This window comes from Vicia villosa, linkage group LG2 (genome assembly GCF_029867415.1).
Source record: "Vicia villosa cultivar HV-30 ecotype Madison, WI linkage group LG2, Vvil1.0, whole genome shotgun sequence".
Classification (NCBI taxonomy): Eukaryota; Viridiplantae; Streptophyta; class Magnoliopsida; order Fabales; family Fabaceae; genus Vicia; species Vicia villosa.
The window spans coordinates 177,989,441-178,061,529 of NC_081181.1; the positions used below are offsets into that span (position 1 = coordinate 177,989,441).

At 34.2% G+C, this 72,089-nt stretch overlaps 4 protein-coding genes across 9 annotated transcripts; 2 read left to right on the forward strand and 2 right to left on the reverse strand.

Annotated features, from left to right (window-relative positions):
• Window positions 1–27,032: 27,032 nt before the first annotated feature.
• On the forward strand, window positions 27,033–29,572 carry LOC131653092 (uncharacterized). Its single transcript, XM_058923141.1, has 4 exons — window positions 27,033–27,188; window positions 27,297–27,769; window positions 28,714–28,958; window positions 29,067–29,572. The coding sequence occupies exons 2-4, from the start codon at window positions 27,321–27,323 to the stop codon at window positions 29,303–29,305; spliced, it is 933 nt and encodes a 310-aa protein (XP_058779124.1). The 5' UTR covers window positions 27,033–27,188; window positions 27,297–27,320; the 3' UTR covers window positions 29,306–29,572.
• A 36-nt stretch (window positions 29,573–29,608) lies between these two features.
• On the reverse strand, window positions 29,609–35,840 carry LOC131653091 (uncharacterized). Of its 4 annotated transcripts, none has more exons than XM_058923139.1 (7): window positions 35,566–35,839; window positions 32,764–35,429; window positions 32,259–32,485; window positions 31,951–32,061; window positions 31,682–31,837; window positions 31,306–31,547; window positions 29,609–30,075 (listed from the first exon to the last, which is right to left on the reverse strand). In XM_058923139.1, the coding sequence occupies exons 2-7, from the start codon at window positions 33,054–33,056 to the stop codon at window positions 29,752–29,754; spliced, it is 1,353 nt and encodes a 450-aa protein (XP_058779122.1). In that variant the 5' UTR covers window positions 33,057–35,429; window positions 35,566–35,839; the 3' UTR covers window positions 29,609–29,751. The 4 variants fall into 4 exon arrangements, with proteins under 4 accessions (XP_058779122.1, XP_058779121.1, XP_058779120.1 ...); XM_058923138.1 differs by having other exon boundaries at window positions 32,764–35,477; XM_058923137.1 differs by having other exon boundaries at window positions 32,764–35,839.
• A 7,780-nt stretch (window positions 35,841–43,620) lies between these two features.
• Window positions 43,621–45,949, reverse strand: LOC131647532 (uncharacterized). Of its 3 annotated transcripts, none has more exons than XM_058917421.1 (6): window positions 45,787–45,949; window positions 45,575–45,632; window positions 45,382–45,445; window positions 44,946–45,019; window positions 44,257–44,383; window positions 43,621–44,181 (listed from the first exon to the last, which is right to left on the reverse strand). In XM_058917421.1, exons 3-6 carry the CDS (start codon window positions 45,382–45,384, stop codon window positions 43,912–43,914), a joined length of 474 nt encoding a protein of 157 aa, XP_058773404.1. In that variant the 5' UTR covers window positions 45,385–45,445; window positions 45,575–45,632; window positions 45,787–45,949; the 3' UTR covers window positions 43,621–43,911. The 3 variants fall into 3 exon arrangements, with proteins under 3 accessions (XP_058773404.1, XP_058773405.1, XP_058773403.1); XM_058917422.1 differs by having other exon boundaries at window positions 45,543–45,632; XM_058917420.1 differs by lacking the exon at window positions 45,575–45,632 and having other exon boundaries at window positions 43,624–44,181; window positions 45,787–45,946.
• Window positions 45,950–62,094: 16,145 nt separating this feature from the next.
• LOC131653093 (probable receptor-like protein kinase At5g24010) lies at window positions 62,095–64,996 on the forward strand. Its single transcript, XM_058923142.1, has one exon. The coding sequence runs from the start codon at window positions 62,233–62,235 to the stop codon at window positions 64,756–64,758; it is 2,526 nt and encodes an 841-aa protein (XP_058779125.1). The 5' UTR covers window positions 62,095–62,232; the 3' UTR covers window positions 64,759–64,996.
• Window positions 64,997–72,089: the final 7,093 nt, after the last annotated feature.

Here is a 72,089-nt window from a genome sequence, read left to right on the forward strand (position 1 = left end):
ATACCTCTAGTTGTTAGAGAGGTTTCCACTAGGGATATAATTGGGTTCCATAGTTACCATTTTTCTTGAGTGAGAAATTTGGCTTGGCCCCTTTCGTTTATCTTGTTCCCTTTCTTTTTATATATGGCTATTTTTGCTTAGAAAAAGATATATAATTTTATTGATATGATTCACTTGTTTATTTCCATGCACTATATATCAATAGTACGATGAAAATGATCTCTTTTACTTCATCACAATATTTTTAGTTTGAATTCAGTTCTTGAAATGCAAATTAATCTGATTAAAAATTTGATTTCATTTCGTGAAACTTATTAGAATTAGAGTTTGACCTGACTGATCCCTATAGGAACCAACTTTTAAGGTGAGATGATTCACTTTATATAAACTCTATTTAAGCTTTATCGATAACCAACGTGAGACTAGATATTTTCCCAATATACCCCTTACACTCCACGCCATCAGGCTTGGTGCATGGATATAAATAGTGGATAGTACATGACCCGATCGATAGATTTTGATACCATATTATAAACCACGTGACATTCTAAATACACAATTTATTTGTATTATCGATGTATGGGGCATGAATTTTTTTTAAAGACATTCACAACACCCCATATTATTAGGCTCGGTGCGTGAATAAAAATAGTGAGTGGCCCGTGGCCTGATTAATAGACTTTAATACCATATTATAAATCATATGCCAATATATATAAACCATTTATCCGAATTAGCAATAGGAGGAACATGAGTTTTTTTCCCATTACGCTATTGGGCTCTGATGCCTAACGCCCCACACAATTGGGCTTGGTGTATGGATATAACGGTGGGTGGATCATGACCTGCTCGATAGGCTATGAGACCATATTATAAACCATGATCCATTATGTATAAATTATTTATCCAAAGTGAGGATATGTGGAACATGGGTTTTTTCCAAATATGCCTTTCACGCCTCATGCTATTGGGCTTGGTATGTGGAAATAAATTGAGGGTGTCTCGTTGCCCAATAAATAGGCTTTGATACCATATTATAAGCCTTGTGCCGCTCCATTTAAACTATTTATCTGAATTTTCCATATGTGGAACATGATATTTTTCCTAATACACACCTTCATTCCTCACACTATTTGGCTTAGTCTGTGGATATAAATAGAGAATGACCTGTGGCCCGATCGATAGATTTGATATCATATTATAAACCATGCTCCACTATATATAAACCATTTATCTAAAATTTTGATGTGGAACATGGTTTTTTTTTCCAGTTCACCCCTCACACCCCATGCTAATGGGTTTGGTGCATAAATATAAACGGTTGGTGACCTATGGCCCGATCGATAAGGTCTGATACCATATTATAAACCATGTGCCACTTTATATAAACCATTTTTCCAAATCGTTAATATGTAGAATTTTTTTTTTCAATACACCCCTCATATGCCTAATACTATTTGGTTTGATGTGCATATATAAATGGTGGTGGCTCGAATCAATGGTGCCCATATATAAATGGTGGTTGACCCAAATTTATAGGCTTTGATACCTTATTAGAATTAGAGTTTAGCCTAACTCATCCCTAAAAAACTCGCTTTTAAGGTTAGGGGTGTTCCCCTTGCTTCTAATATAAAATAATGTTAAGCATATATTTTTAAATTTAAAAGAGTGGTTTCATAAGTTTTTTTTATAAGCAAGAAACTTGTATTGAAATCGGTACAAGGAATATTCAAACCATAAACAAAGTCAAGTTACATTCTATGAATACAAGCAGGGGATAATTGAACCAATCATTGAAGGGAGATTTTTTCTCCATCCCGCCTAAAAAATACACCCACAACCAAGAAGTATGTTTGATGTTGTCAACGATTTGTGACGATTTTCCTATCTTCCCATTTAAGAGTCCTCTCAAGCCATATATTTCAACAAGTAAATAGTCAAAATACATGAGAGATTTATGGTATTTAAAGCCCCCGAAGATGATGTTGAATGTAGTGAAGTTTCGAACATCTTCATCCTCACAAGATTCTGGGAACCAATTCAACCAAGTAAAAATTGCATTCCAAACATTTGTCAAAGCGGCAGGAGAAGACTAAATTATCATGTGTTTCAAATTGATTGAAAGAAAACACAACAAATTTGATGATTGCTTCTAAGAATACCTCTATATCAGATATTCAACCGAGTTGGAAGTCTATTGTACCATAAGCGATTTATTTGACTACAATATAAGTATGCAAAACTTTACACTTTGTTAAATAATTAAACCCAAAACAAAAACATTTTATTGATTTGATATTACCATTATTATTACGATTATTAATAATGTTTAGTTAATCATATATTCTTTAACCAATATAATCAAGATTATCCATAATGTAAAAACTCTTTATATAAATTAATTTGTTTATAACTAAAATAGATATTTACAAGATTTGAATTTATCTTTGACTCATACAAAATTAGAACATAGAAACTATATTTAATATTAGTTTTGCAGCAGTAAGTGCGATTTGAATTTGACAAACACTTTGTGAGTGTCTCATTGGACCAAGTGTATTAGCCCTCTAGTGATTCAAATGTCTTGGAAATAAACACTTTAGAATGTAAAAGCATAACTTATATTTTACATTAGTATAAACTAAAATTCACTTTCTGTTTTATGATTGATTGGTAAGAAATTCTAAAAGATGTGAAACAGATGCAAAAGGTGAGTTACTATTTATGGGACATTGTTTATTGCATTTGAAGGTGAACTCAACATTGTCTCAACTTGTTTGTGTTCAGTGTTCTTCACGAGTCATGTTGGTTCTTCCTTTTGGCCGTATTATTAGGGAGCCAACACTTATATAACTTGTCATATTTTATTTTATTCAAAAAATTGCTGCAATCCTATGGAATGTAGTACATTCTTTTTTAAAAAGTTTAATTTATTTTCACAATTAAAAAACATGTATCCTATTAGATATCATAGTTTAAATATATTTAATTTATTTTCACAAATATTTAAATATAAATTAAATTAGATTTTGATGTACAATAAATAGATAAATAGACAGACAGATAGACAGATAGATAAATTGATAAATCGATAAATAAACAAATAAACAAAGTTACTATCAATTAAGTTAGTTGATATTTTGAATTAAAATTGACAGATTTCTTTAAAGATATTCAAGTCAATAAATGAATTGATTTTTTTTTCTAGTGAGGTATATATAAAATGATAAAAGTTTATAAAGACAATTAAATTTTTCCACTTGTGCTAAGTATTTAGTGTATGTATGTCATGATGCTAAGATATTTGAAGAAAATTAAAAGGTTTAATTGTTTTGTACTACTTTATACAATTTTTGTACTCTTATTTAATTGTGCAAATTGAGTCCCTCAAAGTCTACCTACTTTGTCTAATTTTTAATGTCATATTTTATGTGGCCAATTTGAGCATTTAGTTGATTCTCATTTAAGTTATAACTTGACAAGTTTCTTTAGCTACGTGAACTTGTCAAATTGGCATTAAGTCAGTATCAACTAAGATTCACCTTTGTCATGTGATGCAAGCTATTGAAATTAACTATTTGAACTTAATTTATACAATTAAAACCTTTTATTTTGTAAAAAAAAAAAAACTTTTTCCTAAGGGACACAATAAAAAAAATTAAAAAATTATTAAGGTGTAGTTAGAGTTGAAGATTTGTCATAAAATCGAAAAGAATCAACCTATAATTAAATGTCACTCGAATCAAACCGTTTTAATTTACTCAAAATCAAACCGAATCAGAGTTATTTGGTTGCAATATTAGTTCTGAATTTCAACTATACCAACATGTTAGAAAATAATTTTTTTTTTAAACCTAATTATTTATTAAGAAATCGAATTGTTAAACTTAATTTTAACATTTTCATTTTCGATTTCGATTCGATTTACTTACCCTTTTTATAAATTGTAAAACCGTTTTTGCAATACTGATTCAAAATTTAATTAATTAATAAAATAATGATTTAATTATTTTAACTTCAATTTAATTTGTTTCGGTAGTATTAAGTTTGATGAGCCTTTTTTTTTTAAGAATCCTAAATATAGTAGATGGGATAGAATGTCACAAGCACATGTTAGTTGATAGTACCATTTAATGTGACACATTAATTTTGTTGCCTTAGATTTCGTCTAGAGGTCATTTCAGGCAGTAAAGTTCCAAGTTGTAAAGTGTCTACAAATGATATGGATGCCATATTATTTATTTCTTTTCAATCTGCAAATAGATGATTTTTTTCACCCTTCCAAATGAAATAAATGTCAATATGATTCAATGATACTTCATCTTTTTATGGTCTGGCCCCCCTCTCCCTTGTTTCCCCTAGAATATACCTAGATAATGTTATAGGGATAAACAATGCCTACAAACAAAAATATATCTTGTACTAGTTAAAAGTTTGTCCAAGATTCGGTTAATAGTTCTTATTGCATTTTTTTTTTACTTCAAACTTGTATAGGTAAAATGTATGTCAAATTGGTTTATTTTGGTTGAGTAAAATAGAATGTACAAGTTCAGAGCTGAAACCATATTTGTCATGTACATGGTGTCCTATATTTTGTGCTATGGTGTCCTATATTTTGTGCTCTATTCTAGTACCTCATCCATATATCATGATCTCTATGGTCATGCTTCCTAGATACAATTGAAGTTGGTAATTCTTAGCTACTATATAGTGAATGAGATCTTTGTGAATGTATAGTTTTAGATTAGGTTTGTTTTAATTGATTTTAATTTAGAGTTGATTTAAAATTGATTAACTTGCATTCCTCAATAATTCTCTCACGTCTAAATTTTAAAGTAAAGGTTTTCAAACATACTGGAATCACTACGGTTGTGAAAATACTACTGGAATAACAAACTATAACTGGTTTCTTTATCGGCAAGAAATTTACAAGGGTAGAAAAGAGAGAAGCAAGAAGAACACAATAAATTGATTAGAAAATGTTACTCTTTACTTTCTCTTTGAAACACGATTACAAGTGTTACAGAATAACAAATAATCTCTCTCAACCTAATTAGGATTATCGCTATGCAGTGATGAGAGACTAGTATGATATTTATAATAAAACTAATACATTAAACTAATGGGCTTTTAGACGCATACTTATTACACAACTTAACATAGAGAACAAACTAACTTAAACAATTAGACATAACAAACAGACCCAATCCGACATGCTAATAATCCTAGCATACTTCGACTACAACATGAACAGACTTCGACGACATGCTATGAACCTGTCGAATTTTTGAACCAAGAAGCTACCCTTCGACCATAATAGAGTTTGATCCAATATATCACAAATCTTAGACTGACTCGTCGTGGTTCCAGGATGTACTAGCAGCTTCTGGCTTGAGGGACATCTGTCATGTGGGCTACACGACGATTCATAATGGGATGCTGATGGCATTTGCGGAGAGATGGCATCCGGAGACTTCCTCATTTCATCTTCCTCGCGATGAGATCACCATCACTCTTGATGATGTGGCATGCCTCCTGCATCTACCTATTAGGGTACCCTTTTTGGTCATGGTAGGCTGACGAAAGAGGAAGCGATGGAGATTATTGTTGAGCTGGGGTGCGATCCAGATGACGCACTTGAGGAGGTGGAGAGGACACGCGGGGCGCATGTGAGGTTTCATAGCTTGTAGAGATTATATGATGCGGAGCTTCTTGCGACACATCAGACTGTTGGCGACGAGGTGGAGGCGGATATACACAGAGAGCATGCGCTGAGATGTTACTTCCTATATTTGATAGGCACCCAGCTCTTTGTGGACATGAGCTCGACGTACACAGACGTCGTCTACCTGACGTACTTATCAGATACATCACGTATCCATGAGTACAATAGGGGAGCAGTTGTACTGGCGTATAGTTACTACAGACTCAGAGAGGGATGCATGTGGAAGGCAAGGACGGTGACAGGCAGTTATGCCCTTTTAGTGGTAACATCTTTATTCCCTTCTACTTATTAAATATCCGTGATATTAAATTAAAATAACTGTATTTTTTTCAGGCTTGGATACTATAACACTTCCCAGACATTATTGGCTGGGGAGAGGTGCCTACCTACACTGAGATAATGCCGCGGGCCAGTGCATTCAGCCCTTCAGAAGGAACAAGGTGTCGAATCCTTACAGGCACGACCTTGATCGGATGGATGCCAAGGACGTACGTTATGACTGTTATGCTGAGCACCGGGAGACGGTTCCCATTGATGAGATAGCTTTGTATTCTAGATGGTTGGCCGCTAGCTCGACCATCATTGTACGGTATCTTCCAGAGCGTGTCATGTGTCAGTTTGGCTACGCACAGACGATACCTCGCGACCCTATAGTATCCGCTCCTATCACCATGACCCGTCGGCAGTTAGATGAGGTCTTTGCATACTGGGAGCATCACATGGTTCCTGAGGAGGCTCGGGCGACGAGAGCAGAGAGGGTCCGGAGATGCGTCGAGGGGTACATCACTTGGTACTATAGGGTGTCACATCTGTACATGCTGCCCGCTGCACCTAGAAATCCGCCCAGGCCAGCTCACGAGGAGATTCTCCAGGCTTATCAGGCTGAGTTGGACCAAACTCACGATCTCCTTCCTTTGTGTCGTCAGATAGTAGACATGGGTCTGGGAGCCATTGTAGATGGTTTATTCCCCAAGGGGTCTGCGGAGAGGCATGTGGTGGATGTTATGATTAGGCTAGCACATGAGGCATTTCTATACCGTAGAAATCGTGGCAGGACTGGTGGGGCACTTGACACTAGAGGTAGAACCAGTAGAGGGCGTGGTGGACGCAGAGACGGAGGTGGGGCCAAAGGCAGAGGAGAGCAGCAAGATGATGTCCGATACACACAATAGTGATGCCTGTGGTTTATTTGATGTTTGTATTTCTTTGATAATGTATGTATGTTACTTATGTTATTTTGATGATGTATTCGACATCATGACCGACATTATTTATACGATGTATGTTTTTTGGTCTACCTACTATTGTCTTTAAAATGTATTACTTTAATTTTACATTGTTGCAATAAAAATTGAGTTTTGGAGTGAAATCAACATGATTTGAAAATATGGCAGATTGTTCCGTAGGTGCATCTACGGAACACTCTGTGTTCACCACGTTTCGTAGATGCATCTACAGAAGGCTTCCTCAACTGTAATCATTTGCTTTTAAACTATACTATTACTATTTTTTAATGTTTTCGTAGATGTATCTACGAAAGGAAACACTGTTTTTTCTAAAATAGGAGTGCTTTCGGAAATGCATCTACGAAAGCTGGAGGCAAAAATAAAATTTCGCGCGGTGTGTAAGAGATCTATGAGGTGCATTGAGAAATTTCGGAAATATTATGTATTTTTTTTCCTATTCTTGAATTAGAATGATTGAAATCGGAATATTGCATTCCTTTTTCTTTTGTTGCCAATACTTGAATGGCATGGCAGTTTCTCTTTAAATTTTAAAACCTAACTATTTATATTTATGCACATGAAAAGGAAAATATTTATTGATTTTTTAAATCCTTTATAGGAATCAAAAAATTTCTTGAATGTATTTTTTAAAGGATTTTCTATCTAGCATTATTGGTGTGGTTCTAAAGTTTAAACTTGAAAATTTAGAACATATATCTTTCTGACATGGGCCCTAACTCTTCAAGCATAGCTACTAGAAGAATATCATTTTTCTTCTCCCATATGCTGGTCAGTTACTTTACTCGATTTATAGTAATAAAACAACAAGATTCCAATAGAATTTGGTAGTATGTTACTTTTCAAAGTTAATTTATTTATACTTTTTTTAATATTATTATTCTCAGAAGAACTTAGGATAACTTAGTACTATAATAACTTAAACATCCACTGGCAGATTATTTTTAGATCAACACAGGACCACAAAGTTTTACATTGGTTAGTGACCAAAACAATGGCTAAAGGGTAAATTGGTAAATAACCAGTCCCTCAATAATATGTTTCTCCATATTAATCATAAGTTTCTTTCTATGAATAACCTTCAATTGATTTATATTTTTTTTTCTAATTATTTATATTTAAAAATATTTGAGAACGACTATAGTTAAACCGCACTATTACAATATTATTATAATTTAAAATTTACAATTAATTTGATTGAATACGACATTGATCAATTTGTTGAAAAATATATCATATAATATAGTATTAACAATTAATATTACTGAATTAGAATAACAAGTTATGTTTAAAAATGAAACAAATTGAATAATATTAAGAAAATAGCAACATATTAATATGATTAAATTTTGCACACCATCTGTAAAACAACATTAACGTGTGAATAAATTAACTCAATTCAATATAAATGTAATAGTTCAAGTGTTTAATATTAATATTAACGTGTGAATTAACATATTAACGTGTGTTTAATATATATTTAGGATCTGTTAGGTATAAATAATGGTTGATTGATAAGTTAGTTGATAGTTATAATTTATAGTTTATAATTGATGACTAATGATTTATAACTGATAAATTAATTGAAGTGTTTGATAAAATTAGCGGTTCAATTAACATGTAAATCAAAATGACATAAAAAATATTTAATATATTTTTATTTTATTTTAAATTAAACAAATTATAAAAGATTGTAGTGGGTTTTATTTAAAATAATAAGAAAAAAAAGAAAAAAAATGATAAACTATAAGTTATAAACTAAAACTCTATTTAAAATAGCATCTGGTAAGTAAATTATAAACTAATAAAATAAATTATAAATTTGTACTAAAAAGAGTCTTAGTTTAAAACCTCAAAAAATAAGTATAATCTCTAAATAATTGTACACTTAGGTTTTTTTAGTTTGTGTAAATATTACTTTCTCTGATCCTATTTATAACAAAAAAATATATTTTTTAAATTTATTAAATAACTTGTATATTTTATCTATATATTGTGTAAATACATTAATTATTTAATATATTAAAAAATAAACTTATTTTATATATAAAAAAATAAATTAATTATTTATGTTTAATCTGTTAGTCAAAGTCAATGAACAATTTATATAGCATTAATGTAGAAGTCAATTGAAACTCAATTTTTAGTGATCAGTTTTCTCTAAATTAGTCACAAAACTAAATTTATTTATGGCATTTCATCAAACACCTTTCATAGACAACTTTTTCAGGATTTCAATGAAACCTTAAACTTTTTTTCTTCTTTTTAACTTTTGTTGTGTCTTCTACAACAAGTAGATAATACAAATAGAAAAGCTGGCTTACCGTTAAACCAACCATGTCTCTATAAATCCATATAGACAAACACAAACACCTTCAAATTCAAAATAAATATGTTTTTCTACTCCACGCCATCCATTCCAAAAATAAAATCCCAAATGCATTAATAATTAATTAAACTCCAAATTCTATGGAAGAAAAATATCATTTGTAATCTTATTTTAAATCTTAATAATGTAGGAATTGAATTTTTGATTTTGTGTTTATTTTTTGATTTTTTATGTTTCAGTTTGTTGTTGTTCTCTTTCATTGAATTCTAGTTTGTATTCTTTCTGTATTGTTTGTAAAAAACCTGTGAAATCAAAGATAATTAGTGCTTCACAACCATAATCCTTCTTACTTTTTGAAAAATTGAAGAACAAAACAATCTTTTTAAAAGTTAAAAAATCAAATTTATATAAAAAATTAAAAGATTAAATTAATCCCAACTAAAAATAAGAGATGAAAAAAACATATTTAGCCGGATATTTACCAACATTGATTGAAATGGTTATTTTTATGAGAATTTCTTCACCCACCTCCCAACCTTCTTGGCCACCTCCGGTGAATTTACCACAATACCCCTTGTTTCGGAAGTTCATTTCCGAAACTGTACTTTTTTTCTTGAAAAAGGTGTTTTCGGAAATGAACTTCCGAAAACGTGTTTTTTTTAATATAAAATATTGATTTCGGAGATGCATCTCCGAAATAAAGTGACTTTTTCAGAAAATGTGGTGTTTCGGAAGTTCATCTCCGAACGCACCCCCCTGGGGAATTCGAAAATGAACTTCCGAAAATATGTCTGGACAGAATAAAATGAAAAACAACAACAATTCGCTTTATTTAATCGGGTGAAGATTACAACGATAATATTACATAAAATTAAAGTTACATATTGTTCAACACGGGTAAGTGGGGATGAGAGAGTGGTGGGGAGAAAAAAAGACTTCCAACGAAAATTAAAGTTACAATTCGCTTTATTTAATCGGGTGAAGATTACAACGATAATATTATCATCTTAGTTTTTGGAAGTGGTAACCCGGGCCGGAACATATGACGGAGGAGGTGGATGTCCGGAGGAAGAAGAACCGGAGGTACGTCCACCGCGACACAAAGGAGCCAATCAATGTAAGCTATAGTTTATCATTATCATCAGAGGACGTCATTACAAAAAATTGGAAAAAAAATCTTATTATTTTTAATCTTTATTTTTTAGAAATGACGTCCCCAGATGATAATGATAAACTATAGCTTACATTGATTGGCTCATTTGTCTCGCGGTGGACGTACCTCCGGTTCTTCTTCCTCTGGACATCCACCTCCTCCGTCATATGTTCCAGCCCCGGTTACCACTTCCAAAAACTAAGATGATAAATCCAATACAAAAACATTATTCGATACAATCCGAAATCAGAACAAAACAAGACACGTCAAACAAGACAAAAGCATGTTATTCTGCCCGACGAGCGTTACAAAATACACATCAAACAAAATAAAAACACGTTATTCTTCCCGACGAGCGAACTCCTCCGAATGAAGATAATTATACCAATCCTCATCCCACTCAGTATCAGAACCATCAGCGTTGATCACGCCTGAAGGCTACGAAGCAGAACCAGTCAAAAGCTTCTTCTTCTCCTTCTTCTCCTTCACCTCCTTCACCTCCTTCACCTCTTTCACCTCTTTCACCTCTTTCACCTCCTTCTTTGAAGAACCCTTTCTTCCCTTAGCGTCAGTCCTGCGTGCTGGTTGGTTGCCTGACATGTTCCTGTAAACAATTGAAATTGATTAATATGAGAGACAAAATAAAAAACAAAAAAATTTGAACTTCTGATACATTTCGGAAGTTCATTTCCGAAAACTGGGATGGAGGTGTTTTCGGAAATGAACTTCCGAAACACCCCTGCGATGGGATTTTCTGCAACTTCCATGGCAGACCCCTAAACCAAACTTCAAAACAAATCAAAATGCTTCTAAACAACCTAAATACTACTAACAACCTAACCATATATCATTTATACAATTAAAACCCTAAATAACATGCATTTGAATAATAGATCTAAAAATTGCAAAACTTACAAAGTGTTAGGATTGAGGGCTTTTGAATGTTGTTTAGCAGTGTGATTGGAGCCTTGATGGAGCTTTGGAATTCTGTTTGCACAAATTTTCGCCTTTGCCACTTTTTGTTTTGATTTAGGGTGAATGATTGGGGGAGGGGGAGTGTTTTGATAAATCTGCAGAAATCGCAGTATTTCGGAAGTGCACTTCCGAAATGCTGTTTTCGGAAATGAACTTCCGAATTAAGGAAATTTTTTAAAAAAAAAAGCGCTTCGGAAGTTCATTTCCGAAGCAGGGGTATTTTGGGATTTTCGCTGGGGGTGACCCCATAGGGAGGTGGCTAAAGAAAAAATCTATTTTTATTTACATATTTAGTACAAATATTTAGTAGTCAAGTAAAGAAAATATGGATCAATAATTAACTCCTATTATATCCCTATATAATAGGTCATTTAGCCTTTTTCATAGCAATTCACCTAACTCGCCAACTTGTACGTACTCGAAATGAACAGAGAGCAGAAAAACAAAATAAATTTCGTTAAAAAAAAATAAAATTGTATTGAGTTTTCTTTGTTCACACTTTTTAATAAAAAATTTATTATCAATATTTTTTTCTCGTGTTTGCTGCAAGCAACAAAAATGCAACTTTGTTCTTTTTGTATAGGCAAAGGGAGAAGAAATAAGCGTGGAGGTGAGACTGATGTTGGATGGATATGAAGTAGATATTCATCGTAATGGTAGAAGAGTTTAATGTAGCTTTTGTCCAAAAACTATCGGCATAGGAAATATTAGATTCAAATATTGCCTTGCAAGTAATGATGTTTGGCTTTGTTCACAAGTGTTTAATGATATGAGATTAAAAATAATATATTTATAACTCAATTAAATTATGTATTTATGGTAATGTGGTGAATTTTTTTTTAATAATCAAAGTATTCAAAAAAAAAAAAAACACAAATAATCATGTTTAAGTCCATGTTTTTGAAAAAGTTATAAAGGAGACGCCAAATAAATTGGCTCCTCCTCTTAAAAGTAGAAGGAAGGTGCCAAATGGGATGACTCATAGGTTGACCTAGTCATCTCAAATGGCGCCTATGTACATGGTTTTATTAAAAAGAAAATTTATTAAAAAAAACTAACAATTACATAATTAAATGACTTCATTAATAATTAAACGATTACATTACATATTATTTAATGGTTTCCTGGAACTCGATAACGATCCGTTGTTCCGCGTCCTTGCCTAAGTCGTGGTGGGTTTTGACGATCTTTCTTTTGCGGTTTGGTCGATGGTTGTTGCGGTTGGGTCGAGGGCCTTGCGTAGTCGATGCATTCAGAATCTATGAAATTCGTCATATCATCATATCCGAAAGACCCGCTTTGAAACAATCAGTTACCCATGCCCTCAAAGTTTGGTCGTATTGGTTGGGGGTGGGGTTCCATGGGGGTTGATAGCACTTGTCATATGAATAACGGGAGTGCAAAGGAAATGAATCTTGTGGAGTTTGGTATTGTGATTGTTGGGTGTAATGGTATTGAGGTTGTTGATCGTAACTTGGGTTGGTTGGAGAATATTCTTCAGATAGGCCAATGTTTGGGCTAAGGTGAGATGATGAGGGGCCCACATCGGGATGGCTCATGTATGATTGGTGTTGTTGGTAGTGTGATTGGATGTGGGGCATATGAGTGTATTGGTATTGAGGTTGTGATTGTGGTTGGTTGTGGGACAATTGGGTGTATTGGAATTGAGGTTGTGATTGGGGTTGGATGTTGTGGGAGAGTTGGGTGTATTGGAATTGAGGTTGTGATTGAGGTTGGGTGTATAAGGATGTGCGTCGTTGTGGTGTTTGGTGGGAGGTTGATGCGTGTTATGTTTGTTGTTGTGCCCATTGTGTGTCTGGGTCGATCAAATACCTCGGATCATACACAAACATTTCAGGATTAGTAATCGATCGGTACCAATCAATATATTGATCGGTGTGTCACATATTATTCTGGTTAAGGAAAACAGGGAATTGTAAGACATATTGGTGACGCCTATGCCACATCTTACACCATTCTAGAGCGAATTATTTTCAATTAATACCCCATTGGTCGTCAACCCTTTTGAGATGCCAAGGTTCTAAATAAGTTGGAGGGTGCGGTATTTCTTGATGCATTCCGAATTGCATCTTGACACGGTCGCTTTGGTGCATCTCCACGACGTTGAATCGTATGATTGCAGTAGTTGCAGTCCAAACTAATGCATCCTCGGGGTTAGGTTCATGGTCCAAACCCAAATATGGTCTCCAGATAAACTGTGTATAAAATTAAATTAGAATAATGAAAACTTGAAAAAGGCCTAAGTTAAAAGAAGAAAAAGTGTTGAGTTAATGCGTACATCATCCGGGCCAAGGTGATCTATAAGATTACAATAGAGAGCCACATTACTTCTTCGATTCTTCCTGTAATTCATACCCTTTACACAAAACCTAAGGAATGAAAAAAATTAATTATATACATCTATTTAGCGAAGAGAGAAATAATGAATTACTTACGATATAAACTTACTTTGTTGCGTAGGGGAATGTGAACGGGTTGTAGTTGACGGGGTTAAGGGACTTCATTCTCCACCAACCCGATGCTTGAAGCAAGAAAGCGCATCCATAAAAAGTACATGTGTCTTTTGGTGCATTTTTATACAATGAACTGTATAGATAGGCTAAAATGGTGGAGCCCCAACTATTCATACTTATTTTTTCAAAGTCCCCAAGTAAACTTAAATACATCATATTGATATTATTTCCAGTGCTTTCGAGGAATAACATGGTTCCAAATAGTATCATAATATAATTTCTGGCATTAATTATTTTATCTTTGTAAGATGAATTTTCATTCAACTGAAGAGACGCATAATGCTCTTTAAGTTCGGTTAGAAAAATACCTTGGCCCTTGTTGAAAGTATTTGTGGGTAAATATTTTCTGTAATATATCGTATCCACAGGGATTGGTTAATATCACTGCCGTTCTATAGTTGTTTATTTTGAGTTAAGAAATTTGGTTTGGTTTGTTTTATACTAATAATAATATCAAAAGCAAATAATAAAATAAAAGTAAGTAAAGGACTTTGTGTTAACAATTAAAGAAAGATGTTGAGTCTTTAGGGTTCATCAACCTAATCCTATACAATTATCAATTAATTCTCAATAGAACAATCCTTTGAATCATTATCTTCACTTATCCTCAAATAAGATTCCATGTCTGCAAATCAAATTAGATAACTTTTACCGGTATGAGATTCGATCTCTCCAAATCACAATAACGATAATAGTAATTAAGAACGATAATTATGAAAACCCAATTACAATTCCATCTCTGCAAATTGCAATTGAATCAATATAGTAACCTAGGGCAAAAGTTAAATCCTTTCTTTCGATCAAAGATTCAACAATGATGTAAATTAAAAGCAAGGTTTCTTATTGATAATAAATTCAAACAATTGTTCACAGGAATTAATCAATGGTAATGTATATTCATAGGTTAACTACTACCTTAGACTCAACAAGAGGGATTTAGCTCTCCATAGACATGAAGAACATACAAAGATTAATGGAAGAATTCATCTTCATCAAAGGAATGTCTTCGCTTGATAGAGAATTGGTCTTCAATTGATGATTGTGGCTGCACCTTCAGATTGCTCTCCTAATTTCGCTCTCCACCAAGTTCTCTTTCTCTTGGAAGCTAGGGCTTTTAAATAGAAGTTTTGGGCCTTTAACGCCGAGGCCGCGGCGCGGCAACGGGCTGGCGCGGCGCGCCCCTTAAACAGAAGTATTTTCGCGGCGCGCCTAGGAACTCTCGTGGCGCGCCCTTTGTACTTTCCATCTTTTTCTTCAGCCTTTGAGACTCCCAACTTTCTTTCCTCCTCATGTTCTTCTTAAGTTCTTATTCAGCTCAAAACCTGCAACAATAACACCCACAAGTGATTCGATTTGCTTTACGCACGAACTAAACTTATTCAGTTTAATTCTTAATAAAAACCTATGGATTCATCACATTTTTGCATTGGTCTAGAGAAGAAATCACTTATATTAACACATGAATTTACCAATAATTTACTCCTAACAAACTCTCCCCAACTTAGAGTTTTGTTTGTCCCTAAACAAAATTACTTACCTCCAGCAAAGTTTACCGACAATCAAGCAACAAGTTTTTCAAAAAGTTTTTCTCAAGTGGTTCAATCCAGTAACTAAGTCAAATACTCCTCTTCTACCTGCAAACTCAGAATATACACATGAAACAAACGTTGAAAGCAAATTACCTCCAGAAGTTCAAAACACTACACAATTGTAATTGAATCAGCACTAATCACTCTCATCAAAAAGTATGATGAATAAAAGAGGGGTTAAACACTCATCCAAACAATTAAATCAACAAAGATCCATATCATACGTTCACCAAATTGCTCGCATCAAGTCTTGTGGAATCTGAGAATCAGAAGGTCTTTCTATGGTTGTAATGTGGTTTAGATTCAAAGAAAAGAAGATAATCAAGGGTTGTTCCTAATATAGGGAAGCATCCAATTCATAACTTATTTCTTTTTCTCTAAAACTCTACTTCCTTTACCTGTCCATCTTTTTTCATTCATTCGTAGCTTGATTCTTCTTTTTCACTTTTTTTTCAACAACCGTTATATTCTAACGTTGTTACTTCTCTTTTTTTTTTTCAAGCTACGACTTTTTTTTCTTTCACCGATTACCATAAGTACTTACTCTTCTTTTGAATGTGACTCTCCCCAACTTGGAGATCAACCTGTATTTAGATTATATGAATGCTCCCCTACTTTCTAAAAAGGTCAAAGAGAAAACACATCACCAAATTTTATGGTTGATGGTCCAGAACAAAACTTTTTATTGAGATCAAAACTTACCAGATATTTTCCTTGGTGTATATTATAATGCTTATCTTGACCTCAGGCTCAAAGAATGGTTAGCAAAGGATCACACTCTCACAGAAGCAAATAAGTTTTTTCATTGGAATAGGCTAAAAGAACTCTCAGATTCAAACAAGTGCCTAAATCACTTTCACAGATTTCCACAAACGATGCAACAAATGGTTTAGCATGATACAAACAAGTCAAAGCAATTGATGGTCTCCTGCATATAGTAAACAATGGAAAGCTTTCCTCACAATGGTTAAGGCTAAGCCGATCCAACAAACAATGTACCATAAAGAACTTCTGACAGTATTTACTAACACCTTAAGTTTCATTGCACACATTAAGAGTTTGAGTTCAAAAATTCATACCTGCTTTGTTACTTATTGAAAAAGAAAGTGAAAGTGAAAAATTTTTGAACATTCACTTCCTACCACTTTTCATACATGTTGCTTCCTTGTTGATACTTCGCTTGAGATTCTCGCTTTGTTATGGGACTACTTACTCTAACTGGGAGTACATAACCGACATAAAAGCATAAAATTGAAAAAAAAATGCAAAGAGTAAATCCACCCCCAAACTTGAACTAAACATTGACCTCAATGTTTCAGAACAAGCCCGGGAGGGTTGACTCACAGAGGGTATTGCAATATCAATTGCCTCTTCCTAGCTCTCACCAGAAAGGTTCCCTTATTATTTCCTGAAATAAAATAGACAAAAATAAAACATTAGAAGTGTGGGTTACCTCCCACAAAGTGCTTCGTTTAACGTCGCATGGCTCGACGGTCCATTACCCCTTGTTTTATGGAGGGTATTTCCTTTTCCAACACTCGCTACTTTGTACTTCCATACCCACAAACTCATGAAGATAAAAAGCCTGGATAGCTTTTCTCTTCACTTTATCTTCCCCATTCTTATCACTCTCCTTAGCCCTCTTAGGACTTTTGACATCATCATAATTTGGTCTCATTGGAGAAGATATGTTAGAGACTTTTTCTTGGAGGTTTTTGAGCTTTTTGCCTTCTTGTGCACCTTCCGGTGTACCAGTTGAATTTTTCTCATTTACCCCTGACCTATGTTTCTTGACTCCTAACATCTTCAAGGTTACTTCTTCATCAAATGATTTTAGCGTTAGCGTCCCCTTTTCAATGTCAAAATTACAGCGTCCTGTCGACAAAAAGGGTCTCCCAAGAAGGATCGGAGTTTCTTCATCTTCCGGAATGTCCATGATGTGGAAGTCAACAGGAAAAACAAACTTATCAACTTCTACTAGTACATCTTCCGCTATTCCATAAGATTTCTTAGTAGTGTGATCGGCGAACCGTAATTGCGACTTACTTTCACTAATCTTGTCTAATTCAAGCCTTTTGAAAATGGATAAAGGCATTAAACTCACACTAGAGCCAGAGTCGAGAAGTACCTTTTTAAATGATATATTCTTGATAGTGCATGGTATTGCCACCGCCCCAGGGTCTTTTCTCTTAATTGGGATCTTTCTTGCTGCAGCGACTATACTACACTTCTCGATTGCAATTTTTGGTTCTCCTTCTAGTGGTCTTTTTTTCACCGACACCTCTTTCATAAATTTCTTATACACAGGCACGTGCTCCAGTGCTTCAAAGAAAGATAAATTCACTTCTAACTTTTTGAACAAGGACGTAAACTTCCGAATGTCTTTCTCTTTTGAATCCTTCTTTGTCAGTCGTAAAGGGAGGGGTGGTTTAATCACTTGTTCAACATCTTTCTTATTTTTTTCTTCAACTGGTTTCATTGGTAGTGTTACAACCTCTGGCTCTTTTAGGTTCTCTCTTATTTCCAGATCGACCTCCATCGCTATAGGGTCACCTAGCTCCTCTTTCTCTTTTTCCGATTCTAAACCCTTTTGGCTCCTTGTTGTAACAGCATTAATTTTCTCTTGGTCTTGCGGTTTTTTCACGGTTGAGTTTGGCAAGGCTCCTTGTGTCTGTAGGGTAAGCTGATGTGTTATTTGCCCCACTTGAGTTTGCAGATTTTTAATTGCAGCTTCCTGGTTCTTCTGATTTATCACTGATGTTTGAATGAATTGATTCACTGTCTCCTCTAACTTGGATTGTCCTCCTTGCTGTTGTTGTGGTGGTTGAGTGTATGGTTGGAATGCTTGTTGTTGATACCCTTGATTCGGTGGCCTTTGTTGGTACCCTTGATTGTTATATCTTGGTGGATAACCTTGTTGGTATGGCTGGTTCTGATATTGATTCTGCCTTTGTCCTTGGTTATTGTTCATGTAGTTCACTTCTTCTTCTTGCACTGGTGGACAGAATCCTGTTTGATGATCTCCCTTGCACAATTCGCACTTAGCAACTTGATATGAATTAGATACCCAGTTCAGCTCCTTGATCTGTTGTGGTAATTTAGACATTTGTTGTGTCAAAAGTTCCACTTGTGAAGTTAGCAATTTGTTCTGAGCAAGTAGAGCATCACTGTTGTTCAACTCTAACATTCCGGGTTTCTTATCTCTTACCGTTCGATCATGATTGCCTTGACGATCATTTAGAGCCATTCGCTCTATTATCTGAGTAGCTTCTTCAGGTGTTTTGGACATGAGAGAACCACCAGCTGTGGCGTCCAAAAGTGTCTTGTTTGTAGTTGTGAGACCGTTACGGAACATATGGATTTGGTCAACGTCTGAAAAACCGTGTCCTTTGCACTTTCTCAACATAGCTTTATACCTTTCCCATGCTTCATTCAAAGATTCATTACTACCTTGAGAAAATACTGCTATTGTTGTTTTTGCTTCGAAGAATCGGTTTTGAGAGTAAAACCTTTCCAGAAATTTTTCTTCCAATGTGTTCCAATTTGTCATCACTACCTCGGGTTGATCCAGATACCAATCCTTTGCCTTAGATAGCAAAGAGTGTGGGAACAACCTCTTAAATAATGCTTCCTCATCAGCTTGAGCGACACCCGTAGTACCCGCTAACTCATAGAATCGAGTAAGATGCGTGTACGGGTCTTCATGGTCCAATCCGGCGAAAGGACTTGCACAAATCAATTGTATGATACCGGTCTTCAGTTCTGTCGGTCGCCCGTTGGCAGCAGTTCTCGCGAACTGAGGATTGAGTCTTGGACTATTAGCACATGGACCATTAGCAGCCATGTTGCCAACAGTAGGTTGTATAAAAACTTCTGGTTCTTCCTCCGTGAATAGTTCGTGAAAGAAGAATCCTTCTTGCGACTCGTCAATGGTTTCAAGTTGTTGTGACGATGTCGCGGTTGCGTTGTCTCTTGCTTTTGCTATGTTCGCTCTTTTTCGTGCTTTGCTATTTAACCTCCTAGCGGTCCTTTCGATCTCGGGATCAAAAAGAAGTTGATCGCTAGAAACTTTGCTGCGCATACACAATCTTCTGCAAAACTAGCAAACACGTGAAACAACCAAATAGAGAAAAAAAATTAAAACTCAAAATAAGAACTATTGCAATGCATGCAATATTGACACCAATCCCCGGCAACGGCGCCAATTTGTTGAAAGTATTTGTGGGTAAATATTTTCTGTAATATATCGTATCCACAGGGATTGGTTAATATCACTGCCGTTCTATAGTTGTTTATTTTGAGTTAAGAAATTTGGTTTGGTTTGTTTTATACTAATAATAATATCAAAAGCAAATAATAAAATAAAAGTAAGTAAAGGACTTTGTGTTAACAATTAAAGAAAGATGTTGAGTCTTTAGGGTTCATCAACCTAATCCTATACAATTATCAATTAATTCTCAATAGAACAATCCTTTGAATCATTATCTTCACTTATCCTCAAATAAGATTCCATGTCTGCAAATCAAATTAGATAACTTTTACCGGTATGAGATTCGATCTCTCCAAATCACAATAACGATAATAGTAATTAAGAACGATAATTATGAAAACCCAATTACAATTCCATCTCTGCAAATTGCAATTGAATCAATATAGTAACCTAGGGCAAAAGTTAAATCCTTTCTTTCGATCAAAGATTCAACAATGATGTAAATTAAAAGCAAGGTTTCTTATTGATAATAAATTCAAACAATTGTTCACAGGAATTAATCAATGGTAATGTATATTCATAGGTTAACTACTACCTTAGACTCAACAAGAGGGATTTAGCTCTCCATAGACATGAAGAACATACAAAGATTAATGGAAGAATTCATCTTCATCAAAGGAATGTCTTCGCTTGATAGAGAATTGGTCTTCAATTGATGATTGTGGCTGCACCTTCAGATTGCTCTCCTAATTTCGCTCTCCACCAAGTTCTCTTTCTCTTGGAAGCTAGGGCTTTTAAATAGAAGTTTTGGGCCTTTAACGCCGAGGCCGCGGCGCGGCAACGGGCTGGCGCGGCGCGCCCCTTAAACAGAAGTATTTTCGCGGCGCGCCTAGGAACTCTCGCGGCGCGCCCTTTGTACTTTCCATCTTTTTCTTCAGCCTTTGAGACTCCCAGCTTTCTTTCCTCCTCATGTTCTTCTTAAGTTCTTATTCAGCTCAAAACCTGCAACAATAACACCCACAAGTGATTCGATTTGCTTTACGCACGAACTAAACTTATTCAGTTCAATTCTTAATAAAAACCTATGGATTCATCACATTTTTGCATTGGTCTAGAGAAGAAATCACTTATATTAACACATGAATTTACCAATAATTTACTCCTAACAGCCCTTAGCAACAGTTTTATCCACCATATCTTTGCCAAACATTTCCTCGCATATGTGATTAAAACTTACAAACGTGGCAATGTTTGCTTTTGTTTCTCTATGAGTAACGCCTATTGTAAGAAGAGACATATTGTGTATTAGAAAGAGTGAGGTTTATAGTAGGTAGGAGAAATTTTGTATCAGAGAGAGTGAGGATTGGTGATGCAAAATAAGTGTCTGGGCGCCATATTTATAGGAGACTTTGTTTAGGGGTGATTGTTTGCATGCAGAACATGTGTTATTGACATGCCAAGTTAATTGATGCCTATGTGCACTTTTGAATGGTGGCACCATTCCAAATGGCTAAGTGCAGGCTAGGGTGAATCATGGCTAAGTGGCAGCATTTAGCTATTTAGAATTATGTATATCGTCTTATCAATTTAGTTGATAATGTGTTTGGGAGTTCTTAGCAAGATAATGTGAATCGTGACAGATTCAATTTTGAATAGAATAATAAATAGAAAAATTGAGGTCTAATGTCAAGCAATGAAGGTTGAGACCATCTGGAGTGACTCCCTATAATAGACATACAACTAAGATTTTTCAGGCTAAGCATCCTTATGGACCACCTCACTACATGTCGACCACGTTGTTCTTTGAAACTCCTTTAGCAATTGAAGTTGATATGGTGTGGTAGATATGGTTTGCTTGCACAACATATATTAGACGCATTGCGTGGAGAAGTTTTTGTTGTGGCAACATGATCTTTTATATGCAATCACTCTAGTTGTTAACTTATAGGGTGAAGGAAGATGTCTGATGAGTTTAGCATAGTTTATTGCCTCTGCATCCATGATGCCATTATTAAATTCATGTGGTGGGATACGACCAATTGATATGGGTTATATTAGGAGTCGGTTGCTATCCAAGGTTACTATGAAAGAGGGCAGTAAAAAGGTGGCATGATATCTCCATGACTTCCAATTTGGGATCGAGGTATCAGGTGGTGGTGAAGCCATTTTGCACAGTTCCAATAGGGTGTTAAGAAAGCGACATGGAGATGGTTCTTTGGCTATGCTCACGGTATATTTCTTGAATGATTTTAACATGGTAGATCGATTAGCCTTTCTGCACCATGTGAGGGTGAGATGCCCATTTATTTCTTTGTGGGTTGATTTTCTTTATGGTGAGGCAACGAGATTGTACCTTGGGGTTGATGTGTATTATATCAGCCACTAGAGTGTAACAAGATGACTCGTTTTGGTCATTCCTTTTTTCTCTTGTGTTCATTCATTCATCGGATTAGAGAAATTTGTAAGTTTCTTCTTCAAGCCTGGTATCTTGATGACTAGACCATCATATGGGATTCATAGAAGGTGGCTAGAGCCCTTGAAATTATTTGGGAGACGAGATTAGGGTAATGTCTTAAATTGAATATTCGTAAGACTCGGATATTTTAGCCTCCGGGTGATGGTAGTAAACTTCATGGAGAGTTGCTCCTTTTGGACATTGGGAGACTGATGTTGGGATGAAGTTTCTTGGAAAGGATAGTAGTCGAGATGAAGACTTTATCAAGGGGTTGTCCATGAAGAGGTTTGTTAGGGTTGTTGAATTAATACATCTTTGGACCCAATTAAGGGTTCCTCAGAGTGGGCTTCTTCTACTTCTATCATGCATGGGTATCACTAATCTATTTTTTGGCCTAAGAACGTGGCAACCTAATCATATGGAGGAAAAACCTTGATAAAGAGTTATGAAAGGCGGTCAAAGACAATGTGGTTATTGTAGGTCCTTTCTTTGGGGACCTTTATTGGAGAATGACCTTTTTCCCATTAGATTGGGGGGTTGAGTTTGTACTTAACGGTAGAGGCTGGCTCCCACGCTTTTGTGGGTTCTAGGGCCAATCTTGGGTGTTACAGGATAATATATTGAGAGATAATGAGATATATGGTATGGATGGTCTTAGTGTTGTGATTCTAAATTTTGATTGTAGTAGTTTAACTAGCAAGGACATTGTTGCTCCTAAAGTAGAACATGTTTTGGTGAGTGCCTTTTTAGTAAAATTTTTAAGGACATGGATGTAAAGTTTGATATGACGACAAGACATAGAGTAGTTTTTTATTGTTTGCAAGCAACACATGCTCAAGATTTTTTCCATGTTATTCCTATTGATGGGTTAGGCCAACACATGTCATTGGTAAAGTATCGTACTATCCTTAGATATCCCTTTATGATTCTCTTATTTCCTATTGATGAGGTTTAACTTGTTTTTCGCAAGACGTGCTATGATACATTTAAAGAACATGTGATTCATGGTAAGGAGCTCCCAAGCTTCAAATACTAACATGAATTTGTTATGAATGTTCTATTTGACATATTTTGGTGGGCCGGAGTATCTTTGAAGAAAGATGCTCGTGTGAATTTCTTGAATGAATCATGGAAGGGAAGATCAAGACTTAGGCCAACATATATTTTGGTGTACGGGTGAGTAAAGGAAAACATGCATGTATAGATTTCACTAGGGTTTCCCCATTGGTGCCACTGAGGTCTGGAGGTTTTATTTTGAAACAGGAAATCCTCAAAGTCACTTCAAGTAAAGTGGTCAAACATGAGAAAATGTGTTTTGACAATGGACATGTTTTCATACTACTTATTTTTGACACTTTTGGTTTTCTAGCATTGTAGGCAGTGGATCTTTTACTTAGAGTAGAAAGGCTCAAGCTTAATAATGTTGTGTCTCCTAGGTCAATGTATGTAGTTTTTAAGAGAGATAATTTTATCATTCAAAAAAGGATAGCATCGCAGCTTGTTTCTCATTCGCATTCAATTTATATATAATCTTTATTATAGTAGTCAATTGTAAAACTAATTTGGATATATGAGGTAAATTCATTCGAGATTATGTAGACAAAACAAGCTAAGGTGATAACTCAAGATTGACAACCTTATATGTTGGAATTTGCGATATATCTTATGACAATCGTCGTAATTAGTGAGTCATTTATCTTAATTCATTTGTGTTTCTCCATAACTATTTTTTGGACTTATCCGAAAGTACACGTGGAGACAAATCCAATGGTGAAATGCATGCGGCAAAAACGTGTCAACATCTAAGGAAAAAACTGTTGGAAATAGTTAATCTTATATTAGTAAAAATAGGAGTTCTTGTGTTAGGATTCGGGGTGTCAAAATCATCACTAAAATTCACAAACTCAAAGTATCCAAGTGTTAAGCGAGAAACGAGCCCGTTGAGCGATATGTATGATCTTGAACACCATGTTATTTACACTTTAAGTAATTTTCCTTTATTTTAACGTGCCTTTTCTGCATTTTATCTTTACCTTTTCGCCTTAATTTTTACAAAGATTTCGGCCAAGTCGAAATCCTTCATTTTCTGCAAAACTATTCAATCAAACTTAGTAGAAATCATAATAGATTTTACTTCACACTAAACACTCAAACAAAATCACAAGTATTTCTGCACATATGTTAGGATCAACTAGTCAATCTTGCAAGTAAGCATTTTTTAAAGACTAACGCTTGTTTACTAAATTTCACTGTAAACAAATTGGCACGCCTAGTAGGACCTATTTGTGCATTAGATTCATAAGTAGATTCTTTATAAAAAGCATGTCTTAGTTACAAAATATTGTCGGTTCTTAATTTGTGAAATCTTGTTGGTTGTATGCACTTAAGGAGTGGTAAAAAACTATTAAAAATGGCACGTCCACCATCGAGAAATACCCCAACTCCCAAAAATAACCACCAAAACACATAAGGACAAGTGAACGTACCATCACAGGATGCAGTGGGAATGTCAAATGTTGGAGGAGAGAATCCCTCTAACACTAGTCAGATAAATAATCTAACTGTCCCACAAGGGACAATAGTTATGCAACCACGAGTGTCGAGCGTTCTACTACTCCCAAGGCCCCCCAAAGTGTGATAGTAGACCAAATGCCTTTCTTTCTAGTGAATTTTTACATGCCCTTAAATAATCGAGAAAAGCCTTATGGTATGTCCATATTAGTAATGGCAAGCCTTCAACCTAGCGCATCCACAATTGCAAACAACGCACTGGCAGTTATATCCCTCGGGGATCCTTATTTACCCCCAGGGACAATTGTAAATTATCCTAGCCGAACGATGCAACCAGTTGGTGGATCTAGTTAGCCTATTTCTAGAATGCCAACAATGACCAATCATACTTTCCAATTGTTTAGACAACAAGTCGACAAGAGTAACCATGAAATGGTTAATTTACTTACACAAAAAATGGGCACAGTGTTCACTCCTTTGATTCAAAACACCACGCATAGTTACCAGTAATTGGCACAATATATGGGACGAATTGCTGATTTCTTTGGCGCTTCCCAAATACCGGCCCAACTGTTACTAAGCGCACAACCTCGACAGCAAGGGGTAGTGATCGAAATACTCGCACCTAGGGCCGTCTAAAGCACCATAGCCCAAGAAGCACTGGGATTTGTCATGGTGCCACGAAACGAAGACACTGACTAGGTTCTTGGAAATGTTCGACAGAATAAACTGGTAGGGCATAATCATATAAATAATGTGGCAGAGCAAATATTAACCCAAAATGCTTTTAACATAGGCCTCCATAGGCCAAATTTTGTGTCTTCTTTCTCTGAATATATATTGCAAACTCAATTACCCAGGGGTGGGAAAATCCCAAAGTTTACTAAATTTGCAGGGGACACGACATATTCGATTGTCGAGCACATTGCTCAATATCAGTCAGAGGCTGGAGATCTAGCCAACAACGAGAATTTGAAAATAAGATTCTTCCCTGACTCTTTAACAAAGAATGATTTTATTCGGCTCACTATCCTTAACCCGCATTTAATCCATAGTTGGGCGGGGAATTGGAAAGAGTTTTCCAAGAACAATTCTTCAGGGGTCAATCGAAAAATAAGCATTAAAGAGTAGTTAATGTTAGGATAAAAGGGGCTAAATCTATAGATGACTACCTTAATAGGTTCAGGGTTGTGAAATTAAGATGTTTTACTCAAGTACCTAAACACGAGTTGGTGGAACTAGCGACTAGGGGTCTAGATTATTCGATTAGAAAGAAATAGGACACCTAATACTTGATAGACATTGCTCAGTTGGCTGACTGAGTTTGAAAAAGTCGAACATCTGGGATCTGAAAAAGTCAGGTTAAACAAATTCCACCAAAAAAAAGGTCTCTTACTTAGACGTAGATTAGGGAGACCAATAGTATGACATAAGGTATGAGAAAATCGAGGGAGATGATGTAAATGTGGCAAAATTAAAAAAGAAAATGTGTCTTGCTTAGAGAAATTTGAAGTGAGTTTAAGAGTATAAGAGGGTTAGAGAGTTTGAGAGAGCAAGAGAGAAATGGGGAAGGAGAAAAGTCTGACGCATTTTTTATTAAAATCTCGTCTGAATGTGCATTTACATATGTGAAACAGAGATGAATTTTGTATTAATTTTTGACATAAAATTAGGGTATGACTCATTAAAAAATGAATTATATGTGAATGAGGTATGTTTGCAAATATATTTACGTATCCAAAAGTAGTTATAATTTTTTCACTATAGTGTGAGAAAAACTTAAAGTGAGAAAAGTAACCCCAAATTCTAGTTCGAAGCCTAAGTCAATCCATTTTTTCTAATGAAACCCAACGAGGATTTAACCTGCCACCCCACATATTACATATTTTTACCGTTATACCCTTGTCTAAAGTTGTTGATTTCATAACAGAAATTTTAAAACTATATCGAAAATTTTAAAATTTCAGGTAAAAAATCATAACTTTCATGAGTTTATACTTGAAATTTTAAAATTTCCGATAAAAACTCTTGTATTTTTACCAAAAATTTCAAAATCTATGAATTTTTTATCAGAAATTTCAAAATTTTTTATAAAATTCAATTTTAGCAAATTAAAAATTAACAAGAAAATATTAATCTGTTATCAATTTTTTTGAATAAACTATCGAAAATTAAAAATTTCATTTTTACTTTGTAACTCAAATTTATCCTCACACTCTGAGAATTATGAAGATATGGGAGGCTAAGTTTAATTGGGAGGTGGCATGTTAAATAGGAGAAACCAACCCACTTGCTTTTAAAGAAGCCCGCATCATACAAAAACAAACTGTTGTTTTCAACAAAACCCTTAAACCGCAAAAACTCACTAACTATATCAAATCTGCCGCTGCATCTTTGATCTCAACTAACCGCCCGCTAATCTCAGGCGAAGGTAACCGTCCGACACAAGAGAAACCTAACCAGGTTCGACTCTTTTTTCGTTTACATTTTCTTTCCCCTCTCCTATATCGCGCATGTATGCAACAACTCATCGCATGGTTTCATTTTTTTTTTTCTATTTTTGGATTGCAGATACTGATTTTGAAGACTTGTAAGATGCTGGCTATTGATACTACACGAAAGATATCGTTTAATCGATCAATTAATTACGGAGATTTGGTAATCGTCTACGAAAGACATGACAACATGAAAGCGATAACAGTAACTGAGAGATCAGTTTTGCAGAATAAGTTTGGTGTTTTCAAACATTCAGACTGGATAGGGAAGTCATTTGGGTCCAAAGTATTCAGCAACACGGGTGGTTTTGTTTACTTGTTAGCTCCTACACCTGAATTATGGACTTTAGTTTTAAGTCATAGGACTCAGATTCTGTATATTGCTGATATTAGCTTTGTTGTTATGTATTTGGAGATTGTTCCCGGTTGCGTTGTTCTGGAGTCTGGTACTGGGAGTGGTTCTCTATCTACTTCACTTGCTAGGGCAGTTGCTCCTAAAGGACATGTTTATACATTTGATTTTCATGAACAGAGGGCTGTATCTGCTAGGTAATACTGCAGCCGACTTTCTCTCGAGTTTGATATTTGTGTGTTTATCTGTATGTGTTATTTTCATGGATTTGTATCATGGTTATCAGTATCTTGCGATATGTGTAAGTTTATTTCGATTTTGATGATAAACTGTACCTGCCTTTTCTCATAATTCATATATGTTTATTTATCTTTAGCCGGAACTCAATATTATTTTCCATTTTGTACATTAGCGGCACTAGTCTCTATCCTAGTTTTGCTATTAAGGCAATAGTGGCTGCTGTTCTAGTTTATGCTAATGTAGTGACAATAACAGAAACAAGAGAACTGCAGGGTTTTCTGCATGTGTGCCGATCATAACTTATTTTTATAATAGAAAAACTTAAGAGTTAGTGAGTATCAGTGTTGTTGACGGTGGATAGTGGTTCATGGCAGAGAGCCAAAATCCCGCCATACTGGCCGCTTTGTGGTCGCGAAAAACCCTTTAATATCTGCCGATATTTACCATTACGGTGAGCCCAAAAGCCACCATGTTTATCCGTATAGTGCCGCTATGACCTATATTTGATAACACCTGTGAGTATTACTCCTATATTCACCGTAATACGTAAAATTTTCTCTTTATAAGTTATGCTCTGCCTCCATTCCCTTTTTTATCTGTACACGGCTTGTCTTGTTATATATTTAATTGACTTTCAAGTATCAATTGCTATGCGGCTTCTGCCATTTGCCTGCAATGCCTTCTATTATTTCACATAGTGGATTTTAGGTGTTCCCCGATATGCTATTGATGACACTGTTATTTTCATGGCTTTGTATTATATTTTGTTGTTTGCTTGTTCTAGGAATGTTGAGTAATATTTTTTATCAACTAATACTCACTTATTCAGAATGTCAATGCTTAAATGTAAATTTATTTACTTCTACTCAACTTGTGGGGAATTTCATCTTTGTGCTTGTAGGGCTGATTTTGAGAGGATTGGCATAAGCAGCTTAGTCACAGTGGGAGTGAGGGACATTCAAGGAGAGGGTTTTCCTGAAGAGTTTGTTGGCTTGGCTGATGCAGTTTTTTTGGATCTTCCTCAACCTTGGCTAGCTATTCCTTCGGCTGCAAAAATGTTAAGACCTGATGGAACATTGTGCTCTTTCTCCCCGTGTATTGAACAAGTTCAACGATCATGTGAAACACTTCAAACCAACTTCACCGGTACTTCCCAATTTTCTCCTTCAAGTCTTAGTATTTATATTTGCAAGTAATTGTGATTAATTTAGCCACTGACAAAAGTCCTTTTGTAAATGTGTGCTTATGTTAAAGATATAAGAACTTTTGAGGTACTCCTACGCACATACGAAGTTCGAGAAGTGAAAACAGAAAGCTCAGAGATTAATGGTAATGGCAGCTCAAATGTTTCGCTTCCTTGCAAGAGGAGACAGGGTTCGGATGGAGCTAATGTTGTTAGCTATACTAATTCTTCTGTTATGGCTAGACCTTGTGGTGAAGCTAGAGGTCACACAGGTTATTTGACATTTGCAAGACTTCAATGTATGTCATGAAGATTGTTCTTGTAATTTTTTTTTTTTGGCTTTTTACCACCGGTTTAGTCCGGTTCGGGGGCGAGTTCTGGCATCAAGTGGTTCCATCCCCCTCCCGATCGCAGTTGCGGGGGATCGAACCGTGGTTCTCCCTACCAAGTCCAGCGCCAATCACCACTGGACCAACTAACGATTGGTTGTTCTTGTAATTTTATGATCTATTCAATTGTAACCTTATACAACAGTTATTTTGTGCTTCATTTATAATTTAGAATCTTGGTTTGGCTTGAGGCTTTTAGAATTTTGGAGACATTTCATTCTTCATCTAACTCTTTCATTTATACAAATATAACTAAAATATGAAAAATATTGTTTCAAAAATTTTAAACAATCGAGCTTCAAAGCGTGTTACCAACATAACATTCAATTAATTGTAAGAATGAATCAAACATTAAAAATAACAATTTCTACAAGTGTTTTAGAACCATTACTCCAAAACCAATACCTAAAAAAGTTGCAATTGAAACACCAAAAATTCCTGTAAGAATTCCAGCAACAACTAAGGATTCCCAACCTTTAGCCTTAGCCATTCCACAAGCTGTTGTAGGTCCTCCAATATTGGCATTTGATGCTATAAGTAATACCTTCAAATCAAGCTTAAACACCTTCCCTAATCCAAGAACAATAAGAAGATGGATAGTTACTTGAACTAGTGCAAACATGAATATACTTGGAGCAGTTTTGATCACATTCAGTATACTTCCACTAGCTCCAACCACCACAAAAAATACCTAAAAATACATCTCATGTTAGATATCATATAGGTCATACAAACTTTAAAATAAAACAATTTTTATAAGGTGTATCATATCAGTTAGAAGGTGCAATAACCTAGAAAAAATTTCAAACATAAAAGTGTCTTTCCTTGTCTCGTTAAACCAACTAAGTCGATAGTTGTGAGAGAACATCCGACTGCAGAGCACACATTTGAATCTATGACATCTCATTTATTCACCTTTAAGGGATGTAATTTCGGCCATTAAACTACTAGGCCAAAAAAGAGTATCTTTCGTTGTCTTGTTAAGTCAATTCAATTGGTAATTATGCAGAGACATCCGACTGTAGGGACGCAAATTCGAATCCGCGACATCCCATTTACTCACATTTAAGAAGTGAAATTCCGGCCATTAAACTACTATATCAAAAAAGAGTGTTCGTTAAATCAATTCAGTTGATAGCTATACATAAACATCCGACTGCAGAAGCTCATATTTGAACTCGTGACATTCCATTTATTTACTCCCTCCGTTCCTTTATAATTGTCGCTTTTTAAGTTTTTCCACATACCAAGACAACCAATGATTATTGTTACTTTTTAAGTAATGATTATTCTTTTTCCAATAATACCCTAAACTTTTTAATATTTTATTTAACTTTTTCTCTCTCTATCATAATGATTAGGGGTAATTTTGACAAAACAGCAAAAATACTTTCTTGAACTTTGAAATGTGACACTTAAAAAGAAACAAATTTTTTTCACAAAAGTGACAATTATAAAGAAACGGAGGGAGTACCTTTAAGAGGTGAAATTTCAGTCATTACACTACTAGACTAAAAAGAGAGTCTTTGGTTGTCTCATTAAACCAGCTCAGTTGATAGTTGTGCAGGGATATGTGACTGCAGAGACGCATATTCGAACTCGCGACTTCTCATTTATTCTCACCTTTAATAGGTAAAATTTCATTCATTAAACTACAAGACCAAAAAAGGAGTCTTTAGTTGTCTCGTTAAGCCAAACTCAATTGATAATTGTACATGGACTGACATCTGGCTACATGGGCGCACTTTCAAACCTGGGACATCCCATTTATTCACCTTTAAGAGATGAAATTCAGCTATCAAACTACTAGATAGAAAGAAAAAAAATTGTTTGACAATATGGTTTATAACATTACTAACGAAAGACACACTTTGGGACCAAAATGAAAACTTACACAACAGAAATAACAAAGTTGTGTTACCTGCATCAGAACTAAGGCAACAGTATGTCCCACAGGTACAAGAGGACTAATGAACTTTGGTAGAAAAGTAGCTAAAATGACAATGATTGCAGTTACTCCTGGAAGAGTTCCTCCTTGGATACCATATAGTTTTGTCATGTATGTTGCAGCTCTACATATTAAAAATGATGCAGCAACTGCAGTAGCTGTCTGCAACACTGGCATGTTGCCCTGATTTTCCGACTTCAATTGCATTGCATTATCTGCCAACATTACTCATAAATATTTTAGAATTCTCCGTAACTGCAGCCACATTTGCGCGTATCTTGGCGCAATATCAAAATTCGGAGCATAACAGAAAATGTGTTTAATAATAGTGATAGAGTAAAAATTGTACCATCGGTTGGTGGTGCCGTTTCTGCAGGTATTTTAGAAGCCAGTGCAAACAAGACCATAAAATAAACAGCACAAATGACATTATCTGCTGCCACTCCTGCAGCTAAAACTGAAGGAGACAAACCAAGAGCCTCTGAAACCGCAACGTAATTAACAGCTACAACAATCAACATTGAAGGTTCGAATCAGTCAATCAGTTGCGACTGTCCGTAGTTAGATGAAGATCATACGAATGTATCCGAAGATGGAGCAAGTTGTTTAAGCACTTACATCCACCAATGTAGCTTCCCATTAGAGCTGCAGCTATTTTCCAGTTGTCAGGACCAAGAGATCTCATAGGCACTAAAAGAAACGCCACTAGAGTGCCAATGACAGTGGCAACTGCAATCCACAACATCAGAATCAGTTTCACAAGATAAATTATAATCTCAAAAGTGCATTTAACAGATACCAAACACTGACACAGACACTAACACCGAAGAACACAGACTCATTGATATCGTATTGACAACAAACACCAGACACACATTCAATATGAATTCTACCATTCATATAGATACAAAGATAGATATGATTACCTGAGCCAAGTAAGAAAGCTACGAGAAGTGTCCCGGTTGAACGCACAACTTGACGCAAATTTGCTCCAAACAAAAGCAATGGAATAGTGAGTGGTAGAATAAACTCCATGACAATAGAATAAGCCGGTGCATCATGTGGAAGAATTCCAAGATTACTTGCTGCAAGTCCAACTAATGTGCTCACTAAAGCAGCACTCACCATGCTCCCAATTTTAGTCTTCTCCGACCTAGTATTTCACAAAAAAAAAAAAATCTTCAAATTAATTCAATACTAACATATAATAATTTTAATTATTTAGTAAATAATTACACATGATTGGTTACCAACAATTCAAACATATTCTTTGACTTTTCACAACTAAGCATATAAAAACCTTGGTGTCTGATTATTTATTGAAATTATTACTGATGTCGAGATGACAGTGTTGATATTGAGTTGGTGTCTGTGACCGTGCTTGATAGAAATAGAAATGGAGTTAGGAAAATTGAAGCAAATTATAATTACCATAGACCAAAGGCTCCAATGCTGAAGATAGTGGACCAAACACCCCAATGATCATCAGGGGATATGATAGGGTATCTCAGCTGTGACCTCACCACAACAACACTTCGACTTATACGAGGTAGTTCCTTTGACAGATACGAGGTAATTGGCGCGGTTGTAGTACTTTCTTGTAAAATGAGTTTGGGACATGAATTGAGGTTGTTGAAGATTCTACTGCGGAGTGATTTGTGGGGTGAATTTATTGGCTTTGACGGAGAGAGAACAAAGACAGGTGGTGGTTTGAGGGTAGCCATTCTAAAATGATTGGGAGTTCAATGACATCTCATCGTCTCTGTTTATATGACTGTGTTTTCTCAAGAGAACCAAGCACGTGATTCCCGTGAGAAAGGAAACTCTTTTGTTTTTTTACTAGTAACAAACCCGTGTGTTCGCACGGGTTCTGATACGGGATGCGCATTTATTTCAGATATATATTTTTTAATAGAAAAATTTCTGGTACCCGTGAGAAAATAATAATTAAATATATAGAAAAATGTCTGGTACCCGTGAAAAAATAATAATTGAATATATAGAAAAATATCCGGTACCCGTGAAAAATAATAATTGAATGTATAGAAAAATGTTTAGTACCCGTAAAAACATTTAGATCAATAAGATCATTTTATAAATAAAAAACTTAAAAATTTAACTAAAATGACATATATTTTTATAAAGACGTTTAAATATCTATGAACTGTGCATTTTTTATATATACACATCAATTATACAAACATTAATAATTAATTTTTATGTATACTTATTATACAGGTTGGTATCTAACTATCATTACTATCATAATTCATCATAGAGTATTGCTATCTAACTATCATTACTATCATAATTCATCATAGAGTATTGCTTTTAATCCTAGAGAAAATCAGATCATTTTATCTACTCATTTAATAAAAATAATAAATTTATTAAAATAACTATTTTAGTTATGGGGATAATCCTTTGGTATAACATATTTAAGTAAATGGTATTTAATATTTTCTCTTTTTAGTTATTTTCAAAATTATTTTTATATATGTTATCTTGATATGATAAATAAAATCATATATTTATATATTTATTTTATCCTCTAGCCTTTATATTGTAGATAAAATTTATGCTTTTCATAAACAATAGATAGAATAGTTATAAAAATCAAAATATTTATATATATTATAAATAATATTTATTACCTAAGAAAATTCAAATTTTCTTTACATTCAAATTCAAATTGTCCTAATTTAAAAAAAAAAATAGAAGAGAAATTAATGCGTAGTAATAAATTTCATTACAAATGAGTGCTAACACTAAAAAACTACATTAATTTTCATTGTGAGAACTTAGCTAGTTGTACAGAAAAAAATTAGAAGCCAAATTAATGCATAGTAATAAATTCCATTACAAATGAGTGCTAACACTAAAAGACTACATTTAATTAAGATTTATTTAATTATTTAATTTTATTTATATTTTAAAATATAAGGATATATTGAAGTAATTGATTCAATTAATGACATTTAATATTTTCCTGTTTTAGTTATTTTTCGTCGTAAGATCGATAAAATATTTTTCGTTCGTAACATCGTAATCAATTTGACATAAACTATTATCGTATTTACAATCATTGTTTTAATAATTTTAACGACTAATATATAAGGTTTTTAAAAGACATTGATATAAGAAAAACCTATTTGTCTTAATGACATATATTCTTATAAACATGTTTAAGTATATACTAAGACCTATTATATAGTCTATTCTATAGATTTTCTTTGATACAACCAAGACATTAATTATCTATATTTATAACATTTTTTATTTTCAACAAAATTATATATAAATCTATCTATCATTATAAAAAAAATTTATAACATTTGTAGCTTACATTTAGAAAGATTTATATCCATTTTTTTCTAACTTATTTCACTTTTAGAAAAATTAAATACTGATTAGAATCAATTTAAGTAATAATGGTCTCCCTTTGATAATTTCACCAATCTAAAAATTATAAATAAATAAAAATTAGAATAAATTATGAAATAAATAGAAATTAAAGAGAGTTAAATGAGATATATTAATGACACATTAGAATAACATTAATTTGATTCTAATTATATTTAAAATTTGCTTTAAGCTAAATAAAATTATTTAAAATCAAATATTTACAAATAAACTCATCAAATATATCAGCTTTAATCATGTTAAACATAAACGATCTCTAAAGCAACAACTGAAATATGAAATAAAAAAGAAAAAATATAAGATAAAATGTTAGAAACAAAAAAGTAAGGAAGAAGAAAAATAAAAATAAAAACAAATTATAAACCTTCCATTTAGAGCATGAAGATGTGAAAGATTAGAGAACCTAAAAAAAATACAAAATAAAATGTATAAAATCTTGAATAAAACATAGATAAAAAACAATAAAAATGTAAATAAAAGTTAAATAAAAAATTATAAAGAAAAAAATATATTAACGAAATCAACCAAAAAAAAACTCTTACCTTATAGATCTGAAACATACAAGGCGGATTCGAGATCTAAACCCGTCAAACTAAAACATGCACAACAAATTGAAACTCTAACCTTATAGATCTGAAACATGTACGACACATTCAAACTCTAACCTTGTAGATCTGAAACATGTGAGACAAATTCGAGCTCTAACCTTTACATCCTTCAACCTTCATAGTAATTTTACACAACATAGGTGGTAGAAAATACAAAAAGTGAAAGGATTTGCAAGAAAGAATCTATTTAAACAACTCATACCCCAAAATACTCGAATCTGAAAAAGATTTATGAATAGCTTTCGATTTAAAGATATAGTTGTTCTTCGATTAGTTCATCTGCACCTTTTATTGCACACACCATAAGAGATCTTGAACATTTTCTTTGCATTCGAGCTGTGCTTATGCAAGATCTGAAATAAACACATGAGTTCATAAATCAAAAGCTAAAGAGAAAGAAGACATTGATATGAAAACAGAAGAGGGAAGAGAAAGTAGAAAGAGAAAGAAATGAGAAAGTGAAACAGAGAAAGAAAAGAATAAGATATTAGAAACATTTTTTATTTTGTTTATTAAGTAGAAAAAATAATAAACATTAAATAATATGAGCTGGTGGTTAAAAAGCAAAAAAAGAAGGTTGAAGTTCTATGAAGCCATCCACGTGGCAGTGTAGTAGAACATAAGGGCAAAATAGGAACTTTAAGAGCATTGAATTTTCTTATATGATAGATTTGGTTCTTTTTACTTCCCACTAAAGTTAGTTATGAACTTAGTTAAGTATAATTAATTTTTTTATTTTATATATAATTAAAATAAAATTTATTATAATATATCTGATGAATTAATTATTAATATTAAATTCTCTTAAATTAAATTAAGGGTGTAATAATAATATAAGCATTAATTAGTTTAAAATTGAATAAATTAATTAGTTTAAAATTGAATAAATTTTACTTATAACAGTGACCAAGTGTCCTAGATTTTAAGATTAATTTTTTGTTTATAATAGTGACTGGAAAGAGTATTTGTTTATTTTAGTTTTAATATTTTGGTTTTATTACCATAGCCATCTCTTCCAAGTGTCGAGCACATTGTATACCTCATTGACTCTCCATTTAAAACCTTGTCTGCGAGTGCAAAACATTGAGTCGGCCTCATTTGTAACGTGTAGGCCTAAGCTATAATATTTATAGTATATAATTCAAAACACGAGGTTTGTAAGGGAGAAATTATTTAAGAGAGATAGAATAATCCAAAGTTTAATTTATTGATGGATATTTAAGTAGCGCGGAAGATCGATTTTTAATATATGAGCTAAATGATGGAGACTTATATTGCAAAGTGTGTTGTTAGATGAAGGTGACCGGAAGTTGGCGAAGATAATCTGAAGTCTATAGAGACCAAGTATTCTAAAGATTAGTTCACCCTAAAAAAGTGAGAGGAAGAGAAGAAGAAGAAGGACGTCATGATCAAATATCAAAGGGATCAAATAAAGAGTTTATAGGAGGTGGCCAAATCATTTATCACTATCATAAACAACTTAAAGGATGAGTTGGAAGAAGCGGGAATGAAGGTTTCCCTTGCTATGGAGAAAGGGTTCGACAAGGTCAAAGCCCTAGTGGAATTAATGTACCCTAAACTTGCTTTAAATGATCTTGAGCATTTCAAAGCAGTGGTTGATGCAAAGTTAGTGAAAGAAGTAACCTCGCATGACGCGGGCGTCAAGAGCGACTGAGGGATCGCCTTATTTATCCTATACTTTTTTTATGGAATTTTCGCTTTCTTTGGTCATGTAAGGTTTTGTATATTGGTTGTAAAGTGTTCCTCTTGTGGGCTAATATTGAATAAATTTACGTTTTACCCCCTATTTCTGTCTTGTTTCCCTTTTAAGCATTTCTATTAATAAATTGCGATAGTGAGTACTTGTACCCTTGTATTTTGTTAAGCACAAATAAGTTTGGTGACGGGGAAAATTTCCTTATGTAATGTCAATGTATTTGTTGCTTGCTTTAAATGTTTGTGAATAATTTGTTGATGTATGCAAGAATAATGTTAGGTGTTGCTTGAAAACGTGTGGTGTCACTGCAAGTATACATGTTCTTTTAAAGTAGCAAGTGATATAATAGTATGAATGTTGAACTAACAAGGAGAGGAAATAACTTAGATTGAGTTGTAAAAATATCTTTTGTAAATAAAGATGAACAAAAATAATAATAGTAGATGGTTGTCACAGGTTCAGTTTGTAAAGTATACAGTGGCAAAAATACTTTGGTAAGAGTTAATAAAATCAATAATAGAGGATATGTTGGGCAGTGATTCGTTAATACGACTTGTCTATTGTGTGTACAGGATGTGGTATGTCGTGCCAGATGAGGTCAAAATGTGATCTTGTGGTGTATTTCTACAACATCATAAACATATACAATAAAGCAAGGGGACAAATTTCTAAGCCTCACTTTTAAATTTAATGTATGTCTGGTTTTATTCCAAATGTCTTCTATGATTATAGCTCTTTATTCCTAAAGTAGATAATCTAGATAATATTCCTATCATACTATTTCCAACCATATTTATCACACTATTCCACTTGTTGTTGGATTCCTCACAACAGCAAACTCTCATATTTTCCTAAGTTGATCAGTCAAAGAATCAAATTTATAACATTATAATGCACGATAAAATAAAGTGCTAACAACATATTAGTTAACACAAAAGACTATTTTATATTAACTTCACATTACTCAACATAAAGGAGCTTAGCTCATGATGAGCTTAGTGCATACATCAACACTAAATCCTAAGCTAAAAATTCTAAAAACACGTAATGAAAAAGAAATGAAAACCTAAGAGTAATTTCTTCGTCTTCTTACAATCTTCAATCAGTAAGATACGAGTTCTGTTATGCCAGATACTTGTAGCTTATACTTGAGATGAAGAGATAAGAAGCTTTCCGCTTTGATTCAACTTACTTTCTTACCAACCTCTACCAAGTGTTTCTCTATGAGTCTTTGAGTTTTTGAACCCCTTTGCATTTCTTCCAAGTTGACCTTTTATAGTCCACTTCATCTAAAGTTTTTGCAGTGTCTTGGATCACGGATTTTTATATATTCATTATTTCTAGCCTAAATGAATTAGCAAGTTTTCCTTATTGGAGCATCATTCAGCATGAAGTTTGGAGCATCATGAATTAGCAAGTCTTCCACACTTATTGGAGCATCATTCAGCATGACGTTTGCGCTGCCGTAATTCAATTCTTCTCCCAAGGATGGATTCTTCCTAATTTTAATTCCAGTAAAATCATTCTTATTCCGAAGGTCCCCGAGGCGCTTACCATGGATATGTTCCGGCCCATTGCTCTCTCAAATATCAAATTCAAAATTATAACCAAGATTATTGCTAACAGGATGTCATCGGTTCTGCCGCTTCTAATCTCTAAGGAGCAAAGGGGCTTTATTCAGGGCAGAAACATTAGAGACTGTATTTGTCTGGCATCGGAGGCCATCAACGTTTTGGACAACAAGCACAAAGACGGTAACTTAGCCTTGAAAGTTGATATCTCGAAGGCTTTCGACACTATTAGATGGGACTTTATCCTTCAAGTTCTTAAGGCTTTCGGTTTCTCCTCCACCTTTTGTCATTGGATTTCGGCTATTCTCGCCTCCGCTTCTCTTTCTGTCAGCCTGAACGGTGATCTTCATGGCTTCTTCAACTGCTCCCGTGGGCCGTGGTGTCCGTCAGGGGGACCCTCTGTCCCCGCTTCTGTTTTGCCTCGCTGAAGACGTTTTGAGCCGTATGATCACCAACGCGATTTTAGACGGTTCTCTGAATTTGATCAAGGCTTCTAAATCTAACCTTGTGCCTTCCCATATTATGTATGCCGATGATATCTTAATTTTCTGCTCCGGTAATTTCTCAAATATCAATGTGTTGAAGAGGATTTTCAGTGACTATTCCGATGCTTCGGGGCAGAGTATCAACCTCTCCAAATCCTTCTTCTATTCGGGAGCGATGTCCGATAGGAAAAAGCTTCGTATCGCCACTGCCACGGGCTTCCAGATGGGTAATCTCCCCTTCATTTATCTTGGGGTCCCTCTTTTCAAAGGAAGAGTAAAGTCTTGCCACATTGCTCCAACGGTTGACAAAATTACGTCGAAGTTGTCTAGATGGAAAGGAGACTGTCTCTCTATGGCCGGCCGATTGACTCTCGTGAAATCGGTAATTCTCAGTATGACTATGTATTCTATCAATATTTATAACTGGCCTATTTCTTCCCTCAAGAAAATTGAGAAAGCCTGTAGAAACTTTATTTGGTCGGGAAGCACCTCCAGTAGAGCGTTGTGCACGGTCTCTTGGAAGAAAGTGTGTCAGCCGTTTGCGAAAGGAGGTCTTGGCTTAAGATCTTTAATTAGCCTTAATGATGCTGCCAACTTAAAAATGCTTTGGGATTTGATCAATAGTAAGGATGATTGGGCGGTCTTGTTAAAGAATCGGATTATGCGACCACACGGTTTCATAAGGTACCACATTTTCTCAACTTTATGGACTGGTATAAAGGCTTAATCTTCTGTCCTTCTCAACAACTCTTGCTGGTGTATTGGCTCTAATAGTAATGTGAAATTTTGGATAGACCATTGGGCTGGAACCCCCCTTATGGATGACACTGATTTGTTACAGCTGCAGCATCACAACATTGATCCGTTCATCAAAATTTCCGATGTTTCTTCCAACGGCCAATGGACTTTTCCGACTGTTTGGTATTCCTGGTTCCCTTTCTTGTTTAATCGGATCATTAATCATCACCCTCCTGCCATCGCCTCGGAGGACTTCCTGTCGTGGAACCATAACGCTACTGGTTTCCTTAATTTGAAGGATGCATACTTATTCAAATCTAGACAGGCTCCGGATGTGACTTGGAGTAAAATCCTGTGGCATGTTAACATTCCTCCCAGCAGATCTCTAACAGTTTGGAAGATGCTGCACGTGAAGCTTCCAACGGATGATTTTCTGGCGAATCGTAGTATTTCTCTGGCTTCTCGCTGCCCGCTCTGCCGTAACAATTCAGAATCCTTTCAGCACATTCTTTTTGAATGCATTTTTTCTTCTCGAATCTGGTCGTGGTTACAGAGCAAGATGCAGATTTCGTTCCGCCCGAATTCTATTGTGGACTGGCTTCTTTTTTGTTACCGCAATAAGTCTCCCCAATCTGCGCTTGTTCTAAGTGCTGCTGTTGTCAACACTTTGGCAAAGATCTGGCATTCCAGAAACCAAGCTAAACACCATTGTCGTGTCGTCTCTCATACTGCTGCCATCAACTGGATAACATCCCAAACTCAACTTTCCGGAAACGCTACGATCAAAACAGCCAGGATCAGTATACAGGACTTCGTTTACATTAAAGCTTTCCATGTTAATATCCATAATCCCAAGGCTCCATCTGTTAAAGAGGTTATTTGGGATCCGCCCCCGGTAGGCTTGATTAAATGTAATTGTGACGGGGCCTTTATCCATGGCAGCTCCAATGCCGGAGGAGGCGGTATTTTTCGTAACCATCTGGGCGATTTTCTTTTGGCTTTTGCGGACAATATCTCTTGTGTTTCTTCCTCTCAAGCTGAATTTGGTGCTGTCATTAAAGCTTTGGAGATTAGTTTAAGTTGTGGTTGGGATAAGCTTTGGATCGAGACCGATTCTAGCTTAGTGGTCAAAGCTTTTTCCAACCACACTCTTGTGCCTCTTATTTTTAGGAACAGATGGAGACATTGTCTTCTCCACCATAATTTTTCTCACCTTTGCATCACTCACATTTATAGAGAAGGTAATTCCTGTGCCGATTTTTTGGCGAATTTCGCGCTCGGCATCAGTGATACCGTTTTTTTTGATTTCATCCCTTCGGGTATTAGGAAGGATTTTGTAAAGAATAGGTTAGGAATACCGTTCTTTAGATTTTCGTAAGCTCGGGACTAACTTGTTCCCCTCTTTTGTACTGTTTCTTCTTATATATATAATCCTTTATTCAAAAAAAATTAGCAAGTTTTCCTTCAATTCTCCATAGAGAATGCCAAGTGCCGCCCCTTATTGTTACCATTGTTGTTTTTTTTCTCTTAATGATTTAGAATTAGGGTTTAGTGGATCTATATTTTGGACTTAATACATTTGAGTCTCGGTTCTTTTAATTGTTTTTTTATTTATTTGCATATTATCTTTTTTGTAATCTTTTTAGTTAACTTTTATTTTTTCCTAGACTAATTAGGATATTTACATTAGGTTAAATAATTATTTTTTAGTAATATTAAAAAAATAAAGAAATTAAATATCAAAATGCCAAAAATAATTAAAAAATGGGTAAAATAAAAAGATACACTTTAATTTTATTTGGTTATTTTGTTAGCTTTAATTCACTTATTAAAAATAATAATACAAAAATATAATTAATTGTTTCTTGTAAATAATTAAATTAACTTGTACATTTAAATTTTTCGACAAAGTTTCTCTCTTCATCAATTTATAAATACTTCAATTCACATGTACATAGCCAAGTAATCAAAACATTTTTCACTTTCCTCAAATTTAATCTAACATTTTTTTTAAAAAATAATTAGGACATGGTGGATGTACATCCACACTTTCCTCGAATTAACTGATTGGTTGGTGCACGCCACATCGATCAATTATCTTATTCAAACGCACTAAAATTCATGCTAACACATCAAATCAATTTTTCTCGAGCACTAATTTAATTCAAGACAAACATTTTCCATAAAAGATAATCAACAAACAAACTTTTATCCGAACTACAATGACTCTGACTTCTCCATCCCTTGATGGAGATACGTAGGCTCAGAGTTGTGAAACCAATGCGAGTCCACTATTTTCTTTTTTCCAATTTTAAACCTTTGTAAATAAATAAAACAAGAAATACTTTCACAAACAAACACACTTACCCTGGACTACAAGAGATTCCCGTTGAGTGCAACGGAGGTGAGAGGTGCGTAACACCTTCCCCTCACTTAATCAACTCCCAAACTCATTATTCGGTTGTGATGATCATATTATCCCTCTTTTAGGGTTTATCATTATTTCACATGTTCCTTAGGATTGGAATTCTGATTATGGAATTAAAAAGCCTTTAATGAGTTATGACATCGACAAAGAAATTCCAGTCGACACTCCTGTCGAAGTGGAAGTTGAAGCAGTGGCTGACATTTCTGACACAATCGAAATCGAAGAGAGTGTGGCTAGCACAAGCTAAAGAACTAGAGTTCCTCTAACAAGGCTTCAAGACTATGAAGTGACTGGTGATTATAAAGTAATACCAAATTAAGAATTAGTTCATTTTGTTTTATTTGCAGGTATTGAACCAATCAACTATAACGAGGATTTAAAGAATAAACAATTGAAGTCAACTATGGTCGATGAGTTACAAGCAATCGAAAGAAACAACATGAGTCAGCCAAGGGTGTCACACATGAAGGCTGCAAGAAGAATCCTGAGATACTTAAAAGAATCAATAAAATGTAGAATTTTGTTTCCACGAAGTTAAGAAGGCAAAAAAGCTGTGATTAATTGTTATTCAGATGCTTATTAGTGTGGAGATAAGAAAGATCGAAGAAGCACAACTGGTTATTTCTTTCAACTATTAGGTGCCTCAATCTCACGGTGCTTGAGAAAGCAACTTGTGGTGGCATTATCATCATGTGAGACCGAATATATAGCAGTATCATATGTTGTGTGTTAAGCAATTTGGATCAGATATGTGCTAGAAGAGATGGAAGTCGAAGTAAAGAAAAACCTCTGGTGCTGCAGACCAACAACAAGAAAGCCATAAATCTTGCTAAGAATCCAATTCTACATGGAATGAGTAAGCACATTGAGACCAGGTTTCATTTCCTGAGGGAGAAGGTAAACCAAGGTGAACTTAAAGTGAAACATTACTCGAGTGAAGCACAATTGACCGATATTTTCACCAAAGGGCTGAAGATCGACAAATTTCTAAATTTGAGAAAGAAATTAGAAATAATTCAGATCTACTATGATTAGTTTGTTTTCGACAACTTGGATTATAGGGGCGTATGTTGTGATATAACTCAAGTTGTGTAGCCCAAATTCCGTGTTAGTTAGGAATAGGGTTTGTTACTTTATATACAAGTTACTCAGTTGTATATAAATAGACATGTTATAATTCAATTTTATAAATAGATATATTGTAATTCAGTTTTATAACAACTTTTCAATATAATAATAGTTTAACAACTTTTACCCATACAAAACATTAGTTGATAAATTAGTCTTTGAAACTAATTTGTTTATTAAAAATTAAACTTCTCCGAAAATAATTAGATTGTGATTCATATTCATATCATTTTTTATTAGGACTAATCAAAACTCAATCAATTTCTTACTTTTACCAGGTCCAAAATAAAAACCATTACACTGATTTCTAAGCTCAACTAAACACTTTCTATATGTGCACACTAAGAAAAACAACACTCCATTCCATTTAGAATTAAGATTCCAGTTTCCACCACAAATTGGTATAATTTTGGCTTCATATCTAAATTGGAACAAAAAATTTAAATGAAAGATATTGTAATAGTGTTACAAAATTTTTTAATCAAGATATATTATCACTCTGCTTTTGTTTCTTGTTCCTAGAATTATCTTCCTCTAAAGACTTCAACTTGTTCTTTATTGCAGCAATTTTCGCACCACGGCTTGATTGTCCCATGCCGCCACCAGTGAGATGCAACTTGTGCCCTTCGCCTACTGGTTTTGTAGAGCTATCTGCTACTTCCATAGCATACCTCTCACTTGCTAGGCGGACCACTAATGGCCGGCCACAAGCTAACCGTCCGTGCATTTTCTCCTTGGCCAATATTGCTTCCTGCATTCTCACTTTAATAATAGAAATCAGAAATTGCTCGGATGTGAAAGTAACAGAAGTATGCCATCAACATACCTCTTTTGTGCTATATTGTAGAAAAGCGAAACCGCGTGGTTCCCCACGTTTTGGACCTCGAGTGTGCCACAAGAAGTCCTCCGACACAATCTTTCCGTAAGGAGAAAACATTTTGAGTAGAGCAGCTCTGGAAAATAATGCAAACGTAAAATAAAGATAAGAATATGCACAAAAACAAATGGAAACGGGAGGAGGTTCCTGCCAAGTTTATAACAACGATGAGGGCCATACGATCAAGATTTTTCTATGCTTTCAAAACCACAATTGAGGCGGAACCAGCGGATTTTATTGCAATTCTTGCAATAATAAGGATCGCGACGCAGCTGAATTATTGCTGTGATTAAAAACTTGATTCCTACAACCTATTACAAAGGCAATGGATAAAACATGTTTGGATTTCAATTCTTAGGAAATCAAGCCTATAACTCTTGGTTGATTGACTCAAACGTTATGTCTGAGCATTTGATCTCTTGCAGTTGAAATCCAAACACACTTGAAATAAGAAGAGTCAAAAGTGTTCATTAAAAAAAAGTGCAGTATTCAATACATTGGTAACTCAATAAAACCTATACTTTTCAATGCATAATATTAATATATCCATCTTTCATCCCTTAATCAAGCCTTCATAAAGAACGTTACCATTTTCCAAAAAAACAATGAATCCATGTTGGAGGGTTAGCGAGTCTCACTCTGTAATTCTGAGATCAAGATTGCCAATGTAGAGTCTATTGTCACCGTTATCATCAATTGAAGCTTTAGGATCCTGCATTCAGTATTACATAAAAATAAGTTTCAGAATACAATGAGATGGGAAAGATCAAAATGCACCCGATCAATTTAGAAATTCCTACAACAACAACATCAAGAACCAAGTCTTATCCCACTAAGTGGGATCTGCTACATGGATCAATTTCCGCCATAATATTCTATCCATGACCATTCTTCTATTCAAATCGTTAATCTCGAGATCTTTTTTAATAACTTCTCTGATAACTTTTCTAATTCTTCCTCTACCTCTAGTTGTTTGACTCCTCTCCATGTGATCTACTCTCCTGACCACAAATTCTACAAGTCTTCTTTCTATAAAACTAAAAAATTTACACCAAACATTGAACATAAACATACCATGGCAGCAAATAAGGCGATTGAAACTTCAACCAAAACACCCAAGCATCAAACGTGCACCGCCCTGCAAATGAATAATCAAGCATAAAAATCAAGTCTTTACATCTTATTCGAAACAGCATCTGCACAAAACTTATTCAATTTGAATAACTTCAGTGTACAATGATCACTTAGCCAACAAAAGAGGCATTACTCAATTTTGAATTACAAGCCCTCAAGATGCAAGGACTTGACAACAACTTCAGGTTTTCCTACAACACAATACACTTCTGAAAAATTCCCATTTCATTTCAAACCTAATGCTACGAATCAAAACGAACAGCAATACAAAGAAATCTATCTAATCAATTTTCAAAATTGAGGTGCTAAGAGAGATGATTGTGAAAGCCGAGAAATTGAGGTTACCTTATTGAACAATTGAAGTGCTGATTGTAGGTAAACGATGCAAATCAAACTATTTAGGGTTTTGTTTTCTTTCTCTCTTTTCTCTTCTGCGTGTGTATCTAGTGCAAGGAAAATGGAATACAATAGAAAAACAAAGAAAAGCAAGAATACATCTTAACCATCTATTATCACCACCATCCCATGATTCCTATTAAAAAGGAAATTAAATTTAAAATTAATTTAAAATTTACCACTAAAATAGTGACACATACTCATTGCATTTCTTCTTCAAATTGCTTCGTATTAAATAGCACTACTCCTGGTGCAAAAGAAAGGAAGAGGAAACAAGTTTACATGGAATTGGGCTTCATGAAATGGTTAAGAAAAATATAATGGGAGAATTCTTCATCGCACCCTAATTTATACCACACCCCACAAACTTTCAAATTATACAAGGCACCCCACAAACTTTCTTATCGACAAATATTATAACATTATTTTACCATTAAGAATTTAACTTCCCACTAAAAAATTCTCTTTGTAAAAATCGGGTAGAATCAAAATATTCAGTAGTTCATCCAAAAATTCGGCAAAATTTGTTTTTTATGTGTTTTTATCGAACTTTTAAAATTTTGATATGTTATATCGGATTTTTTTGAAATATCTAGAAACTACTTTGTTTTTACATGATTTTACTGAAATAACTGGTATTTCCTTGCCGTTTAAAATCACTTGAAAATTCATCGGATTTGTTTTAAAAGTCTAAAATATTTTGAAGTTTTACCAGTTTTTTATAAAAGTTTAAAAATACCTTTGTCTTAAGAGTAATTATTACCGGAGATTTTGAAATATCTGAACTATTGCTTAATATTGTATATTTTGAAAAATCTGGTAGTTTAAAATGCTTCAATTATGTGGTCCTATTTCTGATTGTTTCGATGTTGACTTTACTTACTTTTTTTATAACGGTAGAATTCTTCATCACACCCCTAAGTTATACCACACCTCACAAACTTTCATATTATACCAGGCACCCCACAAACTTTCTTATTGACAAATATTATAACATTATTTTACCATTAAGAATTTAACTTTCCACTAAAAAATTCTCTTTGTAAAAATTGGGTAGAATCAAAATATTCATTAGTTCATTTCAAAAATTCGGTAAAATTTGTTTTTTACGTGTTTTCATCAAACTTTTAAAATTTTGATACGTTGTTTTACCGGATTTTTTCAAAATATCTAGAAATTACTTTGTTTTTATCTGATTTTACTGAAATAACTGGTACTTCCTTGCAGTTTAAAATCACTTGAAAATTCATTGAATTTGTTTTAAAAGTCCAGAACATTTTGAAGTTTTACCAATTTTTTATAAAAGTTTAGAAATACCTTTGTCTTAAGCGTAATTATTATCGGAGATTTTGAAATATCTGAAATATTGCTTAATATCGTATATTTTGAAAAATCTGGTAGTTTAAAATGCTTCAATTATGCGGTATTGTTTCTGATTGTTCCGATGGTGACTTTACTTGGTTTTTTTCTCACTGATGCAGTATGTTTTATATAAATTTACTTTGTAGATAATTTTGCATTCCTTATTTATGATATCTCATACATTGATAAAAATTTGGGTATATGTTAGATATTCCCCTCTAGGGCTGACATTTTGGCATGGGCGCAATTTGTTGGTAAGCAACATGGTATTGTTGTTACTATTCGTTTTGATATCGCGAATAGGATGAGAGGGAGGAAAGATAACTTGATTATAGGTTGTAAAAGAGGAGGAAATTATAAGAAGAAGGTTGTGGGTGCATGTACATTTACTATGAAAGTGAAATGCTCATTTAAATTGGAATGATATACTAGGTCGTTTAAAAGATCATGAAAGGAAGTTTATGAATGACATGACCATATACAACTTGGATCATAGATACATAGTTGCTGCTTTGAAAGATAGAGATCCAGAAAACCTACCGAGTGTTACCCATGTCTATAAGGCTAGGTCTACATACAATGCGAGCAAGAGAAGTCTGTTGAGTGAAATACAACATCTGATGAGTTTAGTCCATGAAGATAAATACATAAATTGGACAAGTACCAAATACTCTTCTGATGTTATTGCTGATATATTTTGGACGCACCCTGATCTAGTGAAGTTGTTGAACATGTTTCATCTTGTGTTGATTTTTGATTGCACATACAAAAAAAAGTACTTATTATGCCAAATTCTTCTTATATAATTTATTTGTTTCAGAAGTTGTTGAGGAATGTTGACACTTTAATGTACATATAAAACAAACAGGTACCGGTTACACCTACTTGAGATTATTGGTGTTACATCCTCGAATTTGACAATTTTGGCTGGTTTTACATATTTGGAACACAAAAGAGAGGAAAACTTCACGTGGGCACTTGAATAGCTAAAAGTGTTGTTCGCTTCTGAGAAGATTCTACCAAATGTTTTGGTTACTGACTGTGAACTGGCTTTGATAAATGTTGTGGAAGTTGTGTTTCTAAACTCAACTCATTTGATGTGTTTGTTCCATATTTTAAAAATGTTAGTATGAAGTGTAAGGAGTATGTCGAATCACATAGGCATGAGCATGTTATGGATATGTGGAACAACATCATATATTCGAATACGGAGACTGATTTTGAGGTACACCTGAAACATTTCGATGTTGTATGTGTTGATATTCCCAAACTTGTTCAACATGTGCATGAAACTTAGTTGGCACCCTATAAAGAAATATTTGTTACTGTTTGGACTAATATTCCCTTACATAGGGAACACAACAACCAACATATATGTACATTGATGTTAATATGAATATATTTACATCAATAATTAGTTGTGGAGATTTATGTTCTGACATTCTGTTATGTTTATGTGTTTCAGGGTTGAGTCTGCTCATTGGAGACTAAAAATATGTTGTCAAGTAGCAGGGGAGATTTATGTAGAAGTTGGGATGCTGTTAACACATTGTTGAAGTTGTAATTAGGTTCAATTAGAGTGTCATTTCAGAAAAGTGTATGCAACATTGAACATCGATATAACATTCCATTCTTCTCCAAATTATAGAACTTCATTTCAAGACAATGTATACAACATATTGGAAAAGAGCTGGAAAGGATAAAAAAAATTTGTTGTGACAAAGTAGCATGTGGTTTCTTCATTAGAACAACACATGAGTTACCTTATGCGTGTGAGCTTGTAGGTTATCAAATACAAGGAGATCATATTCAATTAGATTCGGTACATGTATTTTGGAAGAAATTATTCATCGAAGAGCATGAGGTCACTGATGAAGAATTTTTTTCAGAACTAACACAAACATCCACAACTTCCATGTGTCCACCACCAGTGAAGTACAAGCCAAACAAGGGAACTAAGAATAGTAAAAAAGATGAAGAAAGTGATGTGCATCGCGATCCTTCACAGTGGGAGTATTTTAAGGGTTCGCAAGGTAGTTAGAGTACGAAGAGATCATGTATAAAACCACCTAAGAGTCAATTGCGTGACGTGTCTTCAAAATTAGAATATTTGTCTTAGTTTCCCAGTTTTTTTACATTAGGACATTGATGACATTGTTGATGTTGGTGACAATTGTGGTTTTTGGGCTATTGCAACTTTACTTGGATGAGGAAGAGTCTTGGCCTTTGTCTCAGACGTAGTTAGATACTAAATTTATCAACATCATCAATTGTATTCCAGTTTGTTCTATGACACGGTACCAAAAGTTAAGAATGTATTGCAGATTTATGGCTTTAGTGTGCAAGGTCGTGATAAGTGGATGACTATTCCTGGTATGGGTTACCCTTTTGCTTCTAGATACAGTGTTATATTAGTCTCGTTGTCCATGAACCTTAACATCACATTCTTCCCATTGGTGATAGCTTTATGCATGTCATCAAATAGACACAAAATAATTGCAATTGGTTTTGTTAGATATGTTTTCTCCAATCAGAAGTTTATCTTGAAAAAACTACCAAAAGAAGACCAAGATCTTAGAATGAGCTAAACTAAATGAGATAAGGGGAAGGATTTACTTTCCATTGGGAGAGGAGAAGAAGAAAAAGAGTTCAAACTAACCATCTGAACAAGGTAAGTAAATATCACTGAGAAATTACCATCTCTACCATGCTTCCAAATCCATTTTTCTCTATCTATGAAACTTAGTTTTTAGAGGTATGGACCCTAGCCAAGGATCCTTTCAAAAGGAAGTTTATGTACCTGACCCTACTTTCCTAAATCCTAATGACACCATCAACAAACCAATATGAGATTTCATCTTCTTTAGACCTAAGAATAAACACCCATTTCCATCAAGAAGAAGTATAACACAAACCCACAGTCCTACCTCCACAAAGAGGGGAAATCATGTGGGTTCCATATCAAGCAACATGAATTTCCTTCATAGTATTATGTTCCATGTAAGCAGTTTTCATCGCCACTTTGCCATAAGGGCAAGATTAACCAACCATAGGTCCTTGACTCCTACCCCAACCCTCATTTTTCCTTCGGTTTATAAACATCTTTTCACTTAATATAGGGAAATCTTTGAAGCACTCTTCAACCCCTCCCCCCCAAAGGAACCTTCTTTGTAACTTGATAATCTTCTTCCAAATCTTTATAGGCATCTTTAAAATTACAAGAAGAAGATGGAGATAACATTAAGCACAAAATTAGGGAGAACCACTCTACCACCCAAATTGACACATTTATGCTTCCAATAATTGATTCTCTTTCCCAACGGGTTAAGTAAAGGATCACAAATGGTTTCAAGTTGAGGATTAGCCCCCACTAGCAACCCAAGATACTTAAAAGGAATAGAGTTAATTTCATAGTGAATAAGTATCTGATAAACGATAGAAAGGCAAGATCCACATTAATTCCTATAAGGCTGCTATTGAAGAAATTCACTCGAAGCCCCGAAGCTCGCTAAAAACCTCTACGAATAGCCTTAATACTCCATAGATTCTCTAGAGTATGATCAATTATCAGAAGATTATCATCAACATACTCAAGATGAGGCACCGCCAACCCAGATATTTCCACCCTGAACCCAAAGTAAAGATCAAGCTCCTTAGACTTTACGAGTAGATCACTATGATGAAAGAGAAGGGGCTAGAGGATCCCCTTGTTTCAAGCCCTTTTTTATGTTGATCTTGAGTATGACACCTATTAATAAACACCGTAATTTTACCAGCAAAAACACAAGCTCTTATTCAAGACCTTCATTTCTCCCTAAACCTGGATTTGATAGGCATATAATCCAAAAAGTGCCAACTTATTAAATCGTACGATTTTTAAAAATCAACCTTAAGAATGAGGTAAACTCTTTTAGATTTCTTGGACGAATCAACCAGCTCATTGACGACCATCATGTTGTCCACCAAGATTCTCCCTTTGAGAAATGTCGATTGATTAAGGAAAATGAGTTTACCCATCATTGATCCAAGTCTAATGGCCAAAACTTTAGCCATCAATTTATATACGAATCTCATTGAAGAGGGAGAGAGACCTAAACTCTCCCAAAAAAAGGAAGATTTAACCTTGAGAGTCGGAGCCACAAAATAAGATGCAAAATTACGAGTAGAGATGCAAACTAATAGAATTGATAAAACCTAACCTCATATATGCTATAAACAACACTTCAAATTTTTTTAGTTTAAAAAGTACTCTCTTTTTTTATATATTAATTTAAACATAATTTTAAAAATTTGATGTAATTGACTATTTTATATTTAGGTTTGGAACTTAAGGTTTAGTGAACAATTTGTTTGATAGCTAGAAATCTATATGCTATCTTATTATCAAATGTTTTGAAGTTAATGGATGAATGTTTGTTGAAGTATAAAATATAAAAGAAATCCTATGAACACTCTTTTTCTTTTTTCAACACTCTCTCAAACACTTACTCTTTTATTGGTTGAAATATGTGTGGGACCTACCATTTTATGTGAGACCTATTTTTAAAATGAGAGACTCGTGTTTTAATCAATAAGAAAGTGGGTATTTAAGAAAGTGTTAAAAAAAGAGTGCTATTAGCACTCCTCAAAATATAAATATGTGTTTGGTTCGGTGCTTTAAAGGGCTCCATCAAAAACGTAAAAGCATCGTTTTTATTAACCTTTATCTAAAAAGAAAAACCTCCACTTCATCCCATACACACAAACTAAAACAGGGAGAATGTAAAAGAGACAAAGAAACGATAGTTTTGAATAGAAATAAGAAAATAAAAATACATTTAAGTTAAAACAAATTAAATAATTTATTTATAAAAATGATCAAATAGTAAAGGTGTATTGGATTTTGTTTTTGGAGTACAAGTTACACAATTCAATGTAGTAATTCTTTTTTAACAATAAAATTCAAAATTCAAAATTTTAAATTTATATTTTCAAGACATATATTATCGACATCCTTCATCTTTTAAGTGGTTGTTTATTCCCAATTTAATTTATATTTTCAAGACATATATTATCGACATCCTTCATCTTTTAAGTGGTTGTTTATTCCCAATTTTATTATAAGATTGAGAAAAGTATTCTTAAGAATAAAAGGTCTTTCAATTGAAATATAATTCTCATGGTTAAATTTGTAAGATTAGGTAAAAATATTCATATCCATAAAATATTTATAAAATTCGAATTTGTGTTTGGAAGATTCTTTTAGTGTGTAATACTCCCTCCGTCTAATAATAAGTGTTTTCTCTGAGATTTTTATTCTTTTTAAGATGATAATTAATTATGTTGATTTTAATGATAAAATGAATGTCATTTACTAAAATTACTTAATTAATAATAAATAGTAGGATAGTTACATAAATTAAAATACTGTAAATAATAATAAGTTGGTGAAAAAAAACAATAAATATCAAATTAATATTTTAAATAGACAAATAATTTAAAACAAATAAAAAAAATAACACTATTGTGAAACAGAAAAAATAATTGTTTTAATTGTATTTCTGTGTATTTTTAATTTTTTAGTTAATGTATAATTCAATTCGGATATTCCTTGTGCTCTTCTAATTCTCCCTTTGCCTATAAAAGAATTTGGGCAAGTTAAATGCCACTAATAAGTGAAATTTCAACCACTTAAAGGAAATATGCCAACCAAACTAGACTCTTATGGGCCATTAATGATTGCTAAATAGACTCAAATGCAAATAAGCACCATTTCCACTTCTGGAGTTGAATAGATATATATTTCATTGATTTTCAATGGAAATTATGGTTGGAGTCTTTAGCAACCTTTGACAGTCATTGATGAACATTCTCTAGAAGATTTGGCATGTGTTTGAGTGCGTATTTAACAATCACAAGTTTTTAATATGATTACTTTTGTAAAGTTGATTAGTATGGCTGCAAACAACTATATCTATCATATTATTTTTATTTTATATAATTAATAAAATTGTAAAATGTTAGTTAAGTCAATCTTTAATAGATATTTTTAAAAGAACTATTATGCGTTTTATAGATTATGATTAAATGATATTGACATCACCATGTCTTACTTATGTAATTATGCACATTTGCATATGCTCTATTATGAAGTGGAATGATGCTGATTTTCTTATATATTAGTTAATAAGAAAAAATGAAAAAATAAAATAAAATAAAATAAAATAAAATAAGAAAAAATGAATATTTTTGTGACATAGCTTAATTAAGATCTCTTAACAAATTCTACAAAATTTGCATAGTAAAAACTTATGACAATGTTACAAAGAGGTCTGCTAACAAGGTACTTTTATCTAATTTTTAAGAAATCAGTAGAGATTGTTCAATTGAATTGGCCTAATTCAGAACAGAATGAATAATCAATCTGAACTTATATTTAATTTGTTATATAATCAAATAGATGAAAATCAGCGTGAATCAATCAAAATTGAAAAATTAATCGATATATAGGAGATTTCTACTTAATAAATGGCTATTTTTTCAAGAGTTTAATAATTCTATAGTGACATGTAAATTTTTTTATACAATCAATGAAAATTATATCCCGTACCCCTACATTTATCCCAATACCCCTACAATTTTAAAAAAATTTCAATTTTGTCCTTTTCAACTTTTAACTTTTATTTTTTATTTTTTTATTTTTACTGTTTGTACGGACATTTGAGTGGTTGGAACCTGTACGTTGCTTCAATCGGATATCCCAAGATGCAAAATTCCGGTTAGTAAATATTCAAAACCGGACAACCCAGGGTTGGGTGTTCCGATTCACATTTTCCTCAACCGGATATCCCACTAATGGGTGTTCCGGTTTGTTTTTTTCTCAACCGGATATCCCATTAGTGGGTGTTCCGGTTCCTTTTTTTAAATTTTTTTTTTTAAAATTTTTTTCGTTTTTTTATATTTTTTTATATTTTTTTTAAAATTTTTTAAATTATATATTAAACCAAATTAATTTTATATATTTAGGTGTGGATCCTCCTTTGATGAAACGCGATGTAACTCAAACATGTGTGGATACAACTGATGTTTTTGTAACTGGTCAGAAATTTGCTACAAGAGAAGAGGCGATAAGTTGGATTAAGGAGGTTGGAATCAGGAATAAAGTGACAGTTATAATAACTCGTTCAGATACCAAAACAGGCAAGAGAGGAAGAAGTGATAAATTAGTATTTGGTTGTGATAGAGGTGGAAAATACAAAAAAAATAGATAGCGAAACCCAAAGTGCTAGTAAGAGATGTGGTTGTCCTTTCAAAATTAGGTCAACACCGTCGAAAGATGGTTCTGGATGGAAGATTGATGTAAAATGCGGAGTACACAACCACGGCTTACCTGATAGATTTGAAGGTCATGCTTTCGTAAGTCGACTAAACACAAATGATAAGCAACATATTGTTGACTTGGCAAAACGCCATGTTCCACCAAGACACATATTATTGTCATTGCAAGAGTGTGACCCGGAGAATGTCACTCGAATCACGCAAATATACAAACATAAGAGTAAGATACAAAAAGACATAAGGGGTCCTAGAACAGAAATGCAACAATTGCTCAAGTTGGTTGAAGAATCAGGTTATGTTTATTGGAGTAGGAAAAAGGATGAGTCAGAAGTTGTGAGAGATATTTTCTGGGCTCATCCAGAATCAGCGAAGTTGTTGAATATGTTTCCTATTGTATTGATTATGGATTGCAAATACAAGACAAACAAGTACAGGCAACCGTTGTTTGAAATAGTTGGTATGACATCAACTAAATTAACATTTGCTGTTGCATTTGCCTATATGGAATCTGAGCAGACAAAGACTTTTTGTTGGGTATTGGATAAGTTGAAACAGTTGTTTATCAAGCAGGATGATTGTCCTCAAGTAATCTTGACTGATAGAGATCTTGCTTTAATGAAAGCCATTGAAACAGTATTTCCAAAGACAACTAATTTGCTTTGTCGATTTCACATCAACAAAAACGTGAAATCAAAGTGTAAGGAACATGTTGTGGATGATATGCGAGAAACAGTGGAGAAAATGTAGTTTGAACTGACAAAGGCTAGTGATGAGATGGAGTACCATCAAAGGTTGAAACAACTTGAGGATGCATGTGTTGACTCCAAAGGTTTTATTGATTATGTGAATGATACATGGTTGACACCGCACAGACATCGATTTGTCGAAGCATGGATCAATCAAGTGTTACATTTGGGCAACACCACAACAAATAGGTATGTTTATGTGATTTTATCGACATTATTTCTTTATCTTAATATTACAGATAATTAGTTGTTTTGTTTTATTTAAAGGGTGGAATCTGCGCATTGGAAACTTAAGCAAATGTTAGAGAATAGCTTAGGTGATTTATGCAAATGTTGGGAGGCTATGAATGACAATATCAAGATACAAGTGGGCAACATTAGAGCTTCATTTCAGAAGAGTTTTTATGAAGTTGAGCATGCACACACTAGTCCTTTTTATTCAAATTTGCGTGGTTCAGTATCAAGAGCTGCATTGAGGCAGATTGCTGAAGAGTGGTTGAGGATTGACATGGTAGGTACCCATACGCAAAAGTGCGGATGTACTCATAGAAAAGTATATGGGTTACCATGTGCTTGTGAGTTAGGGAGATATACATTGAGTGGTGATGCGATACCAATTGAGGCTATTCATATTCATTGGAGAAAACTAAGTATGGAAGGAAATCAAGATGTAGATGCAGATGATGGATCAGAAGTAGACATGACAAATGCAATCGATGAAATCTGGAAAAGGTGGAGTTCACTAGATGTTGTCGGAAAAAGAGCATTAAAAAGCAGAGTGTGTGAGATTGCTTATCCGACTACAACAAAGATGTGTCCACCGCCTGAAAAAATTAAAACCAAAGGAGGGGTTAAGAAGAAAGGGAAGAGACATGTGGGATATGATGTTTATCGTGATCCTTCAGGATATGAGTATGTTGATCAAGCACATTCGAGTTTGCAAAGATCTTCAAAGAGGTTATGTTCACAACTATCCCAAACCTCAAAAAATAAAGAATTTGATAAATACATTGTACAATTTCCAGATTACATCAGACCATTTATTGATGACATTGTTGATGTAAGAGATGATGGAAATTGTGGGTTTAGAGCCATTGCATCTTTGCATGGTTATGGCACAGATGGATGGTCAATAGTTCGTCGGGATTTGGAGAAATAAATTATAGGTCCTAGAAGCAAGTTGTATGAGGATTTATTTGGTAAACGCCTTCCAACAGTGAGATCATCGTTGGTGATAGAAACTTTAGGACAACAGCCACCAAATAAATGGATGACGTTACCTGAGTTGGGCTACGTAATAGCTAATCGGTATAACATTATTCTCGTTTCTTTAGGTCACCCTAGTTTGAGTTACTTTCCTATGATGAGTGCATATTCACCTAATGCATCCATTTACTGCATCGGATTTGTCAATGAAAATCATTGGGTTCAGGTAATTAGTAACACAATTTTGGTACATTCAATCCCTATTTGACTTTTTCTGATATTTACTTTGTGTGCAGGTAAACATGAATGAAGGATTCCCGTTGCCACCTGTCACAACTGATTGGAGGAAATATTGCACAAAAGATGCAACTTCTTGAATGGTAGGATTTGTCGGGCGGTTACAACATTGGCAACGGCTTACGCCTATACTGCCAAAATATGTCAGTTTAGTTTGATTTTATGATATTACAACATTGGCACTATTTAGTTTGATTTTATGATACTAAAACATTGGTACTATTTAGTATGGTTTTATGATATTGGATTTTAATATGTTGACAAATGGATTATAAATAGTTAATCTCAAACTATAAGTCTCATAATAATACATACGTCTACAAGTCTCATAACAATACATAAGTCTCAAACTAAAACATAAATATAAATATAAAATGTGACATCAATCAGAGTCATTGTCATAAGTAATTGGACCTTCCCTAGGTAATGGTCCGCCCTGTGCAAGTCTGAGTGCTCTAAATATCTCCAGAAACTGTTCGTCTTCAGGAACAGCCTGATGACACTGTAAGTTATGATGAAGCTCATGAGATATATATGATAATCTCGGGTCTGACGGTCCTTCGTCATAGACAGGCACTGGTACCTCCATCGGCTCATCATCCCGTGGTGCTCTCAAACGAGGATGTGACACCGTATAATACCACGACAAATAATCATCGTCTGTCTCATATGGCATGGTGGCAAACGCAACTGGGGGATCATCGTGGGATCGGATCACCTGCAACACGCTCTGCATATATGTAGCCCACTCAACATCCACATCAAGTGTGTCTACATTAGGAGGAGCAGTCGGTATGTACTGTCTGTATCCAAATTGACGCATGCATCTGTCAGGTAAATATAGAACTACAGTACCATACCACTTCAAACCACCCTGGTACAAACAGATATCATCAAAAGGACAGTGCACCCTATGATCCTCAAAAGGGCGCCAGACGATATCGTGAGGAGTCAACTGATCTAACACAGCTCGAATGTCAGCCACTTTTTGCGTCCCCTACCTATATTCCCATTTCATCGCCCTAGCCATTGGACTATCAATGCCACATAATCCAGAAGTACCTCTCTTTCCAACAGTTGGAAAATACTCATGAATCCAACACTGTAACAAAACATTACTATTATAAATTAAACTAAATTATAATAAACTAAATTAAACTAAAATGATAGATATTAAGTATAACTAAATCATAAGTAAAATTTTGTACCTGAAGAAGAGAGGCATAACCGCCAAGTTGCTTGCATGAGTAAAATGAGGCATCCCCTAAGTATCTGTACAGAGTAACCAGTGCAGCTGTCCCCCAGCAATATCTTCCACAAGTACTCAAATCTCTAAACAGTGGTAGATATTTTGCCTCGACAAGAGTAAAAGTCTTGTCGGCAAGAATAGTACAACCTAATAGCAACATCATGTAGGCTCTCATAGCACCCGTAAAGTTATTTGCCGCTCTTTGTTGCTCAAAAATTTGCTTCAACCAATCCAATTTATAGTAAGGACCCCTAACAGTAGAAGCCTCTGTAGTTGCATCACTCACTGAAACACCAAACAACTCAACAGCTAGATGGATAGCATCATAATCGGTGACAACAACATCGGGGTCAACCAGCTCGCCCCTAATCGGTACATGAAGAAGACATGAAACATCATCTAGCGTGATGGTCATCTCGCCGAACGGCATATGAAATGACGATGTTTCAGGATGCCATCTCTCAACAAAATCAGGCAACAGATGTGTATCTACCCTGGCCAAACTAGTATGCTGCAAAGATGACAGACCAGATGCAACTAGCCAATCATTCATCTGCCTTGGGAGCATTGGCGGAACCCATCCTATTAATTTGCTGCCATGTGCAGCAACCTTTAAGGTTGGCTTTGGTCGTCTCTCCTGAAAATAATTTGTAATATATGTGTTAATATATAAGTACATATAATTTAAAATTATTCAACATAAATTTTTAAATTATCGAACCTAAAAGAAAACATTTACGTACCTCGCCAAATCATAAATGACGGGCAACATGATTCTGATATCTAACCAATAAAGAAGTATCAGTCGGTCCTCCGGGAAATGCCGGGTGCTCCGGACCAACCTCAGGTGCAGCTCCCTGATGTCCCTCTCCATCAGGGTCTCGACGTTGTCTTCCTCTTTGACGCATTCCGTCGATCGCACTTCCTCTTCTTCGAACCACTAAAAAATAAAAATAAAATATAGTTAACAATAAAATAAAATGTTGGTAAAAATTAAATATAATAGTAAAAAAAAATCAAAAACGAAAAAAAATGAACCAGATACCCCAATGGGGGGTTTATCCGACTGAGACTTTGAAGAACCGGAATACCCATTGTTGGGTTATCCGGCTGGTACAACATAAAACCGGAAATCCCACTATTGGGTTATCCGGATGAGGCCTGGCAAAACCGGAATACTCACTCTTGGGTTGTCCAGTTGGTTGCTTTCTTGAAATTGAAGAACCGGAAATGGGAGCCTTGGGTGTTCCGGTTTTGGAAAAAAAAATCTCTGAATTCACCTAGAAACGTAACTGACTCAATGAGTGAAAAGTGTAAAAATTTGAAATTTTTACTATTTATACAGGGGTAAATTTGTCCGAAATTTTTTTAGGTAGGGGTATTAGGATAAATGTAAGGGTACGAGGTATAATTTTCACAATCAATATATTATAATTATTCAATTGTATTATTTTAAAAAAAATTAAAATAAAAGTTAAACATTTTTAACTAATTAACGATAATAATTAATTGATAGTATAAATATTTTTTACACTTTTGGTATATTTCAATTAATTTTTTAAAAATCAAAACTATATGTTTTATAATAATTATTATTTTTTTTGACAAATTATTATTTATTTTTAAAATGTATAAAATTATAAAACAGAAAATAGTAAAAAAAATAGAAATCTAATTTGCTAAACCTTTATCTTTATTCGTGAAAGAAATCGAAAAAATCATATACTGTTGACTATGAGTTGATTAAGGGGTATAATAGAAAGGGTGGAATCCCTAGGTGTATGATGCAACTTGATATCCATAAAGCGTATGAGATCATTGATAGGAAAGCTACGGAGTGCGTGTTGAATGAAGTTGTTTTTCCAAAGCAGTTTACAAACTAGATCAAGCTAGCAGTGACATCTGTGTCGTATAGGTTTAACATTAATGGGAGCTACCCAACCATTATGAAAGCACATCGTGGCCTTAGACAAGAGGACCCTATCTCACTTCTTTTATTTATAATCATGATGGAGTATCTAAACATGTGTTTTCAAAGCATGAAAAGGAACCACAATTTCAATTTCCATGCCAAGTGTGAGAAACTTGGCCTCACCAATATGTGTTTCGCTGACGATCTATTATCATTTGCCATAAGGGACAAAGAATATGTTGAAATTATGATGGAAACTTTTGACAAGTTCTCTAAATCAGCTAATCTCGAAGTCAATCCTAGCAAGTATTGTATTTTCTTTGAAGGAGTGGACCAAAATACAAAGGATGCTATTCAAGAAACCACTCGATTTGAAGAATGTAAGCTTCCCTAATAATACCTTGATATACATATGTATAGAAAGAAATTAGCTATACACAACTACATGTGATTGATTGATAGAATTGTTGGGAGGATCACTCATTGGAGTTCTAGGTTGTTAAGCTACGCATGGAGACTCCAATTCCTCAAAAGTGTGACTTTTGCCATGATGAATTACTGCCTGCTGTGTGTGCCTTTCCCCAAAATAGTGATTTGCAAAGTTAACTCCATCTGCCGTACTTTCTTTTGAACTGGTAGCACAGAGAAAAGTTGAAAAGCCTACATTGCTTGGAAATCTATTTGTCAGCCTAAGCGGAATGAGGGTTTGAGTCTCATTGACCTCAAGGTGTGGAATAGAGTTACATTGATGAAATTACATTGATGAAATTGCTGTGGAATTTGTAGGGAAAGACTGAAAACCTTGGGGAGAAATGGGTTCATGCGTACTACATTAAAAATAAGCAAATCATGGAGGTTAGTGTGCCTGAGAATGCCTCCTGGATAATAAAAGTTGTTATGAAACAACGTGAGGGCATCCAACAGAGTTAGGTTTGGGAACAGATGATGAATAACTAGAAATTTATATGGTCATTCATGAAAATTCCCATAGTGTTGCTTTGGAACATTGTTCTATGGCAATTTGGCCCACCCTAAGGCAATTGTCAACCTTTGGATTGCTTGTAATGAGCGTCTAGAAACTCGTGATAGACTTTATAAATATGGAGTGATTTAAACTCATCGATGTTGCTTCTGTAATGCTGATGAAACTCAACAACGTCTTATGTTTAACTGTGTCGAAACGAAGGATATTTTGAGGAAAATTCTTGATTGGATACATGTTGACCATGATCCTTTGGGTTGACGACAAGAGTTGGATTGGATCATTAAGCAGACTAAGGGTAAAAGTGGTCGATCTAAGATCTTGAAATTGGCTTTTACTGAAAGTGTTTATGATATTTGGAGGTATAGGAATGACCTTACATTTGGCAATGATGCACGGAACAAGTGAAAAATTATAGATACTATAATTTGTAGAGGGTGAATCAATAGGAATTTAAGGACACACCTAGCAAAACTTATGATGCATTAGTCTAGGTTTTTGGGTTACTTTGTCTGTTTTGAGTCTTTGGGTTGGATTCACGCAATCGTCTTGTACATATTGCTTTTTTGAATGAATCAAAGTATTTTTTGATTAAAAAAGAAATCGAAAAAAAAGTTTAACTAACAGACACATAAAATTAATTTTCTTCAATATTTTTAACATCTTTTAGGTGTCATTTTTTTTTAACTTTTTAAAATTTAATAGCTATAAAAAAAATCAATTGTTTTCTTCTTAAATGATCAAATAAATCAATTTTATTCGATGGTCAAATCAGTTTTTAAAATATTTGTTCATTTTTTAATAAAAAAATTAGTAAACATTACTTTTTGGGTATAAATCAGATATTCTCAAACGCAACTGTAAACTAATCCTCCGAGTTTTGTATGATCATAATAGACGACAAATTTCCTCTAAGAGATTTAATATTGCTGGAGTGCGGGCTCCTAACTAAATTCGAACTCAGAACCGAGTAAACATTACTTTTACTTTTGCATATTTTTATCTTTCCCAAAATAACTAAGTCCACCTAACTAACAGCAACATTAATACCAGCCAGAATCAACATACATAAAAACAAAAGACACGTTTCATGTCAACAATCAAAAGGGTAATTTTCAAACATTACAACTAAAAAAATCAAGTAATGTCAACAATCCCTTTGAATTTTAACACCATCAAACCAAATTCATGTTCTTGTACTGTTTCTTTTCATCTCTCTTTATTACTCTTCACTTCAAAAAAATCTTCAGTTTCCATCTTTTCACAACCAAAAAATAACTTCATCTAAGTTCTAAACTCTCCAAAAATCTCACCTTTTTCTTCCATGGACACTCAAAATCTGATCATACATTTCATTCTTGTGATGTTCATTCCCTTTTCATTCTCTTCTTTCATTCCTCTAGACAACTATCTTCTCAACTGTGGATCAAATTCCAATGCAACCCTTTTCAACAGGCTTTTCATAGGTGATGTTTTCACCAACAAAGGTTCAATTTTGATCTCTGCAGACAACTCAATTTCCTTAACCAACCAAAACCCTCCTCCAAATTTGTCTACTTTGTATCAAACTGCGAGAGTTTTCACCAAAATGGGAAGTTACAGGTTCATCTTGAAGCAAAATGGTACCTTGTTTGTTCGTTTTCATTTCTCATCTTTTAAGGCTCAAGGTTTTGATCTAAAAGATGCTAACTTTAGTGTCTTGGTTGGTGGAAAATTGATTTTGAATAGTTTCAATCCTAAGGCTAGTAGTACTAATGATGCAATTGTTAAAGAGTTTATTTTGAAAGTGGAATTGAATTTGCTTGAAATTGTGTTTATACCTGTTGGTGATTCTGGTTTTGGCTTTGTTAATGGTGTTGAAGTGTTTTCTGCTCCTGAAGATTTTGTTCTAGATTATGGAGCTAAATTTGTTGATTCTTTTGGTGTTAGGGAATACAAGAATCTTTCTTACGATGTTTTAGAAACGATTCATAGGATTAATGTTGGAGGTGTGAAACTAACTCCTTTTAATGATACCCTTTGGAGGACATGGATTCCTGATAGTGATTTTCTGGTTTTTAAGGAAGCTGCTAAGGCTGTAGTGAGCACTCACACACCGAATTATCAGAAAGGAGGCGCGACTCGAGAGATCGCGCCCGATAATGTTTATATGACTGCTCAGGAAATGAATAGGGACAACCAGTCCATTTTAGCTTCACAATTCAACATAACATGGAATTTTCAAGTGGCTTCTGTCGGTGTTCGACACTTGGTTCGATTGCATTTTTGCGACATTGTTAGTCCTTCTCTTAATTTGCTATACTTTGATGTGTATATTAATAGTTATTCTGCGTATAAGGATGTTGATCTGTCGTCGCTTACTTTCCATATGCTCGCATCTCCGGTTTATGTGGATTTCGTTGTTGATTCTGATGATTCGGGTGTTATTCAAATAAGTGTTGGTCCTTCTGCTCTTAGTAGTTCAATGAGGACGAATGCGATACTTAATGGCGCGGAGATTATGAAGGTTGTGAATGTTATGGATTCAAGTTCACATGTTGGTTCTAGGAAGAAAAGGTTGTTGGAGGTGCTGGTTGGTTCAATTGTTGGAGGGACTATTGTTTTAATTTTAGTTATAGCTGTTTTTCTAGTTTGTCGCGAACGCAGGAAGAAGAAGCCGAAACTAAGAACAGTTGAAAGTGTTGGATGGACGCCTTTACGCATGTTTGGAGGGAGTTCACTTAGCAGAATGTCGGACGGGACAGCTTATCATTCGCCCGGTTCATATGGACATTTCGGCTTGAAAATTGCCTTTGCTGATATACAATTAGCAACTAACAATTTCGACGAAAGTCTAGTTATAGGATCGGGCGGATTCGGTATGGTTTACAAAGGTGTTCTAAGAGACAATTTGAAGGTTGCTGTCAAAAGAGGCATGCCAGGATCAAGACAAGGTTTACCTGAATTCCAAAGCGAAATAACGATTTTATCCAATATTCGCCATCGACATCTTGTTTCTCTAGTTGGCTTCTGCGAAGAGAATTCGGAAATGATACTTGTCTATGAGTATGTCGAAAGAGGGCCACTCAAAGATCATCTATATGGTTCAGAAGGACTTCTTCAACCTTTGTCGTGGAAAAAGCGTCTCGAGATATGCATCGGTGCAGCTCGAGGTCTACACTATCTCCACACCGGTTTCACACAAGGAATCATCCACCGCGACATTAAATCGACCAACATTTTACTCGACGAAAACTATGTTGCTAAGGTTGCTGATTTCGGTCTGTCAAGATCAGGACCTTGCATCGATGAAACACACGTGAGTACTAATGTGAAAGGTAGTTTCGGTTATCTTGATCCGGAGTATTTTCGAAGGCAACAACTTACGGATAAATCAGATGTTTATTCGTTCGGCGTTGTTCTTTTCGAGGTTCTTTGTGTTAGACCTGCTGTTGATCCACAACTTGACAGGGAACAAGTGAATTTAGCAGAATGGGCTCTTAAATGGCAGAAGAAGGGTATGTTGGAGCATATTATTGATCCTTATCTTGTTGGTAAGATCAAAGAAAGCTCATTGAAGAAATTTTCTGAAACCGCGGAGAAATGTTTGGCCGAATACGGCGTTGATAGGCCATCTATGGGCGATGTGTTATGGAATTTGGAATATGCACTTCAGCTTCAAGAAAGTGATCAAGAAGTGAATGCCACATATGCTAGCAGCATTGGTGATTCACAAGTGAATGCTACATCTTCTATAAGTCCTAGGAATCCTCCTAGCAGCATAAGATTAGAGGGAGATTATGATAACAATTATTCTGATGTAAGTACTACAAAAGTTTTTTCTCAACTAATGACTAGGGAAGCTAGATAAAAATAGAAACTCGTTGAAGTTATGTTTGGATATTTTAAAACTTGCAAAGTGAAATGGAATTGAGTGTGATGAAGCAGAGTTTTCATTTCATTGTTTGAGTATTTTATGACGTAACCGAATGTACTTATGAAATGTATTGATAGGCAAGGACATTGATACTTTCTTCTATAAATGTTTGGGTAAGTTTACTTTTCTTTTTCTTTTTTGTTGTGACATTCAAGAGATATTCTATAACTACCATAGTGTAACTTTATCTAGTGTAACTATTATGTATGGACATAGAAATCAACTTTGAACTTTTTTAAAGAATTTTTTATTATATTGTAAAGATACTTGAAAAAACTATTAAAAAGTAAATTCTCTTAGTGCATGTTTGGATTGGCTTCTACAAGCCCCAAAAGCACTTCTAGTGCATTTCAACTTGAAAATTGGTTTTTTTTTCTTGTTTGGATACTTTTTCAAAATCAATTCTCCTACTCCAAAAGCAATTCTAGTAGAAGCTACAATTCCTAGCTTTTGAGTTTAGTGGAATCAATTCTACATATATTATATATTATTTATTACAACTCTTTTAAATTTTCCTTTTTTACCCTCTTTAATTTTTATCAATTACTTCTTTTCTTTTTTATTTGTACTAGAATTTATTACCATTTTGGTAATTATCCAATTCAAAATCACTTTTGTTAAAACTATCCAAACAACATTAATTGATGACAATCACTTCTATATCACTGTATCTAAACATAAATCAATTATTCTAAACTCAATTTTGTTGAAATCAATTCTACTAAACTCAATTCTTCCAAAATTCAATTCTGTCCACCGTCAATCCAAACAGACAAACTAAAAATAAAAATATCTAATAGCAAAAACTAAAACTGTTTGTAAAATAATTTTGTAACAGTTAAAAGGAATGATTTTTAATAGGATAAAATATAATTTTCATAATTTTATAGAAATAAAAACATATTTAGCGTACCTCTTTATTCATTCATGATCACAAGTTTATTGATATTTCAAAACCATTGTTTTTTTGATTGAGCGAAACCAATTAATAGTTACTAAACACATGGTTCCCTTTCCCGAATCCAATCCATAATGTTTATTACTTTGTCTTGAATGCATTGTTTATGCATTAAGTCTCTTTATTTGGTTGTCCCGCTTATGTTGGTTTTAGGTTGGATGGGTTGACCTGGTCTTCTAACTCGACCAGCTGACTTTATTATCTTGGAAAGACCTTTGTTAGTCTTGGAGAGAGCTCTTGTTAATCTGGGTCAGGCTTTTCCAACTTTTTCCAACAACCTGACCCAGTCCTAATGTGTGTGCTCTCCACCGTGATATCAAGTCCATTTGCACCAAATAGTCCTAAAAATACACAGTCCCCAAATAATGAGTCACGTAGGGGGAAATGATTTTCTTAGATTGATTAAGAGGTCGGACATTTACATAGTCCCCTTATCATGAGCCGCGTGAGGGTCAAATGCTTTGGGAATGGCATTCTTCTACGTCGAGTTTCTTCTAACTTCGTAGATTTGATGAACTATGGTCACAATTGGCCACCGCTAGTTGGTTACCTAAAGTTAATTTTTGAATTTTCTACTTATGGTACATGTAACACCTTTGACCTAGCTATAATGATTACTTGATACTTTGGGAACTGTAGAATAATAATGGGATACTCCCACTCTCTGCTTTCCTAGGAAAGTAGATTTTAATGATGTTGTTTTCTTGTCTGCCACTTCTACCTTTAAGTAGGATCATGATATCACTTCATTTCCCATTTCCTCATTCTATCACTTCAACTTTTACTTTGCTTTGAACCTCCTACATTTCCATCTTATCTTATCCTACAATTTCTTCTCCCGCTCGTAACATCATGTAATAGTTTGTTCCTTTTGTGATTTTCCTTTTTTTTACTTTGTGTCTCTTCTTTTTCCTTGTGATTTTTTATTCCGGAGTGACCCATTTAGAAGGGTTATAACCCCCCCAACAATTTTGAGAGGTGTGTGTTGTGGAAAAAAATGTTTAAGGAGCTCAAAACAAGGTACGAGGGAGGCAGATTAGAAGTTTAGCAAGATGGAGATATTTATAGTTATGATTGTTTATCTAGGGATATTTTAGAGATCATATCGCCTAGTGATAGCGACAGTGACTTAGTGTCTTCTTCCCAAGGTCTGGCTAGGTCTGTCATGACGCTCCCATTTTCCAACCGCGACTCCTTTTCTAGAGAGGTCAATAATATTAAATCCATATGTCTTGAATATGACTGAGTGCTAGCCTATCAGGAAGGTTTGGAATTATCTCACACTAGAAACTAGCCGACTTGAATTGAAAAATATCTGGTTGCGCCGACCTTTAGGGGTGGAGGATGAATATATTTATTTCTATATTGGGTGTTATTTTGACTTTAGGGTTGGCATTCCATTTACCATCTTTCAAGCCAGTAATTTAAGGATCATCAATATTTCTCCTTCCTAACTGCATCTGAACAGTTAGGCCTTTGTTTTAGGATTTGAAAGTCTATATCAGAGCCTTAATATTATGCATATGATAGGTACATTTTTCATATTTTTTGAGATGGAATGCATACAATGGGGTGGATGGGTTTCTGTGAGTTCCATCTATGGCGAGCTCTTTTTTCTCCCTATAGTTCTAAATATAAGTATTGGAAAGATAAATTTGTCCAAGTTTTGGGTATAGTTCACTACCCGGAGTTCATGTATGAGAAGGACGATACATATAGGTTTCCTCTTTAAAAAATTGGAGAGCCCATTTCTATCATTGGCTATGACTCAAATAAAGTTAGTGAGACAGACAAGGAAACACCTTACGTCTTTGAGCAGTTCTATATAATGGGGGTGAAGGATCTATTAAGAATATGTTTCTCGCGATGTCACCCATATTAACATGCTCAGTGGCAGGCGTGTCCCTCTATCTCTTGTGTGGATATATGTGCTTGTTGGTAATGAAAAAACAACATATAGAGTTTTGATAACCATAATGCATGATGTTAGTCTGCTGCAAACACTAAATAAATCATTTTATAAGGACTCAAGACCAAAGTACTTTTACATTTAGACAATATTCAGCAAAATCCTTGAAGTTTCCCTAATGCAAAGTTTGAAAGCTCGACGAGTCATGTCAGTCAGTCAGAGTAGACTGAGTATTGTAAGGATAAAGGTAGTAACTTAAGAGTACTAAGGCAACTCCCTCTCTCTCTCTCTCTCTCTCTCTCTCTCTCTCTCTGTGTGTGTCTCTCTCTGTCTCTCTGTCTCTCTCTCTCTCTCACACACACACCCACGCACATACACACACCCTAAAAAACCTTTTTCATCAAAAGAAAACATTTAAAAAATGCCTTGAAATTATGCCAAATGACTTAGAAGCTGTGAGAATGGCTAGAGGGGAATTTTGTATTATCTAATCGATTATAATCTTGATCTAATCCATTAGATCTTATCAAACTTACACCCAAGTCATTCAGACAATGTCTTAAAGATATGTAACAACTCTATATCAAAACTTTCCTTTTGGGACATCTCAATGGTCATATTTAGAGTATTTAACCGATTAGGCTAATTGATTAGATAATCAATTCGGCCCATGGATCTTTTCCTCTTTGGGTGATCCCAACTACTATATAAAGGGGGATCTCCCTCACTTGAAATCACGCCACTTCTCAATGATTTTCTATTTCTTTTGAATTTATTCTTTTTCTCTTCTAAGTTTTGTATTTCAGTGTTGGTTGCCTACGTGCTATTGAGCGAAGCTCTATTTGTGAGGAGAATATTTTTGTAAGTGGTCATGGTGGTCGTTTATAGTCTTAAGGGTGCAATACCTTTAAGATATTTGGTATTGGTTCTTGAGATCAACCATAAATCTTTGTTATTGGTTTATTAAGCTTTGTCGGAAAATTTTTGCTTTAGTTAAAGAGATCAACCATAAATCTCTGGTTGTTTCGTTAAAATAAGTTGGGGTAAAATCCGTCTTTGGGTTGGAGACAAGCATGTTCAAAATCTCAAGATCGGATTGTATTAAGGTTCCTGGACATAACCTTTAAAAGCTCAAAAGTCTATAGTGAAAAATCTCAAGAAGACATCTTAGGGACAAGACTAGGCCAACGTTCGGCCAATCGTGGATTACTCTCTGGTGGAACCTTTCTATCCTTATCCTCTTTATTTTCAGCAATTTACTTTCTTGTACTATACTTCTGCAATGCTTACTCCATCATAAACATACTAACACGATCTTAATCGAGAAAGGTTAAAATTAATCACGTTTTTAAATACCATAATTCACCCCCTCTTATGCTTGAGGTCACCTGTTCAACAAGTGACATCAGAGCCTAAATCCTATTAAGTACTCCCTCCGTCCCAAATTATAAGAGAAAATCACTTTTTAGATTTATTGAAGAATTAATGTATCTGGTCTTTATATAGACCAAATACATTAATTATTCAATGAATCTAAAAAGTAATTTTCTCTTATAATTTGGGACAGAGGGAGTACTAATCGTCTCAGGAGGAAGGATGACTTCAAGAAATTCACTAAACAAACCTCCATCCTTCAATGGAGAAGGGTATGAGCTATGGAAAGCGAAGATGAAATTTTTTATAGAGAGAATGGATCATGGTATTTGGAATTTCGTGAAAGAATGACCATTTGTTCCTACACACAATGTTGATGGTGTTGTAGTAAACAAACCTGAAAAGGATTGATCCAAAGAGGATAATGAGAATGTGCAACATGGTTTGAAAGCTAAGAATAATATCACCACCTCACTCGGTCTTGATGAATTCTTGCGAGTTTTTCACTGCAAAACTGCAAAAGAAATACGGGACATCCTCCAAATCACCCATAGAGGTACTACTAAGGTGAAGAGGGAAAGGTTGGGCACATTAACCCATGAGTATGAACTCTTTAGGATGAAACCTGGAGAGAACATAAATCAAATACAATCACGATTCACTCATAATGTGAGTCATATGAGAACTCTGAGAAAAACATTCTCAAATGAGAAATTAGTGATACAAATCCTTAGATGCTTAAACTACAATTGGCAACTAAAAGTCAATGTGATTTGTGAATCAAAGGATTTAGAGACTATGGACACACACACTCTGTTTGGTAAATTGCAGGAACATGAAATATAGCTCAAACGATTAGCCATAGATGAAGAAGAAAATAAGAAAACTTAAAATCTAGCACTCAAGATAGGGAAATCCATCTCAGATGATGACATGGCTCTCATAGTAAAGAATTTCAAAAGGTTTATGGAGAAAGAGAAAAAGGAAGCAGAAGAGCAAGATAACATGGAGAAAAATCATCTATTCTAACATGCTATAACTGCAGAAAGAAAGGACATATCAAACCAAATTGCTATCTACTCAAAAGGGAAAATCAGAAACCCAAAAGAAATCAAAAGAAGAAGAAAACATATGTCGCATAGGGAGGTAATGATATGGAGTCCTCATATGTTGAAGAAGAAAAAGTCAACGTATGTCTAATGGCAAAACATCAGGATGATGAGGTAACCTCTAAATTTTCTTATAATAATTTATTTAAACTATAAAGGAATTATCTAAAGAAATAACCAAACTGAAAAAAATAATTTCAACATCAAATAATAGAATTTCCCTTCTTGAAATTAAAAATAAAACCCTAGAAAAGGAATTAAAACGTCTTAGAGAAAAAGAAGAAAATCTAAGGCAAAATCTTTCCACTTCAAAAAGCGACACATGTAATGATTGCAACATCTTAAAAGAGGAAGTTTGCAACCTTCAAAAAAATCTCGTTAAGTTTACCAAGGAAAGAGAGAATTTAGAAGTAATGTTAGGAAATTTAAGAGCTTCCTACAATAAAGCAGGATTAGAGTATGAACCAACTAACAATAACACAAATTTAGAAAATATGTGTAAAATCAAAATAATATCTCATTGCACAAGATTTATGTGCAACTATTGTAAGAAAGAAGGTCACCTAGAAAGATTATGTTTCTTAAAGAAAAATCATGAAAGCAAAGAATGACATTCCCCCTCATATTTTTATAGAAAATATTATGAACATAGAGCCAAAATATCATCTAACTTCGAAAATGGATATGTATCTCAACAAAAGGGAAAAATATCTATGATTTTAACAAACAAGGACCAAAGATGATATGGGTACCTAAAGTTAAGAATTAACTTGTTTTTTGCAGGAATGATTTACAGTCTCAGACACTAAATAGTATTTTGATAGCGGTTGTTCAAAGCATATGGCAGGTGACAAAATCTTATTTTCCACCTTCTTTCCAAAAGAAAGAGGATATGTCTCATATGTAGATAATAATAAAGGAAAGATATTTAGGTTTTGGAACCATTGATAAATTCCCTAATCCTAAGATTGGGGAAGTCCTCTTGGTGAAATTACTAAAGCATAACTTACTAAGTATTAGGCAACTCTGGCAAAGGTAACATTGTAATATTTGATTCTTCTGGTTGTCGAGTTATAAAATCAAAATCAAATGAAACATTATTCACCAGCTCAAAAAGTGAAAACACCTACACAATAAATTTAAACAAAATCCCTTCAAATGATGTTTGTCTCCTTAATAACGAATATGAATCTTGGCTATGGCATAAAGAATAGCCCACATCCATATGGACCACTTAAATAAATTGGTCCAAAAAGATCTTGTAGATGGACCGCCAAACTTGCATTTTGAAAAGAATAAATTATGTGATGCTTGCCAAAAAAGAAAAAAAAAATTATTAATGTTCTTTAAAATAAATTGCTAATTACTAATTATAGTAAGAAATGTTACGAAAATTTGTGCTCTAAGAGCACATTAAGAAACTTAGAGATAATTTTTTTAAAAACAATAATATAAAAATAAAATTTAGGTATTTAATATAATCAATCAGATATAATTAATATTATATTATAATACAAAACTTTTCTATTTAACTATTAAATGTCACAAGTCAAAAGTATTGTTTCTAAAATTAATTATTTTTGACAACTAGTATATTTTTTCTCTTAGATATATTATTTTATAAAAAAAATAATAAATTAATGATTGCATCCTTTGTCACAATCATTTTACGGCCCCTTCCTTAACGAACGGAAAAATATCCATCATTTAATCAAAGTATCAAACAACCTCTCCTTTCCGACACAACCCTAAAAATTCGAAAATGGAGGTCACTTCCGTCATTTCGTTATTGCCAGTAGCTAGTTTGTGTGACCGTTAATAATGCCGTGCATGACTACGTGGGTCCCACATTTTTCTATACTCGTTGATAATCATCAACCAGACACGACCCACAAGTAGCTTCCAGCTGTAAAGT

Excerpts from the sequence above, each read along its gene's own strand:
- LOC131653092 (XM_058923141.1), top strand. The coding sequence starts at position 27,321 with ATGCTGGCTATTGATACTACACGAAAGATATCGTTTAATCGATCAATT. Across the intron at positions 27,770-28,713 it reads CAGAGGGCTGTATCTGCTAG|GGCTGATTTTGAGAGGATTG; the intron begins GTAATACTGCAG and ends TTGTGCTTGTAG. Across the intron at positions 28,959-29,066 it reads ACTTCAAACCAACTTCACCG|ATATAAGAACTTTTGAGGTA; the intron begins GTACTTCCCAAT and ends CTTATGTTAAAG.
- LOC131653091 (XM_058923139.1), bottom strand. The coding sequence starts at position 33,056 with ATGGCTACCCTCAAACCACCACCTGTCTTTGTTCTCTCTCCGTCAAAG. Across the intron at positions 31,838-31,950 it reads GGGAAGCTACATTGGTGGAT|CTGTTAATTACGTTGCGGTT; the intron begins GTAAGTGCTTAA and ends TGATTGTTGTAG. Across the intron at positions 30,076-31,305 it reads TTGCCTTAGTTCTGATGCAG|GTATTTTTTGTGGTGGTTGG; the intron begins GTAACACAACTT and ends ATGTATTTTTAG.
- LOC131647532 (XM_058917421.1), bottom strand. Across the intron at positions 44,384-44,945 it reads CTTGATCTCAGAATTACAGA|AGCTGCTCTACTCAAAATGT; the intron begins GTGAGACTCGCT and ends ATTATTTTCCAG. Across the intron at positions 44,182-44,256 it reads TACAATATAGCACAAAAGAG|GAAGCAATATTGGCCAAGGA; the intron begins GTATGTTGATGG and ends GTGAGAATGCAG.
- LOC131653093 (XM_058923142.1), top strand. The coding sequence starts at position 62,233 with ATGGACACTCAAAATCTGATCATACATTTCATTCTTGTGATGTTCATT.